This window comes from Halichoeres trimaculatus, unplaced genomic scaffold (assembly GCF_033239565.1).
Source record: "Halichoeres trimaculatus isolate MK-OKI-2021-1 unplaced genomic scaffold, fHalTri1.1 fHalTri1_scaffold_16, whole genome shotgun sequence".
NCBI classification, from domain to species: Eukaryota; Metazoa; Chordata; class Actinopteri; order Labriformes; family Labridae; genus Halichoeres; species Halichoeres trimaculatus.
This window is the reverse complement of record NW_027437194.1, coordinates 26,109,475-26,167,750: the sequence shown is the minus strand read 5'-3', so window position 1 is coordinate 26,167,750 and position 58,276 is coordinate 26,109,475. Positions and strand designations below refer to the sequence as shown.

General features: G+C 40.4%; 1 protein-coding gene across 1 annotated transcript; it reads left to right on the top strand.

The window, feature by feature from the left end:
• Positions 1 to 22,680: 22,680 nt before the first annotated feature.
• On the top strand, positions 22,681 to 57,774 carry slc45a2 (solute carrier family 45 member 2). The gene is made up of 7 exons (XM_074690784.1): positions 22,681 to 23,368; positions 25,803 to 25,979; positions 37,866 to 38,224; positions 45,958 to 46,101; positions 52,863 to 52,986; positions 53,455 to 53,660; positions 57,553 to 57,774. Exons 1-7 carry the CDS (start codon positions 22,897 to 22,899, stop codon positions 57,772 to 57,774), a joined length of 1,704 nt encoding a protein of 567 aa, XP_074546885.1. The 5' UTR covers positions 22,681 to 22,896.
• The last annotated feature ends 502 nt before the right edge of the window (positions 57,775 to 58,276 follow it).

Sequence of the window (58,276 nt, the reverse complement as noted above, 5' to 3'; positions counted from 1 at the left end):
TGCAAACTGTGGAGTGCCTTTTTGTTTCCTGTTGCGTTGAATGAAATGTTTTAGAATTTTCTCTTCTTTTTAATGTGATAATTATAGGTTAAAGTTAATGAAAATGCAAAATGTAGTTATACAGTGAGAATATAGTAAAAAAAAATGGATATTGCAAACCAATGGTGCCACTTTTATCAGTTAATGAATTAGAAATACCTGCAAGGTTTCCTGGGCCTTTGGATGGTTTTTCAGGCCTTGTACACACGTAGCCAGATATTTCAACAACAAATCTCCCCCTCATTCGTTTTTAAAATATTTTCATCCTCATGTAACCTGGCAAACAATTGTGGCTGGAAGTATGCAAACCTCTACGTACCAGCCAACCAGAATGAACCCCCATCACTCAGCTGTGACGTTTGAGGAACTATGCCTACAGGTGTATACATGAAACCATAAAACTGGAGTTTCCCAAAATCGTCCCTTTTCCCTGAGTTTTCAGAAAACATCATTTTTAGTGATGTTAAACTGTGGTTTTGTGTGGATGACAGGCCTAAACATATAAAAATATATGCAGTGTCCCAGATACCAGGCTACATGTGGACTGACATGTGGACATGGCTTTAGTCTGGTCCAGATGGCAACACAACCATGGTTCAGACTGGCAGTTGTCAAGAAGACACTTTTTGATACCGTCCATAAGTGACCCAAAAGCTTATTGATGAAGAAGCCGTTCACAGAGCGCTGGATCCAAGCAGATCACTAGAAAGAGAAGTGGAAGAAAAAAAGTGTTGTTGGGGGGGGGGATGAACTATCAGTAAGGAGAACCACAGTCTAGAGAAGAGTGCCAAGAAAAACTCATCCAAGAACTTTACAAGGAGTGGACTGAAACTGGAGTCAGAGCATCTAGAGCCATCACACACAGACGGGCCAAAAAAAAATTAACCACAAAGGTCTCATTACTCGGGTCAAACTGCTCCTGAACCAGAGACAGAGACTCTTACCTGGGCTAAGGAGAAAAGAACAGGACTACTACTCAGGGTCCAAAGTCCTCTTCTCTGATGAAAGTCATTTTACATTGCCGCTGTGAAACAAGGAGTCAGAGTCTGGAGGAAGAGAAGAGAGGCTCAGGGTCCAAGCTGCTTGAAGTCCAGAGTAAAGCCTCAAAAGTCACTGATTGTTTGGGGTGTCATCTCATCTGCTGCTGCTGCTCCACTGGGATTTCTGAAGTCCAGAGTCAGATGTTTACCATGTCAGAGCACTTCATCATTCCGTCTGCCAACAAGCTTTATGGAGATCCTTATTTCATTTCTAGCTGGACTTGATTCCTGCCCACAGCGCCAAAATAACCAAGAGCTGGTTCAGTGACCATGATATTAAGCCTCGTTTCCACCCAGTGGTCTAGTATGGATCATTCCAGTTTGGTACAGGATACCCATCCAGATTAGATAGAGAAAGCCTGTTGGTGTTTGCCTATTCACAGCCAACCATGCCCTTCTTGGTTGTTGGTGTGTAAGCCAATGGTGATAGCCGTGTCAGCTATGTAATAGCGTGTCGGCATAGCGGTGCGACACAGTGTACCTTGCTAATAAATCCAACAAAGTATAAATGTCATGAGAGTCCGGAGGGAAAAACAAAATAGGTGGAGGACCCAAATGCAGATAAAAGTAAACTTTATTTTACTGAACACAAAAATCGAACTTAAACAAAAACTCGAACAAAAGACACAAAAACAAAAACACTGGAAAACTCACTGGAGAACCAAGAGGCACGGGAACACATGAGACGCAAGGGAATAGCAACAGCAGACAATGAACCCACACAAAGCACACGGAACACATAGGCTGTGTCCGAAATGGCATACTCACGTACTACATACTACATGGTCGTTGTGTATATACTGTATACTACATACTATAAGTATGATTAGAGTGCCAACCGTTTACACTGTAGTATACTACTCGGTTTCCCATGATGCATTTCAAAACCTCTGACGACAAAAATTGGAAGCACACATAAGTCTATGGAAGCACACCAGGCTATCAAATATCTCTGTTGATTCGCCACATTTTAAAGTTTTAAGAACATTTTAGGCGAGAAAGTCATCACGTAGAAAACCAAAATGTGGTCATTTGGGCCATAAAATGCACGGATACAAATTTAATTTCGACATTTCGGACATTCTGTTAAGAGCGCCAATATGCTATCGAGGAAACTTCCGGTCGGCTCCAAAACAAGAGCCCAATTTACAAAAGTGTTAAAAGAACTTAAAGAAGATTATAAAAGGTGCTTTTATTTTGAAAACGGGAAGTTCGCTAGTGGATGATTTTTAGCTAACACCTGTCTCGAGACAAATTCATCACTCTTCAAAAAATTAAAAAATGTTTACTGCTCGCAGACACCGAAGACGATCCGTCCGTCGCCTCAGGCACTTTATTTCTTTGTTCTTACGTTTAGGTTTCCCTGTAGAGGTAAGTCCATTTTAGTTGCTTCTCATCTTGTCATCTCATTCACTATTCATGTTTATAAATACGGGGCTCGCAATGCATTATGGGGCGTGTCAGTGCGACTAGTATGCCCACCTCCCATACTTACAATTTTTACCGATAGAGTATACATCCGAGTATTTCTCGCACACACAATCTTTTCATACTATTTAATGTGAACGCACTACATACTATTTTTGATGTCACACTTAGTATGAGTAGTACGTTGGTATGCCATTTTGAACACAGCCATAGACTATATAGACAGGGTAATTGACCACAGGTGCAGAACAAGACACAGGTGAAACACATGAGGAGCAATCAACTAGGAGGGAAACACAAGGAGAACCAAACCAAACACAGGGAAACTCCAGACAGAGACTAAATACATTAAAGACACCGAAACACTAGAGATAATCACAAAAAGACATACACATGACAAGAACCAAATCAAAACCACAAGAAGCACGAACTAAAGGCAACAACAAGAGACACAGACATTCCACAAGAATAACACAGGTGACACAGAACAAGAACAGAATACAAAGAAACACAAGAGGGCAGAAACACAAGAAAAACACAGAAACACAGAAACCAAAAACCCCAAACCATTACAATAAAAACGCGATACAGTAAACAAAGAGCAACGATGGAAGTCATCCAGCCAAATGTCTTCTTAGTGATTGGCATGTGGCTCTTTGTTACAAATTGCAAACATGCTTTGTTTCAGAGAATACTGTGTGCCACCAGGAGACATACAGCCACTGTCTCACAGGAGGTGGCTAGTCTATTGACCAGGATCACGTTGGTACGTCTGGCCTCGCAACAGAAGGGTACCAAAAAGTGGAACGTTATTGGTTGATAATCTGAGGACCTGTCCCGGTTTTGGTCAAAGGAAATGCCAATGCGTGCCAAACAAAGGCAAACAGAACTGATCTGCTTGGTGGAAATGGGGCTTTACTGTGTTTGGACCTGAACTCCGTAGAGAATCTAAGGAAAGGAAGATGAAAGATTACAGACCCAGCAACAGTCTGCTGTCCTCCATGACACACCACATTGATACAGTAATTCATGCAAAAGGATCTAAACCAAGAACTCAATGCACGCAATGCAAAAGAACACACTTTTCAGAAGGCCATTACGTCTGTATGAAAGATCCTTTGAATTGGTCTTATACAACTATTGTATGAAGTACTACATCTTGAGTGTTCATGAGCTGTAAGCTATAGTCATTGCAGTATAAAGACATGAATGCTTTCATTTTTTCACTCTGTTTGTACTGAATGTATTTGATGAGTTTCACCTTTTTAATTGAATTACTGAAATATGTGAACTTCTACACAATAATCTCATTTATTGAGATGCCCCTGTATAATTTAAACCATTGTTCTGCTTTCCTTCAACAGAAAAACCTTTCACCTTTCACTCAGAGTCAACCTTGTCTCTAAATATTAAAAATATCTTCTTCTTTTTTTTTTTTTTTTACAGAACGCAGCTGTTCACTGAAAGTGAAACATACATCACAGCAGTGGTTTCAACTAATTTATTATGAACAGAAAGATCCTTGATGCTGATGATCTTGTTTTCTATTAAATTTTTCAGTTTCAATTCTCACCAAAAACTCTTCACAGGCTGCTTATCGAAGACCAATCCCGACTGTCACTTTTACCCCTCCCCCTTTGTCTTACCCCTTCATCTACCCCTCTGTTTTGACGGCCATGGGGAAGAGGTAAAAAATCATCCTTTAGAAACGAGACGCTGCTTAATTCCCACTACTTCATCACTCCTAGACGTTGCTTGCTGTTTTAGGCAGAGTCACTGAATATTCATGTCCAAACCAAACACGTTTTTACAAAGTAACCAGGTTAGGGTGACACATTCACAGCAAATGGACTTTGCTACCATGAACTGCATTTCATGAATGATCAGATGGCTAAACTGCATTCAGGAGCAGCATTAGCCACATAAACTATGAAAAGTCAACATTAAGCAGACACTACGTCCCAAGCTATATTACTATTATTTCAAAATACACCCCAACATTCAAAACATGACTGATATTTACATCAGTGGCGATTGCTTCGAGACTGCAAGGGAAGCTCAGCTTCCCCTAAAATGTCCCCAAGAAAGTGGTGATATGTAGGCTACTGCTGTGTGTACATTTAATTGATAAAATATGTGCTAGAATTCCTTCATCTTTTGTTCAGAATCAGCTCCTATCACAGGTAACTGGCTCCACCTCCTTCTCATTCATCCAGCGTCTCAGCGCTTTAACACAGTCGAACGCTGAGCGTCTTCTGGCTTCAGCGGGGAAGCGTAGAGTGGGTTGTTCCACTGTGGAAACTGGACGGTCATTGGATAAACGCTGGGCTTTGTCCCGCCCATCGCTTGCTCAGTGTCTCTGGGGGTCTATGAGGCAGTGGGCTGGCCTGGACGCTCGGCTTCTGCATGATGATTGGATGATCTGTCTGAGGCTGAATCCCTTTTTGATTGACAGTAAAATGAGCCAGTCAGAGATCTTGCCGTATAACCCTCCACTGGGGCATCTTCTGTAGAGAGGAGCTTCTCTGGTGTAAAGCGGCTGAAGTCTTACGCACGCAACACAATGGGCCAAGGCTGTTTAAGCAGTCTAGCTCTGCTGGCCATTGAGAGAACACTGGTAAAAACCCTGGAGAAAAACACCTGGTTGGTACGACAGGGTCACAGATCATTTCCTTGAATGGAGGGTAGAATTTACATTTAATTGAATAAACAAATTTATGATGTAGGCCAGAAAAAAACATGCACTTCCCCTCCTTGACTGACCAGCAGCCGCCACTGATTTACATGGAGAAGCAAAAGATTGGATATCTGATTAAAAAAAAACATCAGTATCTTGGGAAATCTGCCATACGCCTTGGTTTCAGGCGGGGTCCCAACTTGTCTCTTCAAGGGCTGTGTAGCCCTTACCATTGATCTTGTGGAGAAATGGGCTGCCCCTTCGCTACACATGCCTATGCAAAACCAAGGGCTAGGAGGTAGAACTGGGATTGGCCCCTAGTCTTGTGTCCTCTGAGTTTTTGAACCCTCACATCTTCCCTTCATAATACTCGTAGATACATTCATCCAAAGACGTCAGCTCTAAAGGACTTTGCACACTGAGTCCATTTTTTTTGGATCCAAAATCCCCCCAAAAAAGTTATGCGCAGACACCTAGCATGCTGTCTTTGATGCATTTATTTTGCAGTTTTTGCAAAAAATCACAGTAAAAGAAAAATCAATCAAAGCAGTGATCAAGCAATTGATCCCGAGCAATGGCTGTCAGAGCACACACACAGGCACACAGACACACCTACACACACTCACACACATACACAAGTCTTCATTCATCATCTAGACATTGTAATGTGTAGAGAAAATATGTCAGAAAATGTAAAAATGTGATGTTGCAAGTAGTCTACAGCGTCTCTGAATAGTCAAACTACCCAGGAAATGAGCGGTGCAGATGCGAAAATACACACAAAAAAATTGAACCTTTTCTGACAAAAATATTGACGGATTGAGTGTGCAAGCGAAATTGACAGAACTAAGTATTGAATTTATTTTTTACTATGCATACATTTTGGACAAAAACAGACACAGTGTGCAAAGGCCTTAAGAGCTGTTGAGTTTCTGCAGATTCTGCAGAGTGTACTTTGGCTTTAAAAAGCTGCCTATGCACAGTACAAATGTGGTTTTGCCAATGGTGGGCCAAAGCTTCTCCTCAGAACTGACTTTGGACATGCCTGCTCTAGGGAATAGGATAAACCCCTCACTCCACCATCTTTCTTTCACTCACACGGTTTGTATCCTCCATTGTGGCCCTTAACGTTGCCCGCTCTAGTGTGAAGATGGATGGGAATGGATGGGATTAGATGAGCTGTGAGAGCCAAGACATCACCAAGGTTATAAAACTGACACCTCCTGCACAGGTGTTTTGTCAAGTATGACTCTCATAACCTTGGGGAGAAATCCAGGGTCCTCCTCCAGGCTATCTCTGCTCTTACCTCCCACACCAATAACACAGGAGGGGAAGAAGAAGAAATGCAGAAGAATACGTTTGAGAAGAGATGTAAGGATGAGGTTAGAAAAGGTGTTCACTCAAGAAGAGCGTGTGAAGACTCAAACCCATCTCATTTATTCTGCAGGTTTTACCAGGAACAATCTACAGCCTGATTTAAAAAGTCAAATTTCATTTGCCTGAAGGGTTTTAAATCCTTCAGGCAAATGAATGAATTGAAAAGTCCCCAGGCTTTCTGTTTGCTCATGTTTCAGTTCAGTCTATCAACTCAGACTGAATCAATTAGTACTCTATTTTAGCACCATAACTAAGTCTTTGGTGTCTCGGCTCTGAATCTCATCCCTCCTTGCAGATTATCTTTAAATACAGAAATTAAGAAGTGATGACACAATCTTAAATCCCCTTCAGTCAGGGGTAATGAATCTACCCCTTCTAACAGCCCTCAGGATCCTAGTTTGGTTTATATACGTGTCATAATCTCCTCATCAGATAAGTATTAAATGATGATCCAAAACTATTTCAGGAAGATGTATCTGGAAGCTAAAAGTTGTCAATCAATCAGTGTGGTTATTTTATTCAGTGTTTCACCACTTGAAGTGTTTCTGGATTTACAAAATAACTCAGACTGGTGATGGGGATGAAACAAATCCATGAGGGGCCCAATACAGTATGATCAAAGCCAGCACAGGCTGGATCTCCTCCATGCCAACTGGCTAACTGCAGTGCTACATGTAAAGATGCTGGGTCATTGTTTTTTGTCAATTGAGTCATTTTTGCTGAAAGGCCTTCCTTGTTGTCTTACTGCCCTTTAGTGGTATGGCAGTCTGTTGCAATTACTTCTTATTTTTCTTCATACATCACTGGCCTGGTTTACATAATCTATCCGTCGGTATTTGGGCTGCTGTAGAAACACAAAAAGACAATGGACCAATTATGTCCATTTATCATTGTAGTCAAGCTAAATATGAACTGATTTTGACGCAGTTTGTTTTATTTTGAAAGTCACTGAGTGGTTTTAGGTAGTTTCTGGTCACAACTTCCTGTCCCAATCGATCTTCCCTCAGGTGATTTTATGCATCACAGCTCTGCATCCGGCAAAAATAGGATGGCTGCGTATTACCTGCGACTCCAGCGAAAGGGATCCAGTGTTAGTCAACACATTAGCCACGTATACATGGACCCAAATATTCTGCCTGCATTCGGTTTATTTACTCAAACGGAAAGAATTTAACCTTTGTTTACACCTCATTCTGGAAGAAAAGTGCCAATCCGAATGGACATTTAATCGGTTTCACCAGAGTGAAATATTCCTTTCCCCAAACCGATTGAGGTATCATGTGTCCACTTAAATGGAAAGTTTTCAGGGTGTGTTTTTTCAGCGCATGCTCAGATATGACGTAAGACGCAACTAGAGATGTTCCTCAACTTTAAAAATGGCGGCGAGCAGTCAGTCACTGGACTGCTGGTGATGTTAACGTTTTTCTGTGTATGCCCCATTGACTATTCGGTTTGATTATAGCGGCGCAGGTAGACCAGAGATTTCCTTTCCATATATATATATATATATATATATATATATATATATATATATATATATATATATATATATATATATATATACAATTGTTTTTGGAAAAGTCATTCTGAAAGATTCCATTCAGAAAGATGAAAAACTCCTCATGTAACTGTGGCTACTGACTTGAATGGAAACCTATCTGATCTGTTGCTGTGATGGAGCAGAGATGGACTGCAGATGCACCTGGTGTATTTCAGCCGTGAAATCTCAAATAATGAGTGCTAAATTGCATGACTGCAATTGATAACAGGTTCAAACCGCACTATTTTAATTACGGATTTAACGTGTCACCATGGAGCGTTTGGCAGAGCAGAGTGCGCTTAGAAGAAAAATGAAATTTGAAGCCATGGATTAAGAGAAACCATAAAGATGGGTCACAGGCTACTGCACAAAAGCGAGGGCTCAGGCCATCGTTGTGCACATGAAGCAGCTGGTCAGAGCTGTGTCTGGGCTGATAATGACCACCAAAGCTCTGGCAACAGTCAGGAGGTCATTTAGTGGCAGTGATCCTCCTCCAACTGAGCCACTACGCACAGGTGGAGACCAATGCAGCTGGTGAAAACACAAAGCCCCAGTTAAAAAACTCAAAGCTCAGACATGGCAAAATTTTGGAAAAACCACGTCTCCAATATTTCTGACAGTCCAACTGTGTTGATAACCACACAGAAGACAGAAGACAGCAAATAGTTTCAGATTTGCTCTGCGAGCACCAAATGATTATATTTGCATCGCTTCCTCCCGGAATTTTGTGCATTTAGATGATCTGCGTATATTTTGAATATTCATAAAGATAAACAGGCTAAATGCTTTGATATTTTGCATATTTGACAGGTGCAATCATCAGTGCACCAGGTTTTGCATGTACTATTAAGTTTGCATATGTTTTCATGCATGCAAACCTTTAGTTGTTTTGATACCATGCTTGAAAACGAGATTGCTGATCTCAGCAGGATTAACTTGGTAAATTTGTTCGATAAATAAAATTTTTAGATGTCTCAATCGCCTTTACCCCCCAATTTTCATGAAGGAAGATGTAAGAGAAAAAGAGAAGCAATCATAAAGAGTAAAATGTTAAAAAGAAAGGCCAGGGCAAAGAGTCTCTATTCCAGGAGAAAAGGTTTCTGAGTTTCTTCTGCTTATAACTTGGCTTTATTTCTCCTCATTCAGATCCCCTGACATTAATAATGAAACTTTACTTGATACAGCCGCCGTAAAGCATACCAATAAAGCAACCAGCTAATAAACTGTGACTTTATACAGTTTGAATACTGCTCTCATTCTCAGTAAAGTCTAACACTTAATCAGTGCTGAATCATGATGTGAGGAATCATTGGAAAGGTTATAAAATATTTATATTTCTCTTCATCCTAAATGGTTTAGTGAGAACTTCACTTTAATAACTAAAACTGAATAGCAGACCTGTTGGTTTCGTCTTCAATTTAAGACAGCCTCCTCTTCATCTCCTGATTTGTGGTGTGAGATTTGTATAAGTTTTCTCTGACCAACAACCAGAGAGGAGAAAATGACCTTTTCCCTCTGCTTCCTGCTTCCTGCCTGCTCCCACCTCTCCCCGTCTGATCGGTATCCATCCAGAGGGATCACATGAGTCATCACTTGATCAGCACAAACGGCCGCTGCAGACGACCGCAGATGAACTGCTGGAACTTTGATGGTTTTGCAGAGAACTTGAGCTTCAGGTCAAGAGCTTCAAAAGAATGGTGAGAACATGACTCATAAAAGTGTCTTGATCATCTCCATCATTTTTTTTTCTCTTTTTGCATCATTATTTCTTATTTTAAATTTGGCAAGTTGGCTGCATGGATATTGGAGGGTCTTGATCTTTAATAATTGCCTCTTTCCATGGCAGGTATGTGGTTAAAATATTTGGGGTCAGAGAGGAGGCCTCCCAGTATAATCTCTAATTGCCTCTCTGAGGGCATATGGTTTAAAAATTAAACTGCACAGTCTTGTTAGCAGAGGTTTAATACGTACAGAGCTCCCAAGTGAATGTGTTTTTGAATTAAGTAAATAATAAGATAAAGAAAAACATGCTGTAAACATGCTGTTGTATAACAGGATTTGTTTACAAGTCCAGGATGTGAATTGACTGAAAAAAATCAGGTTTTTTAGTCTCAAAAATCAGATGAGACTGGGTTTCACGTTCTAATCATTTAGAGTCTAAGGGAGTTTTGAAAGGTTTTCTTCGACTTCCCACCCATCCTCATTCCACTGCTTCTTCAAGTTGCGGGGGCAGCAATGTCATCAGAAGACCAATGACCTCTGTCCCCTGCCACTTCCACCAGCTCCTCTGGGGTGATACCGCGGCTGGGCCCAGGCCAGTAGAGACATAAGGGCCCAGTCACACTGACCACCCAAACCATGTGTGCTCAAGTACAATTGGTCCCATGCAGCGCTGTTCCCCAGCTGGTCACACTACTCTAATATGAACCGGGCTTTAGCGAGTATCACACACGCGCATGGCCCGCCTACGTCATTGTGAAGTGTCTGTTTACATGAAGTGTTATCTCTTTAGAGTCAGCACAATGAGACAGAGAGAGCACTGCTACTTTACAGACTTAAAAACCTATGGTAAGTCGTTTTGGTCAGATACAGCTCTCTAACAACCCCGCTATTGTTCAAATTGATTGCTGCAAAATGTACTCATGGCAATCATGCATCATGGATCATACCCACTGTCTGTGCATGAAGTTAACCATGCTGAAATCCACCTCTCTGAAGTGTACCAAAGCAGAGAAGTAAATAATGGGTTTGTTTGAACTTAATTAATTACACAGCAAATTAACGCATTATAAAAATTAACGCAGATTAATCTGGATCCCAAACCCGCTGGGCATTCAAAGACGCACTTATTTTTGAATGTCTGGCATTTACAAACCGTGTGTCCTACTTGGAAAAAGAGGTGTTCTCGACAGATTTTCATATTTCCGACGGTCCCTGAATGTATCATACGTGACGTCAGCAACATGCTTTAAACCGGAGGGAGGGAAGCGAGAGTGATTTGTGACTGCCGTCCACATCTTATTTATTCACTCGTCCTTTTTTAAAAATCTGCAGAAAATCAACCGTTTGCTCTAGCTCAATTCTGTAAAAAAACAGATAATTCTACACTCTTTACTGCATTAAACAAGCCCTGATTGATCGATATATATCCTGAATTTAAATTTAAAGAATTCTTTGAAAATTTCCTTCCATCTTCCTGGTGTCATGTTTCAGCTTGGGGCTGCTCTGCATCAATGAGCAACAGTTTGTGTGTTCAGAGCATGTAAAACTGAAAATACTTCACTTTTCTATGATCCAAGACTTGAATTAAGTGTTTTGTACATAGTTCCTCACAGTTTTTAGCCTTTAGCCCTGGTTCTATAGTATAGAAGTTCATTTTGCAGTGAAAATTGAGTCAACATCGAGTAAAAATGTGACAGAAGCAAAAACCGTCCTACAAATCAAATCTTATCTTAGGTGCAGGAATGTGTGGATTTTGTAAAGATAGAACCATAAAACTTTTTTCATTTGTTCCTTATGCATAAGGGTACCCAAAAGTGTGTTGTATACATTCCCACCTTATTTTTAAATGGGTGTTTTTTTTAGTGTCTTTTAATGTAATTTTAATGTCCTGGAATTCAAATTCTTTATTTTGGGACCTTAAGCAGATATGAGATTAAAATGTGATTAATTAGATTAATTAATTACAAATCCTGTAATTAATTAGATTAATTTTTTTAATCGCCTGACAGCACTAGTTTGAACCAATTTGGGTCCACTGGCATGGTACGGTTTGTCAGTGTGACCGTGTCCTGATCTCTCTATCATGTTCTGGGTCTACCCGGGGGTCTTCTCTCAGATGGACATGCTCCAAACACCTCCCCAAGGAGGCGCTCTGGAGGCCTCCTCACTCCTCACAAACCACCTCATCTGGCTCCTCTTGATGTGGAGCAGCAGCTCTACTCCAAGTCTCTCCCTGAGTCTGAGCTCCAAACCCTCCGAACCTCTCTAAGGCTAAGCCCAGACACCCTGCGGAGAGAGCTCATTTCAGCTGCTTGTATTTGCAATCTTGTTCTTTTGGTCGGAACGTAGATGGACCCTTAAAGTGGGGACCTTGCCTTTAGGCTCAGCTTTCTCTTCACCACAACAGACAGGTGTAGCGTCTACATCATACTGCCCTGATCTGACTATCACTCTCTCCATTTCCCCCTCACTCGTGAACAAGACCCGGAGATGCTTCAACTTCTCGCTTAAGGCAAAGACTCTCTCCAACCCAGAGTGGGAAGTCCACTTTTTTCCTGGCTGAGAACCATTGCCTCAGACTTATAGGTGCTAGTCATTCTCCGGGCTGCTTTATACTTGGCTGCACACCGCCCCAGTGTGAGCAGGAGGTCGGTGTCCAACAAGGCCAAGACCACACTGTCTGCAGAAAGCAGAGATGGGATCCAAGGATTCCTGAACCTGACCCTCCACAGCTTGTCTGCACCTTCCTCATCCTGTCAATAGAAGTAATCAACAAAATCAGTGACAAAGCGTAGCCCTGGCAGTGTCCAACCCTGGCTGGGATGTGTTGGCAATACGACCCAAACTCTGGCTCATAAAGTGCAGAGATCAAATAGCCTGTAATAACGGACCATCAACTCCATTTAAGTGTACGTGTATGACAAAACGTCATTGTACCAAGCTCACTTTGGAGATATAACCCATGAGCCATGTCCAGCTACATGGCTCATGACCACTACAACCTTTAGCTGTCATATATTAGCATTAACAGGGAGATGTAATGAGCTAGCTGTGCCTGTACATGCCAGGATCAAACAGGCACTCTGATGCCATCTGTAGATTTCTCCTCTGAGCACATTAAACCTGGCCTTTTTAAAGCTGAACTCAGCTACAAATCTGAAGATTGAAGCTACTGAAAAAAATGAACACTGTCACTTATGAATGCAATCAACCACCAAAACTGGAGTGGCAGGCTGTCTGCAGGGTCACATGTGATCAGAGGGATAAAAACTCTGGCTGTGAATATCAATGTGTCCTTCTGGCTGTGAGTTTCTGCAGCTGAGGTAACCTTTATAACTTCAAGAAGCAGCTGCTGCTTTATGAGCTGATATATTTCATGGAGAATTGGACTTTCTCTTTTCAATTATTCAACATCTTTAGAGACTGTGGAGCAAATTTCATAACTTTTCTGTCTGGGTCATTGTGCTGCCATCTGGAGCCAAGCTCAGGCTCCTCATCAACAGGTTGGAGGTTTGCTTTGGCATTTGGGAGGAAACTCTGCATTTTCCTCCATTTTCATTTCAAAAGGGTAGCATTTCAAAGAATAAGTTCTACACATAAGTAGTAGTTAGGTAGAGGCCATTCACCTTGACTTAAAAAGGCTTGATTTTCAAAATGATTAACTTTTTCTATAAAGGAGCTATGAGGAGTTTGAAAGTGATCCTAAAAAAGTCTCCTTCTATATGCCTGACTGTAATCCACACTTTAAAGGTCCCATATTCTGCTCCTTTTTCTGCAGTTTAATATGGATCATTGATGTCTTCATGAAATGGTAGGAACATGTTTTGGGCCAAAAAGCCAATAAATCAAACACAGCAGCATTGTTTCCAGGCTCTCATAGCCCCTCTGTTCAGAACGCTCTGATTTAGTGGGCGTGGCCTTCATATGTAAATGAGCCACTGCTGATACCACCCCGCACTTCTGCGTCACCGAGAGCGGGGCCATGAGCACCGAGTGCACAATGTTAAGAAAACAGCAAAGCTTGTTTACAGTAACATTACAGGCTAAAACAACAGGCTAACTGCAGCTACAGTTAGCATCATGAAGCTAACACAGAGACAGGGGGGACACTGAGGAAAAGCACACAGCATTTAAAGTACTCATATTGCCAGGGTCCGAGGTTTGTTGGCGGATGGTTGGTAACGCGCCTGGATTCAGGATCAGTCTGTTCGCTAGCCTTCTGTTGTACTGGCCAAATTTGGAAAAGCAGTCAGCCGTGAAGTGACCAGCACACACATGCACAGTTTTACTGAGTGTAGCTGGCACATTTCCCTCATAAATTAACTCTAGCCACTTGGTCTTGTCTTCCTCTGAGATGGGAAGCTTGTGCATGGAACCATGTGGCTGTTTACAGCCAAAAACAGCCACACTCGCTGCTGGAGAGAGTTCTCCACAGATGCGGGGTGGGGAGTGGGCTGGGAGGGGGTTTGGGGTATTTGCTCCGGTGGACTAATCAGGTCAGACTTGCTCTTGATTATTCAAAAAAGGGAATCACTGACGTCGGCAAACCCCGGAAATTCCAAACAGCTGGTTTTAGGTCGGGATTTTATATTCACAAGCACTACTAAGTACTGGTTTGTCATTAAATATCACATGTTGTGGGCTGGGAGGAAAGCCAAATACCCACAAATTTCACGAAAAGACTTAATAAAGTGATTTTTGCATAATATGGGACCTTTAAAATGAGATGATCAGCGCCAATATTACAGGTTAAAGGATTTTTTAAATTGCTACTTCTTAGCTTCCCAATTGGGTCGACCAAGACCAGATAAATTTACGGCACATTTAGGTCTCTATGACAACACCACGCCAGCTGACAAAGTTTAGTAGTGAGAAAAGAGATCTGGGGTTTTCTCTGCTTTTCTTTCATTAGACATGGTTTAAGGCCCAAGGCTGTCAGCTGTGCTAAATGTAAACAGCTACTTAACTACTTACAAACTGACAGTGTTTCCTTGTTGTCACGTTAGCCTACAGATACATCGGAGCACCAAGCTGCCGATAGCGCTACATATAGCCAGCTAGTACAATGTTTACTTGATGTCACGTTTCAAACCCTATCACTACATAACTGTACTACCTTACTTCACTGTATCCAGTGAAAAGTTGTCTTGAACAAAGAAAACATGTTTCAATTTGATCTCCATTTAATTTCAAAACAAACACACGCCTCGCTAAAAGTCATTTAAAGCAGTATGCAGAGACTCTGGGCCACAAGGTGGTGAGGGATCATCCTCATAGCATCTTTAAGCTTGTTTATGTTTTGTTTTTCCTGTTGACCACGTAGCTGTTATTCATACCTCAGAAACATCTCTGCTTTAAGGATGGACAGAACAGCTCACCTTCAGCCAAAATGGAGGGAGAGATTCAGAGATTTAGTTCTATTTTTTGTATCCTTAGAGGAAATCACTTCTATGTACCACATTTCTAAGTAATCTGACCATATAATGGAGTAAAGGATGTTTTTGCATGAGTCTGGAAGCTGGACTACACAAACCTGGGGCTGTGGGAGTGAGAATGAGTGAACTGATGACATCGACTAAGTTGCATCCTGTGCTTCAGTAAACCAGAGAGAGCAGCAGCGGCGGAGGTAGCCGTCACATTTTTGAGGTAAGGAAAGAAATATCAAGCAGTAAAGCTTCTCTTTCAGAGGTCTGTATGAATACAGCTACAAGTACCATTTCCGTTTGCTTTGATGGGGTCATTCTCCTTTGATGCAATGTTCAGGGTGAGCTCTGACACATGATCGGTATCTGACCTTGTGTTCTTATCTCACTGCTTTCATACATTCATCTGGAAGTGGGAAGACAAAAAATGGAAAAATAGCTGAAAGGACAAAGCAGAATCCAAGGTGAAACAGCTAGCGTTTTATTCCATCATTTCTTTTTTTGCCACTCGAGTGGCAGCTTGTTGCAGCAACTTTCTCTTTGTTCCTCTTTTTTTGTCATACTTCAAAACGCAGAAGCTACTAAACCATGTTTTTTTTTTCTAGCCCTGGGTTATGGGTCAAGGAGGCTTTATTTCCTCCACTAAAGCAGACTTATCCCACAACAATTCACTCAGAAGTGGACTATTTATACTGTATTCTCCTAGCTGTAGTGAGGTGTTAACGCTGCATGGCATAGAGACAGCACGGCTCCTGATGCCTTTTCTCGTCTTGAGGTCCTTGCGAGCCATGATCAGCCACTGCTCCTGTCTGGCCCTTTCAGACAGGAACCTGAAGCGGTAGTTTCATCTGTAGAAAAAGCCTTGCTCTTCACAAACTAGTGAGAAGAAGATATGTGATGATGAAGAGGCAATGGTGAGACATTGCAAGTCTGGCAAGTTCAGGCAGCTCGTACTCAAATAGAGTGTGTGTCGCGGTAGCAAGTGAGAGAAAAGACTGTTATAAAAAAAAGCCTTTGGTGAAACCAGCCTGTGCTCTGAAGAACTGAGAAAGGTAAAAACATACTTTTTTTTCTGATGAAAGAAGAGAGTTTACCCTTTCTTTTGGTAGTTTCATTCTTAGTCATAGAGCACAATATTCAATGGGGCTTGAAAGATTGGTCTGAATCATAGATATCTGCGGCCAGAGTCTGTGCAGCAGAAGCTATGAGGGAAAATCTGAGTAAGTGAGGTGACAAAAATAATTATTTTTTAAGAGTCTTATCTCTTCTTGGCTCTCCCGCCTGACATATTTTGTGCTACACAATAACGTCAGCTGCATTGTTAAACTTGACCTAAAGCCTTGCTCTCTGACCTCTTATAACTGATGAAAACAAAACTTTTCAGAAAAAACAGGACTTGAACACAAAGCAGCCAAATGATATCTTCACATCACCACAGCATTCAGATGTGAGAAACATTACTACGAGGTGTATTGATTTTTGAAAGTTTGACCACAGCCCATCTGGAATGACTGGGAAGATGGATTTTTTTTCACTTGTACTGCAGCCACCAGGGGGAGGCTACCTTACTTCAAGCCTCGCAAGATGACATCCACTTTTTACAGTCTATGGTCAGAATGCTCTGAAAATGGCTGGCAGCCAATAAGTTCAGAGCTTCTGACCAATCAGAATTAAGCATCTAACACAGCCTGGTGAAAGATAGGGCGCAAGCAACTACCTTAGACTAGAAAAAAGGACACCTGTGTTACAAACTGCAATTCCATGAGTGTCCGCTAGAGGCTAACCCTCGGTACTTAAGAGTGTTTTTCATAACTAGTCACTTAACTTACAAGTTTTGCCCATATAAGGGCATGCCTGACCTGTCTGACAGGTAGGCACCCTGTAGGTGTCTGTAAAGAGGCTACAGCCCCACTTCTTTACCTCATCCTAACTCAAACAGAGCTAGGTTAAGTGGCCCCCACCGACAACAGGCTTCAAAACTCTGTATCAGAAACAGATGGGTAACATCTTAGAGAAAACATCCATTAAGGAAGATGGGTGACGATGCTATCATTTACTTTGAGTTTACTCAGTGAGCTGTCAAGGACTTTTTTTAAACATCAAAATATGATCTAGTGTCTTTTCAGATTTTCAACATAGGTTCCTCCCAGAACTGACAGGAAGAAACGTGATCAGTAGCTTCAGTACTTTTGATAAATTTGCAATCTGAATCATGACATTAAGATGTATAAAGTCGTTCAACTTCTTTCTCTGAGCAGGATGTGCGCTGCCTTTGAATAACGTGGCACAAAAGACCCAAACGCAGTCTTTGACTTTATGGATGTGATTTAAAGCATTTCTGCTTCCTCCATCCTCAGAGGTAGTGGTTCTTATTTTAGCTGACCCTTTACACAAAGGTTGACAGCCCATCAGCTTTTCATATTTGGACAAGTGGGAAGTGGCTCAGCCCCCCAGGTTGTCCTGTCATGCTGCTCAGCACGTATCCACTCCTTCAGATAAAGCCTATGGTTATAAAAAAGAATACAGATTCTGAAAACGGATCACCAGCTGAGCAGGACTAGACCCTTGTAGAAATACCAAACCTGACAGAAAGTTTGAAAGGTTCAAAAGTCACATGACTTTTCTTAAAACACCAGATAATAAAAGAGCAAGTATTCTTTAGGTCTTCATGTGCCTCCACATCATTTGTCTGTTGTAGGATTGAGGCCTAATGATGTTCTTGTGATTGTTTCTTCAGCTGATTTTAAGAACATGACCTTTCAAAGAGACAGTTTCTGATGAGCAGAATGAAGTGCAGTGTGAGGAGTCTGTAAGAAATGTCTTGCTGAGCGGTGAATTGAGGTCACAGCATCTTGTTTTCTGTTACGGCTTCATTTCATCTCACATGCTGAAAGTTCGACATAGATGAGACAGCCAGTTATGAATACAGCTTCAGTCACAGTTTTCCTGAGTCGCTTTGGTACATTTCACAAATCATCCTCGCAATTTGCAAAACACTAAGTGCATCTCTCAAAACAGTTCGTACATATAGCAAAACACCATGGATTACCTGCAAAAGCCAGTCTCTGTCTCTAAATCCTTAGTTCATCTCTCTAAGTAAATATCTGTGTCAGTGAACGTGTCAGTGCATCAGAATGATGAGTCCTTGAGTCATTGTGTATGGATGGGCCCGTCAAAGTGCTGAGTCATGTTGTCAGTATAGCAGTTTACTCTGGAAGGAAAGTCTGATGTAAACTATGCTCAAAGTTTTGATGACAGTCATTGTAAATTCTGAGTTACAGCTTGTGTTTGTCGTTGATTGATTACAAGAGACTGGACAAAATTCACTTTTTGGCTTTCACTATTTGTGCTGTAATTTGTTGACTGACCCCATCATTAGCCACAGTTAAATGAGGAGTTTTGTCTTTCCGAATGGAATCTTTATGAATGACTTTCCAAAAACAATAGTATACATGGAAAGGAATATTCCAATCTCTGGTCTACATGCACCGCTATAATCAAACAGAATAGTAAATGGGGCATGCGCAAATAAACGTAAACAAACATAAACAAATTGAAGAACATCTCTAGTTGCGTCTTACGTCATATCTGAGCATACGCTGAAAGAACACACCCTGACAACTTTTCATTTGAGTGGATACATGATACCTCAGTTGGTTTGGAGAAAGGAATATTCCACCCCTGTGAAACAGAATAAATGTCCCTTCGGATTGGCACTTTTCTTTCAGAATGAGTTGTATACAAAGGTTAAATTCTTTCAGTTTGAGCAGATACACCGAATGCTAGTGTAATATTTGGGTCCATGTATACGTGGCTATTGATACAGAAAGGAGAAGAGGGTGCTGCATAGTACAAAGAAAAAACAAAACACGAGTAGAAATGTGAACAAAGAACAGTCTCTTTAGGGAAAACTGTTCATGCAGCGCTGTGGGAATTACAGCAGTGCAGTCTTCCTTCTTATGTTGCTGTCTGCTGGGCCACAAATTTTCATCCACATCACTACAAAGATCTTCTCTGTCCACAAAAAGTCTGGATGATTGAGGACACAGTTGTTCTCCCAGCTTTTGGCTTCATTCTTCAACCAACTTGAGCTGTTATAAGCTTCTGATTGACAACATGGTCCACGAGTGTGAGATCTTTCTTGTCCTTTACAGGAAATTAGTTGCCACCACAGATTTTTTTCAAACACCACAGAAAACAAAGCATTCAGCTTAATTCTAATAACAGAACTCTTTCTCCTGTCTTCCAAATGTCTTTCAAAGTTCGATTCAGAAAAAAATAATGAGTTTCTTTTCTGTCTTTGTTTGTTTTTTGTCCTTGAGTCAGCCAGCTGCTTTCATTGTTGCATGTTTCACAAATCAGGCTGTAAGTTGTTTTAATCATGTTACGTGAACATACAAGGACATTTGGCATTTGGAGTTTAAAGAAAAGAAAAAAAAGAAAAAGATCACGCAAACAGAAAATGTTTTAACTGTTGTCCACATTTATTCCAATCATTGCTGTTTTGAAGGTCACAGCTAAAAACTGGGAACCAGATTTGCGTTTAGCATGTTAGCATGCCAGCATATGCGAACTACCATTTAACAGAGATTATAACTGAGGGTATTTGCACCACTAAAAGTTTTTTACATGCTTGATCAATACTGAAGTTAAGGTCAGGCTATTGCTTGTTGTGTATTTATTCTGTCCCTCTGATGATTCACAAAAATCAACCACTGAAGCGTGCTGTTTTTGTTGTTGTAACGTCTGTCTCTTTAAGGCTCCATACTCCACAAACCCCCTTTCCTCTGATTGGCCAGCCCCATGGAGGCCTTTCAGGGGGCAGAGCTATAGGTAGACCTTGATGTTTGAGGCCCACCTCTCCAACCTGTCCTGAACCAGTTAGTGAATCCTTATGTACAGTGGCCAGTGAATGTCAGACAATTTGCAAAAGCCACAGCATGAATGCAAGAGCAAAAACACGAATGCAAAAGCTACAACACAAATGCAAAATGCAACAACACAAATGCAAATGCCACAACACAGAGGAAGTAGAAAGGGGTTATTTTTCCCAATGTACACAGAAAAGTTGTGAAAGTAAGTAAATGATTATCTTTTTCAACTTCATCTGTGATAAATAAAGCTTTGTAGGGGTCTCACCTTGTCATATCTTTCATAGTACGTATATTTTTTTAATTTACCAGAAAAATATGTTATGAATATTTAGCTTTATGAATCAGTATCGTTAGCATTACAGCTTAATTTATCATGGCTGAAGGTAAAAATTTACTAACTGGTTTTCTTACTTTCACAACTTTTCTGTGCCCCTTTAGATAAATGTCTTCTTAACTTCTGTTGTGGCTGTTGTGGCTGTTGTGGCTTTTGTGAATTGGATGACACCTACCAGGCATGGTACTTATGCAATGACCTCATCATTTCAGCAAGTCTCGTGAAGACCTGGTGCTATTCTATGTCAGAACAGAACATTTTGATCTGTTTACAGACAGAGTCAGAGAATTTTTCAACATAAAGATATGTTGAGTTTTGGGAGTCTGCACATGCTTAGACATACAGCACTGTTACTTTATATTAGGGGTGGGGGATACTGGGAATTTTGGTATCAATCCAATACCAAGTATATACAGGGCTAGTATCGCCGACGCTGATACTTATACCAATACTTTTTACAGTTTTTTTACACAGAAATATAGTGATCATTGAATAATTTTGTGATTTTGCCTTGAGTTGGTTGATTTTGATTATGATTATGGTAAAACACAGCACAAAGATATTAGGCAGTAATAATGCTTTTTATTAACTAACCTCAACAATAGAACAAAATTTTAACTGTATAAAAGTAATTAAATAATTATTCTACCACCACTATTTCTTTAGGGAAAAAAATTACAAGTGCAAAATAACAAAAAGGTCCCCCCCATTTGCACAGAGAAGCAGCAGATGTAGGAAAGTAAAGTAAAGTAAATCGCTGGACGACATAAGAGAAAATGCAGTATCGATCTCATCACGCTAGTATTGATACAATACCAATACTCATCTTGGTATAGATACTATCGATACTTAGGTCGATACGCCCACCCCTACTTTATATCCATGATTAAAGAACACGAGAGTGGAATGAAACAAGAAGTGTCTGGGGTGTTTTCATTGATGAGATAATTCCAAAAGTCTGTTGAATTTTATCCTCTGGGGACCATAAACACTGGGACAAAATTTGAGTTTTATTCCAAAATCAAAAACGTGTCTCACAGCAGCTCTTCATTGAATAAATCATGTTGCAACTCATTCATAAGTTTAATTTATCTTTCTAGGACTATGAATGTCATTAATTTCCCTCCTGTTTAAATGTATTTTATTTGTTTGAATTACTGTATTGTATTTGTGTATTTATGTAAATGTATAGGTATATTTCATTCTTGTCTCTAGGAGGGCCCCTCGACAAGCCCCCATGGGTTTTATTGGCCCTTCCTGCACATTTCCTGATGTTATTGTTTGTTTCTTTGCTCAAATTCGTTTTGTTCTTTTACTAAATTGCTATACATGATTCATTTTGTGTTTCATTTCTTATATGTGCAATTAAAAAAATGTCAACCTGAAAAGTTACAGATATACCAACTGTATTTGACAAAGTGTTAAACCAGATATTACAGGAATAATTGTTGAATTTGAGAAAAAAAATCCAGTGATTTGGACACAGCAAGAATATTCAGAATATAGCTTCTAACTATGTGATTTGGATATTTTGCCTGGAGATCACAAACGTCAGCAGACACCAGAAAATTTAATGGTGATCAGTCTTGAAGTCAGTGAAGTATGAACCTTGTTAAAAGTTTTGATCAATGTCAGTTTTCATTGTGCTTGATTATAATTTACAGAAATCCATTCAATGGTTGAAAAGAGTCAGAACTTAAAGCATGAGACATGAGACCGAAGCAGACAAACATGATCTGTTATAGATCATTTGGTAACAGTGAACTCATCGTTCTCAGACAGTTTAGAAAACCCCAAGACCAGTCAAGTGTTATTTATGCTGACACAAAGTTCAGAAATGTATCTCCACTCCCTGAATAAACAAAAGATGGGTCAGTAAATCAGGTGGTAACTGAGGACAGCAGAATACAAACTGTGTCACTGATCATTAATAGCCCTGGAAACAATGAAACACAGTTGTAAAGTTGTGTTCCACACACCATCACTCACACTCACATGCATATAATCCCCAACACACACTCTCATGAATGGCCACCTGGTTTTTCCTGCAGCACTTTGAAGGGTGAAGAAATAATGAGACCATTAGTAAATCCCTTAAATACACCCACTTCTTTCACTCCTCCCTTCTTCCTCTCTTCTTGACTGAGTCTCTCCCTCTGTTGGGCCCAGACGCACACTTAGACCTTCACATGTAAAGTAAAGCTCTGTGGATATAGGACTGATTGCTCAGCTATGCAGTAGAAGGAGGATTAAGACTGAGGACTAAGGCTGGGTGCCAGTGCTAGGATTGGGCATTTCGCCATTTATGCATGACCCGGAGAGGAACAGCAGCACTCTTTTTTTCTCTGTCACATTTTACCAAAATCTCCTCTTTGCTCCAGAGTTATTCTCCCTTTCCTTCTCCCTTTCTCCTTTCACCCCTCTTTCCCCTCTCTCTCAACCATGACCCTTCTGTCAGAGGACCAGTCTGCGAGACCCCAGCCCTGCCGGCTTCCTGAGCCAGGCAAACACATCCGCAACTCTCTGCACCAGTTCTCAATGGGCTACACCGGCTCCAAAGAGGAATACATGACCAGCGGTGAAAGCGTGGTCTACCAAAACATGGAGCCCCCAAAGCGCTCGAGGGGCCGACTCATCCTCCACGGCATGGTCATGTTTGGAAGGGAATTCTGCTACGCCGTGGAGGCCGCTTTCGTCACACCAGTGCTTCTGAGCGTGGGTCTTCCTCGCAGCCTGTACAGCCTGGTGTGGCTGATCAGTCCCATCCTGGGCTTCCTGCTCCAGCCCATCATCGGGTCAGCCAGCGACTACTGTCGGTCACCCTGGGGGAGGCGGAGGCCTTACATCCTGGCTCTTGGTATCTTCATGCTGCTGGGGATCACCTTGTTCTTGAACGGGGACGCCGTCATCTCAGGTAAGGGTCAAAAAATGGAGAGGGGAGGTCAATGGAAGACTTTAAAGAGTGAAGTCTTTTATTTAAAAAAATGTTAAAAAGTTTAAGTTTTTGTAGCTGACTGAGCCTTTTCATTGATAAAATGGAAAAGAATGAGTGATAAATTATCTAAACAAACTTTGTTTTAGTATTTCATGTTGGTAAAGCTTTGTTTGCCTTTTGAGAACTTATTATTTTACTACCTTCCTGATTCAACCCTTTTGAAACTTTCTTTTCAACTTTTTTGGCTTTTTTCTACACATTCAACTTCTACTCACTCTGTGTTTCTATCAGAAACAATAGTGGCAAGCTCAGCCCAGATTTAGAAAGATTTACCTTGATAAATGTGTTGGCATGCAGTTCTGAAAGGCTCTTACACTCACGCTATTAACTTGTGACCCACGTTGATTGTGTGACTTTTTAAGGTAGCCTTGATCCGATGCCCACTGGCACCAACAGAGGGTTAGGAATGAGTGTAAAAACTCATGTTGCATTGTTTAGTCACAGAGAAAACCTTGAAGAACTGATTTTATTGGAACATGTGACCTTTTAAATACAGGATGAGTGAAAAAAAAAGAAAAAGAAAAAAAAATTCCAGTGTACCCTTATGAAGGGGCCTTTCTTTACTTTACAATGCAGCTGTATTATCTCCCAAAAAGCAGTTGAGAACTTACTCCATCCTGCTTTTCTCATTTGGCTCTAAACTTTAATAATCACTGGGCTTGAAATATGCCCTCAATTTAACCCGTGAGTATGACTGGAATTATCACCTGGAAGTACGTCTAGAGCAAAAAAAGCTTTTCAGAGGCTGCTTCTCTTCTCCACACTCAAAGCTGAGAAAGTCCTTTCTAACCAAACCATGTAAAGCTATGAACTACAACACATTTATTCACTGTGAAAACTCACTGTGAAAACTCACTTATTCTCTGTGTTGAATGCTGTAATTGTTGCTGGAGTTTATTATTAAGAAGCCAAAAGGCTTTTCCTTAATAATCATATGAATTGTAAAATATTTCTTTCTTTTGGCGAAGGCGGGGTAAGCTGATTACCTCTCCACGTTTCTCAGGGGCGTAGGAAATGCTGCAGGCGTCCTGTGACATAATGTTTGCATTGTTAGAGCAACTCAGTCCAACAGCCTCACGTTGGTCGCCATAAGGATAAGAACAAGTCTTTATTGTTCTGTAACTTTTTTTTTTTTTTTTTTTGGAATATAAAATAAAAGGAATGAATGTCCCTTTAATAATACTCTTAGATTTGTTCTAGACTAGGAGTGGGTATCGAAAACCGGTTCCTGTTAAGAACGGAAAATAAATGTTTCAACCCATCAACATCGTTAGCCTTTGTGCTTAACGATTCCCTTATCGATTATTTGAATTGAGCTCCTGGATCATACATTGAGTGGTCTGTCTTAGCTATCTTAGCTTAGCATACATATAACAGTTTCCTAAGAAAACTCTGATTCAGGATTTTCAGCTTGAAGTTTAATTGAAGAACTGAACACACAAAGAAATGTTCCTTTATCTCTCATACCAGATTCCTATTTAACACATTCAACATAGTATATGTCTCCTTATTTATCAAAAACTATATAAACAAAATAGTGATAGCTTAATGCTAACTTATAAAGGAAATTGCGTCCATATGCTAGCAGTTAGCATACATCAACATAACTTCTATTTTACAACAGAATTTCAACCTTCATCAGAGAAGCGTATCATAATTAATCTTTGATAACAACAATAAAAAACCCTAAATGTCAAAATACTAACACGCAAATGAAAGAAAAGTTACATTCAGGCTCATGGCTGGCTTCATTACTATGTCATGGTTCCAAATAACTCAAACAATTGACATAACCTGTTTGAGACACTAGATGTCCTACTTAGGACAATAACATATAACAAACAGAACATCAACGTAACTTGACAGGTGATTTTTACTTATTTTTATTTATGGCCAGAGATACCTAGATCCAGTGACCAATGTCGTATTTTTTTTATTGTAAATTCACACTATGTTGTTCGCAACACAGAAAACCTGCAAAGCTACTTTTTGTACAGAGAAAATTCACAGGAGCGATTGATGGTTGGTTTAATGAAGAACTAGATGGATAAACAGAATCGATAAGGGCATTGGTATCAATAATATTGCATCAATACTCATCTCTATTCCAGCCTTAAAGTAGTCAAAAAGAAGATTCAGGTTTTATAACATGATCATTTTTTGACGGGGTTCGTCTGGTCCTTTGTCTTAATTTCTATCATTTCAAGGTTTCTCTGTGTGATGGTTTTTCTTTTCCCTGCAATTCAATCATCCTTACCAAAATTAGACAATTTCACTCTTGACATCCAGATTGGCTGCTATGTTTAATCATTTTAATATTTTTTGTTCTGTTTTTTTTTTTTTTTTTTTCTAGCGATAGTCACAGATAAGTCGTTGAAGAGCGTCTGGGCCATCGTGGTGGTGATGTTCGGCGTAGTGCTGTTTGACTTCGCCGCTGACTTCATCGACGGGCCCATCAAGGCTTACCTGTTCGATGTGTGTTCGTACCAGGACAAAGAAAGAGGCCTGCACTACCACGCTCTGCTCACAGGTGTGTAGCTCACACAATCACCCACACTCTTTTTGTATTTCCAGCATGCAGCGGGGCGGATTTGCTGTCAGCTTGAGTTCTTTCTTTGTGCCGAAGCTTTCCTTTTAGTTGTTCTTTCACAGCACTCTGTAATGTTTTGACCCTCAGAGCTGAACTGAGTTTTTGTCTGCTGGTGGTAATAACATCCTGGTGGATGGAGCTGCTGTGCTGCTGTCTCCAGGTTTCTTTTCAGACAATGACACATGGGATGGTACAAGAAGTGTGTGTCCAAAGTGATTCTGTTGGTCGGGGTGTGAAGTGCTCGTACTGGAACGTGTTGTCTGTTGTGGTTGCAGCATTATTCTATTTTTCTATTGTATTTTTTTATATCCTGTTTTTGTGAGTCTAAGATGGGCCTGCTGCACTCCTGCTGAGTAAAGGGGAAGTTCGTCAAGTTACTGAAGAAAGAAAAATGTTCCAAAAATGAACCGAACCTTTGGCTCCAAACTGAGATACATGCCAGGCCAAGACTTGTGTGAACTCCGGCAGTTTCCAAGAAGCAGAGTTACTTTTCTTTGACCTTATGAGGGATTTATGTACCACACATATTCTTATAAAAGTCTCTGTAATAAACAGATGGTAGAAAATGGTTACCACTGCCAGCCTACATTATCATAACAGTTCCAGCGTCCATTAGCAGCCATCACACAGCTCACACCATCAGAAAAAAAAAGTTCGTGCTGTTCGGTGATTCAGAGAGCACAAGGACAGACAGACCTGATAGTCAGAGTATTTTATCAGTTTTTCTTTGTTGACTTACTTGAAAATAGTTATGTTGTTACATCATTACATAAAAATGGTCCATTATCTGCATATGGTCTTGTTTAAGAGAGCTTTTTGGGGGATATCATTATTCAACTGACTGACCCTATTTCACAACCAAGAACAGTTTTAAGTGATACATTTGTATCTATTTACCTCAATTACTGTCTGCCTTTCTGAACACGTCTTAATTGCCTGCACAGAATATGCACTGGACAACACTGAAAGGTGAAGCATAATCCAAGTCAAGAATAAACTTGTGACAGACTGTCACAAAGTTTTATTCTTTTTAAAATAATACCAACAAAAAAAGTGCACAGAAATATAACAGGAGCACAAAGAATTAGTTCTGTTACTGAATATTATGCCTATCAGCTCCTTAACTGAAAGCTGCTTTATTAAATATTTGTGTTTCAACACTGTATCAAATGACCGTGTGGGCTTGTGAAAGGGGTTTTGATCACAGTCAAAAAGCCAGAGAGAATTATTCGTCAACCATGCAGCTGTGCCATGACTTATTCAGAATGTTTGAATAGCTAACTTTGTTTAGAAAGCTAGCTTTAAATCATGATAGGCACTACGTGCCCTGCCTTAAACAACAGACATTTATGAATAACAATTGTGACGGCTGGCTTGTACAAAACTACAGATTGTCACAGTGAACAAATATATTAGCCGGTTTGCTCCTAGTTAGCAACAACCAGGGCTTGACATTAACACCGGCCAACCGGCCAAATGCGGGTGGATTTCGGCAGTGGCTGGTAACACCGCTGCTCCCACTGGCCACTTTGGCGGGTTGAATTTTATCTCAAACATGGAGCAGAGAGACAAGCAAAAAGATGACTCTGATGATGAAAGCTCTGAGGAAATTTAATTTACCTCTCTTCATTGTCATTCTCATGAACAAAGAAATGATTTTTTGATTACAATCGTTAATAAATATTTAAGCAGACAGTGTCTCTTGCTGAGTTTTATCAGTTCAATTAATCCCCTTTACCATTTTATTATAAGCAATGACAAACTACTATTTTAATTACTATGTCTTAACAGACTGCATATTTTCATATGAAAGGAGCACAGTGTTACACACAACTTTATCAGAGCTGAATACCTGATTAAGGACCTGTGGATTTTAACATTGATGTAGTGCTGTTTTGAGTGTGCATAGGGGTCGTTTACATTTAAAGAGGTTGTAAATCTTTTTTAAGTAAACTTTAGCATATCATCATCAGCTTTAATCATATTGAACATAATTATCCAACAACAAAATGTGGCCAGTGAAAATACTGAGTGGCTAGTAACCGAGGGATACCACTAGCCACAGTGGCTGGTGAGCAAAAAAGTTAATGTCAAGCCTTAGCAACAATGCTAGCCTGGCTTCTCTAAACAATAAAGGAAGCAGTTAGTGACTACATTAACTGGCTAGCTCTCCACAGTGAACATTAATAATTAGTAAATTTTTCTTAGCTGATCAGACACAGTTAGCAACTATGTTAGCGTAATGACACGGAACCATAGTCCCAGATTAAAGGCTCATTTTTGCTCAATGTTACATACCGATATGGACATAGCCTTCTTTATAGCTCTTCTGTCTGTGACCAAACAAAGCTCTACCACCAGAAACCATGGGGACAGTGTTGCTGTTACTACCTGATTCAAAGCTTTAGCAAGAAAAGGAGAAGAAATAACAATGGTGGAACTTTTGGGATGTATTTTACTGCCTCACCGAACACCGCCTCTTACAGCACTGCCTCTGTTTTTTGTCTTATATGCAAGAGGTACATTATTAATACCCTTCAATCCTTAACCTACTGTGATAGCGTCAACGGTACATTTATCTTGCACTAGTGTTATTACTGTAACTTTATCATTTGCACCATAAGAAAATTCAAACATTTCAAACATTCAAAAACCAAACAATTTGTGCTTTCCAGTGATATATGATTCAGTACAGTAATCACAAGCATGTGGCACTGCCCCGCAACGCAAGAGCAAGAAAGTATCAAGAAAATGTGTAGCGGTTGTAACTCCTCGAGTCTTTGCCCAATCTTAAAAATGTCAGAACACTGACTAATGTTGCGTACCCACCGAAAGCGTTGAGATCGAATGTATTCGCGCGTCAAGAAATTGCACGAACAGTCCACCATCATCATTTCATTGTCGAGCATGGCTCCGATCACCACCACCGCTGCTCTGTACCTGCTGTCAGGAAGTCAGCTACGGGCTAGGCGCCGACATCGGTACTGGATGCACGCTATCCTACAGAGACGGTGTGAGCTCGTGAGTTCCACCGTCTCTTGCAGGAGCTGCGTCTGGACGACGGCCGGTTCCAGCGATACTTCAGGCTGACTGTTGCCCAGTTAGAAGACCTGCTATCCAGGGTTGGTCTCCCGCCTGGATACCAACTACAGGCTCTCTATTCCAGCTGTGGAGCGCCTGTCCATCTGTCTCCTATGTTTGTGTAGCTAGCTGTGTAGCTCTACCTATGTTTGGTGTGTGTGGTGTCACAACTATGTGACGATCTTCACGCTGATAGGCTGTCCCGGCGCGTCAAGACGCTCGCTTGCTCAAAAAGTTCAATTATTTCAACTCGAGCGTCAAGCATTGAACGATGAGCAGCGAGCGTTTTTTGCTGGAAATGCTCACCGCTCAACACTTGAATGCTTGACGCCGCTCTATGCTCGCCCTGACGCAGCATCAATTCACGGTTTTAAATTGACTTTGTATGTAATATCAACGTGGCAAAAGTTTGCAACGCTTTCGGTGGGTACACACTGTAAGAGCTGAGAAGCTGTACTGTCAGTCAGTGTCAGTGTTCTGTCTTACTAAACTCCTAACATAATAATTTTCATCTTTTTTTTTGTGTGTGTGTGTGTGTGTGTGTGTGTGTGTGTGTGTGTGTGTGTGTGTGTGTGTGTGAGTGTTTTTCTCTTCTTTTATGCTGCTAATATTTCCATACCATGTGCAATAATAATTTACTGGATGTTAAAATCTCAAGTTTATGTTCTGCTGGAAAAAGGGGCCAAAGCAATCTGACATAGAGCATTTTAAACCTTTTTACAGCCTTAATAAAAACATCAAGGCACATTTTAGTGTCTTTTAGATTCAGTTTTAACTTTAATTACAACAAATGATTACATTCTCCCAGGTGAAGTAAATTTTAGTTTATCCAAAGTTCAGTACATTGAAGAATATTAATATACATCATTCTCTGGTAGGATTGCACATTGAGGAGTGTGACTGTGGTTCTTGATGATCCTGAGGGCTCTGTTCTTTGTGGGCGCTGGAAACATTATTTTACATTTTGAACTCAAGGATTTGAAAACTATAGTTTTTTCAGTCTGTTTTCCTAGCCTTTAAATTGATAGTGAAATTAGTCCCATGATAATTATGTCAGTCTATAGAAAGTATAATCACTCATTTTATAGGTTTATAGAGTAAACTTTACAGATACTCAGCTGAAGTTTGAACTTTTAAAAATACTTAAAAAAAAAAAAAGGGAAAAAAAAGAAGAAAAAAAAAAAACATTTTTAACTGTATTTAAAGCATTAGAGAACACACCAGATCACGCAGTGTAAGATGTGTAATTTTTTTGTGTTTGTCAGTAGTGTGCTCAGCTGTCAGCAGGCACCGAGTGGTGTGAGCATGCTGGTCAGGCTGTAATCCAGCCCTGAGCTAGTCATGCGCTGCAGTCATGGGTCTGGGCTGAGAGAGACAGAGGCCAGGCACATGACTCCTTAGACGCTGCTGCCATGGCTGGTATGTGAGGTTTGGGGAGGGAGGAGCTCAGATTGTTGTGGGCTCCTTTGTAGTTTTTGTAGCTCTTCAGTTGGCCTAAAACTCAACCCTGGAGAGCATTTTTTCATCCAGCACATCTTTGGGTGGAAACTTCAACCAATTCAGTTCGTCAAGTACGAATTTACAATAATTCACTGTCCCTAACAGATGGAACTTGATTATTTATGAATAATAATTGTTCCCACTGCTTTTTTGAGTTAGCAATAGTTTAACTAAAGCCAAGCTAACACACAGAGCTAACAGGCTAAATGTGCTAAATATTCACCTTCAGTGGATGCACTCTTCCGATAAAATCATTTTTCTGTACTCTTCAGCTCTCTGATTTGCCCTTGGTTGGCTCCCAGAGGATACACCACAAGGTCCCCTTTTATTAAGTAACATCCACAGAGGAAAACATTTGACATGTTTTGCTAGTGTGGTAAACCATTGGTTCCCTTTGAGTAAATCCATAGCCTGTGAAATAAATGGACATAGACTCTGTGACATCACCTGTCTGTTTCTAAAGCAGAGTTTGAAGCATTTTGTTGACTGGGATCATATTAGAAATGAGGTGTTGCTTTGAGCCTCCCTCCTGTCTAGCATCATCTGTAGACCAACATTTTTGCTGGTCAAATTCTATGTTTTTTAGATTACTAATGTCAGCTGCAAATGGCAACCTTAGGTCTTAAGATATGAAACTTGTGTGACAAGTGTTAAAAACTGCAGTTCATTGAGTGTCCACTTGAGGCTGGCTGCAGAAGCACCAGAAACCACGGTACACCAGTTCAGTAACGATGATCTTTACGGTAAAAATAAACAAGTTTACAGCCTAGTTCAGAGAAAATTTCAGCCTGAATAACTCATTTTCAAGTGGTTCATGCTTGACGGCGGTGTTAAGTAATAAAATTTACGAGTTTTCCCAAATATGGGCGTGGCTAACTTAAACAAAGCTAGGTTGAGTTTTTCAATGTCACACTTCTATGATAGGCTTCAGATCTTAAACCAGAAACAAACAGGTGATGTCACAAATCCTGGGCCCATAATTAAACAGTCTAGGGTCAGCGGTTTTTACTTTTTGTGCTAAGCCTTAAGTGTTTTATGTATTGTGGTAAACTAACATGCTTAATGTGGTAACCGTCAGCATCTCAGTCACAATGCACTTTGAATTTTTCATTAATATTGGAAGTATCAGGGTAAAAACTTGTATCAAAACTGAATAAGTGTGAGGGATACTTTCTGAATTCATTGAAAATGTCAAGCTTCTCCTTACTGAGTCTAACCCCTGTCCCAATTTTTCTAATCTTTCATTTTTCTTTTTAATCCAAAGTGAGTCACATGAAAAGACTGTTGTACCCTGCATTAATAATAAGCCCAGAGTTATTCCACTGAAGATTTAGTACTTAAAAGCAAAAAGCAGTTACAGAAAGAAAGGTGAAGAGGTTCTTGAATCAAATATAAGACTCTAAAGTTAATATTATGTTGATGCTAACACAAAGGACAGCGTGACTCCAGAGGTGCCTCCTGCTTCACTGCATGACCTTATGTTGAAGGCAACAGGAAGTGTAATCTGCACAGTTTATGTGAGTGGTGATATTTGTTTGCCCATGACTGAAATATGTGTCCTTTGGCATTTATGCGTCATACTGTTTTCATTGTTTCTCAATGGATGAAAAAATAACCCTTCACTGTTATTCGCAGTCCTACAAGCTATAAATCACTGCACAGATCTGTCGAATTCAACAGGTATCTAAATGTTTACAAGCTGCTTAATTAGACTTTTTTCACTTTTTATGCCTTCATCCCCTGGATTTGAGACCTACTTTACCTTACCTACCTACCTGAGAGTGGTGATTTCCAAACTGGAGGCTTAGATCCCCTGAGTAGTTGTTAAACACTGTCAGTAAGGTCATAAAATATCTTCCAAACCAAATACTATTTTCATTTGTATATTTCATCCATAACTGAACAAATGTAAAAAAAAAAAAAAAAAAAAAGAAGAAGAAGAAGAAGGGTTAATTTGTATAAAATTCTACATTTCCATGTTGTAAAATGAATGAACTTTACAGCACAGACTTAATTGTACTTTCCACTCCTTGCAACATGAAATCGGAGGTGATCTACGAGCTCATCTCACAGCCAAACTGTTTAAAAGAATAGAGTTTGATTAAAAGCAGCCTCTTCATGTGCTGTAAAGCACAGGCTAACATGTTAGCATCTTCTTTTTCCATGTCCTCTCATCTGGGGCATAAAGACCAGTGTTTGCTCTTGAGCTGCATGTCAGGTAAGGGCTGAGGGTTCCTCACCTCCTTGACAAGGTCAGGTCACAGCGTTTAAGTATCTATTTCCAGTTATGAAGAGGGGGCTAATAATGAAAACTGCTGAGAGGTACAACATCTACTGCAGCCCTGAAACACCGTATGAGCAAGCGCCCGGAAACAAGCACTGAAGATGTTCTTAGGAGTGTTTTTCTTTTTCTTTAAAAAGAGTAAAGAAACAAATTTGTCCCCAGTCAAAAATAATGACAGATGATCATCTCTCCCCGGCTCCAGCATTTTGTGATGATTTGTGCCCTTTGTCTGCGGAGATGGTTACCTGGAGACAAGTCAGGAAGTCAGTGAATGAGTAAGATAAGCCCTTATTTTTCCAGCAGTGCCGTGTCTTTTAAACAAGCTCTTTGCGTAGAGAAGAGTTCGTGCATATACAGTCTCTGATTATAAGGCCTTTTATCCTCCTCGCCGAAGGCTGGCCTTATAGAAGTAGTTCTACAAATGTTACCTCTGATCCCAGAGAAGCAGAGGACAGAAAAGCTGGCACCTACTGTTTCTGTCCTCTGGTACTTCTGCTTCTCCCATAGTGTTGTGACCATGATATTTGATGATGATGATGCTGTGCTCTGCGTGCTCTATAGCAGCTTCACTTGGTTGAAACTGCAAAGGAAATGCAGAAGCATTGTGTGGAAACCTTATCACAGCTCAAGTTGAAACTTGAAACCCTTGAGAAAACATCCATCCATCCATCCATCCATCCATCCATCCATCCATCCATCCATCCTTTGCTGCTATCCTGTTCAGGGTCATGGTGGATGGCTGGAGGCTATCCTAGCTGTCTTTGGGGCAAAGGGTAGGGTACACCCCAGACTTATCACCAGTCATTCACAGGGTTGCCACCAGGGGCGGAGCCAGGATTTCAATTTTGGGTGGGCAAAACCAATTTTGGGTGGGCCTTAAATTACAAGAGTTAATAGATTTGGTTGCTTTGATTCTTTGATATTTGATTAAAAAAAATTCTTGTGCATCAGACAGTGATGGCTCTCAACGGTACTGGCCAAAGTGTAGTGATCTTATCACACAAATGGGCTGCGCCACCTTAACTTTTCATGTATTATAGGCTGTAAGAGACGCAATATTAACCACAGCCAAATAGAGACAAAAATCTACAGCCTTTCCCAAATACATTCTTTTTTCCTACCAGTATAACATGGGGTTCAATGAGTTATATCATTTTTACCAACAGGCTACAAGATTGCCAAACTTGGCCCATTTAACAAAGATAGGGCATCCAACAATAACAAACAGAGCGTAAAGTGACACAATTTTATAATTTTCCTCTTTAAAACTAATTTCTAAAAACTATATAAACCCATCCCACCCATGGCGATGCCCCTGGTTGACACACGGAGACAGACAACCTTTCACATACATTCTGATGCAGCGTGTCTTGGATTCAGATTATGCCAGATTAGGTTTAGATTCATGCAACTTTCTTAATCCCTCATGTGACAATAAGTGACACTTAGCAGACCCCAAACAATCCTTCTTATTTTATTCTCACCTGAGACCTTACCCCTCTGAATCACTGTCACTTCATAAACCAAACTTCTTTGGGTCGTGTTTGATTTCATGAGAACAGCCAGCAGCACTTACTGACATATTCATTAACCGGGAACTTAACATATGAATGCTCCATTTGGTGTTTCTGTAAAAATCAGTCACTAAGTGGGGTCATACATACTTGTTTCAGCATTACTGATAAAATCAAACCTCCAGTGATGCATCATTTGTAAACAATTTGTTCAAAATGAATGAATGACCTGGGTGAATTAACTGATTCACTTACTGAAAAGATTCACTCATTTCATCTTCAGTCAAACTCTCCTCTCTCACAACTATTGTCTCTCTTTAGATTGATGGAGTTGGCTGGGGGGCCTGCATCTTTCAAGCCCACCCCTCCATTTCCCTCTTCTTATTCAACATTAAGGTGTCGCAAAACTGTTTGTGCTTAATGGCTGCTGTTATTTTGCAAATGGCTCATATATCCGACTTGATATCACTCAGCTGACAGCTTTAACATCTACTAGCAATGGTCTCTATTCGAGCGTGTTTCAGTCAGCGCAGTGTGTGTGTGTGTGTGTGTGTGTGTGTGTGTGTGTGTGTGTGTGTGTGAGAGAGACTGAAGTCAGTGACTCATAGTCTTTCATGTTCACATTCAGTCAGTCAGTCATTCAGTCAGTCATTCAGTCAGTCAGTCAGTCAGTGAGTGATTTGTTTACTGAGGGAAAAATATATGATTGTTTTGGCAGCTCTCAGTTTAAAAACCATAGTTATATCCCTCTAAATCCTCAGCTCATTGGCTATTCATTCATTATTCACCACCAGCTGTTCTCAGTACCACCATGAGCATAAGTCCACGTTCAGTCAGGTTTGAGTTAATTAAATTCTGATTCACAGGCAGAGCTGCAGAGAATTACTGAACGATCCAGTGAACTAATTTTTTTTTCTCTCTCTTTTTTTTAACTTGTCCTGTCCAGCATCTCAACAACAGAATTGTGGTCTGGCTGTGTATTGTGCAGACCTCATTTATTTTGCCAAGAGGAGACCTTTGTGTGTAAAGCTCCTCTTGAGTTTTAAGCAATACTTTTTATGAGTGTTTTGTCATTTCTTTTTTCTTTATATTGCCAAGTTAAAAGATTACTGCTTGACCGGACCAGGGTGATAACAGAAAAGAGACAGTGACAGATGAAAAGAGTGTAGAGAGAGAAGAGACTAGACAGAGAGGGAGAGAGGAACAACAAAACAACAGTAGAGCGCAACCACAACAACTGAGCAAATGACTACAGACAGAACAACCAAACAACAAGCTGCTGAGCCTGAAAAGAGACAGTATCCTGAGGTCTTTGACATCATAATCACAAGACGCACCTGTGGAGAAATGAACTGGAGAGATCATGAGCAGAAGTGAGCACAGCAACGACAATTATCAATATATATACATTTAAATGTATATATACACACACACTTACCTACAGATGTAGAGGCATGGGTGGGAGTGCAGGTTACTGGGGTTAGTTTTGTTTTGTGTTGATCATACCAAGGAGTGATCATGCAGATGTAACCCTGCTGCCTCCAAGAGCCAGACACCCACAGAGAGGACCCCCAAAACCAAGCACCTTGCAGCCACCAAAGAGCACAGAACCCAGACAGTCCATCAACGAGACAGCAACACGCCGACTCAGTGGGAGGCGGAGAGAGGAGGCAGACCCCCAACACTGTAGGGTGAGGGCCCTGGGTCTGAGGCCCACAGGCCCCACTAGATGCCAGGCCCCGGATCATATGTAGGGAGCAAGATCTAGGCCCTGTGAGCCCAAAGGCCACCCACCCCCACAAAAGGAGGGCCTGGCCCGGGACCTGGAGGGACAGGACCAGCCCAGACAGCCACCAACTGCTAGTCTGCACCCGTCCCCATCACCCCCGGCAAGACTCCCGAGAGCACAGAGATCCCCTCCCCAAGACCAAACCTCCCTCCATCATACCTCCCCCATCCCAACACCTCCCCCTCCCCTCCATACCCAAGCCCACCAATCATCCCCGAAAACCCAAACCCTCATCCGCCCTCTCCCCCCTTGGAGTAGGCCAAAGGACACCAGGCCCCAGACACCCACACACCAGATACAAACAGGGGCATGCCACTCAATACACACTGCCCATCAACACCTACTAATCAACACAACAACACAACGAGGTTGGTCAATGCAACAACACAGCAGCACAACATAACAACACTACATTACAATAACACTAACACAACGCACTTAAACATACCCAGGTGATCATTGGAGGTCACCAGTTGCCCAGGTTGTGACATATCCCAGGAGGTAGGAAGGGAGAAAATACCTTCCTATTCCACCCTACCTCTCCGTAGTGGGTAGATGTTTGTGTTCCAAAAGCAGTTAAAAAAAAATGTACCCCTCCATGTGGTTAGCCTGGAGAACCCCGCCCACCATTTACCACTTGTCCTGACCCCCAAGGCCCTGTGAGTATGTTGAGTAGTGTTGGTACCATGTAGTGATGGCTAAGTGCAATTGAAACTGAGGAGCAAGTCCTAGTTGGATGAAGCAGAAGTGGCCCCGAAGGACCCCTCCACCACACCTGACGAGCATGCACCCCAAGGTCCTAAGTGTGTGGGTGGTTGGAGGAGCAGGGGAATGAGGTGTTGCGGGGTGAAGTAGGACTGGAGAGAAGAGAGCTCCCCTACGGAAGGAAAGCTTCACCCCAGTTTCCCCAGACCTCCCAGGGCAGGGGGAACCTAGGGCTTGCCAAGCCCAGAGCCCAGGACTGCGGCAGCCAGAGAGTCACATGAAGAATTGTTTTCAAGAAATCACTTTATTGCACTGATTCTACTCATCCATTGCACAAAAGAACTGCTTTTCCCAACACTGATTGTCTCTTGATCCCTGATGATCAGTGGTCAGTTTTCTGCTAGGTTGTGTAAACATCAGCAAACTCTGCCTCTGACCGAGGAACATGTTCTCCATTAGGGAGCAATGTAGGGAAATATGTCCAGATTTTTTTATGGCAGGATCAGGATCTCGATTTTATCAGGATTTTTTTCATACTCAGACAATTTTGACCTACAAAGAAAAACAATTCTAACCCCAAATGTTTCTTATCCTGCATTTTAATAATGTCTTTAATGTCTTATGTCCTCTAATGTGTATTTTTTAAGTCTCATCATGGTTGATAGCCTATGCACAATCCAAGTGTACTTTAATGAGATGTCGGTTTGGTTTCTGACCTTGACAGAAAATATAAATGTGCACCTCTATGAACATGATTCATTTCAGTGTCATAGTTATTATTTTGTCAGATAAAAGCTGAGGGCTATATGAAAATAATCCCCAGGCCTGACTTCAGGTGTGCCATGTGAAATAAATATGTTTTTCTGGATGCCAGAATAAAAAGCATGCCATTTCAGAACCAGCTCCTTCTCTGCTGTGTCCAATCAGCTGTCTCTTTCACACCTCTCTTTCAGGTCTCGGTGGAGCCTTTGGCTACCTGGTGGGAGCGATGGACTGGGGCCACTCTGTAATCGGCAAACTGCTGGGCTCTGAATACCAAGTCATCTACTTCTTCTCAGCTCTGGTCTGGGGTATTTTCCTCACCGTGCACCTCTTCAGTATTCCTGAGATACCTCTGGGCAAAGCTCCATCTGCCTCTGACCTTTCACCTCCCAGCGCCCTCCGCCTGCTGGGCTCCCACAGTAATGTGTACGGCTCCCTGACCAAAGAGCCCGTCTCCCTACCAGCGTCCATCCCTGATCACAGACCCAGATCATTCTCTGCTCTTGGCGAGGCCAACTCTGTGACCTCCAGCGCAAAGCAGCCAAATAAGGTACAACAATGAGTTCTCTGAGGATGCATGTGTGCACAGGTGGTGGAACACATGAAATACAAATTTTTAGGTATTGATTCATCAGGTTACGAAAGCAGCCTTCACACTGTCAATCGAAACTATAACATGTTATTTTTGTATTTCAAACTTCATAAAACCTTGTTTATGGAGCTGAGAATGATGGCAGTTTAGAGATTAGTATTTGGGCGTAGAGAATTAATGCAGTGTCTGTTTCATTTACCGAGATTACAATGATAAATGTTCTCCAATGACCCATTTCTTTATGATGGAAACAAGCTAAAGCAGCACATGGATGATAAAAACACAAATGAACACATGATTTGTTTGAAATTGTTGGTCAGACATTCAGTATCCATGAAATTTCCCTCTAAACAGTCAAAATAAATACCTGTATCAGGTTCACTGAGTTAGCTGAGCTAGCTGTGTTAGCTTGGTCTTTTACCTGCCGCAGGTGTGCCTAGGAGACAAGTCCTTACCTCCTACATTTAACTTTTTCCTTTTCAGTGATGATTTTAACCCTCAGTATAGGTTAGTAAGAAAATTACAACCAGCTCCTGGTCTGACATTTTTTTTTTTTTTTTTTCATTTTTCTATTTTTAGATTTAATATTCAATGTTTGTGTATTCATGTTTTTTGTTGCTGTTAATAGCTCAGTGTCTTCAGCTTCATCTGTCCCAGTTTTGCGATCCTTTGGTAAGGCTGTCTGTCCAAAGTGTGTCTGTCACTACAGGTGCATTTCAGGACCATCGTAAAAGTGAAACACAATCCTTGTATTGAGTCTGTTGCACTCTGATTTTAGATTTTAAAAAAGCCACAGTTTCCACAGGAAGAGCATTTTCTTATTTTGTATTTGACTTGGAGTAAGAATCATTCTGCTACGACTCTTTTAATCTGTGTGTAATGACCTTTTTTCCTCTTTAGATCAGCAGACATCACAGCAGCAACACTTTTGGAGGAAAGGGAAAATGTTGCAAATTTAGACACTTGGTAGAGCTTTAACACCAATCTATGGACTGCTCCATGAATGAAATTAAAGAGAAAAAATGTCGACTACAAGTAAAAGTGTATATAGACAAATGCTGTCCCCACATGTAGCCAGGTATTTGGGAAACTGCATTTATTTTTGTATGTTTAGGTCTGTCAGCCACACAAAACTGCAGTTTTACGTCACTAAAAATGATGTTTTCTGAAAACTCCGGCCAAGGTGAAGATTTAAAAAAGACTGGTTTCGTAGTTTTGTGTAGACACAGATGAGTAACGGGGGTTCATCCTGACTGGATGGTATGGGTTTCATGTCTGTAAAACACTGCCAAATATAAGCTCAGCGCGCTTTAAACTGCACTCACCAGCAGATTTGGTCCGGTGGTTGTGAAGAAAAGCATTTTAAAAAACGAACGAAGAGGGATTTTGTTTTTTTAAAATAACTGGCTACGCGTGTGCAAGGCCTAAAACTACAAAGGTAAAAAGACTAAAATGTGACTAGAACAAAGACTAAAATTAAAATAGCTGCCAAAATTACAACAGAATTAAAGAAGTTCTTCAGTGTAACTTTTGTCGCAAGCATTTAAAAGGAGCCAGCCTCAAGTGGACTCTTGAGAAACAGCAGATTTTAGCACTTCAACATTGTCTCATATTCTTAGACCGGAGGTTGCCGCTTGGTTTTAAGACTGGTTGCAGACTCCTGAGCTGAGAGTCCGTGAAATGTTTTTAAAAACAGGGTTTATTTACCCTTAGTGAAAAATTTGTGCACACTGACAGTGATATTTGTTTCTCTGTGAGTGGTTTGTCAGGCTCACTGCAGCTGCTTGGAGTTACCTCTGGAGAGAACATGATAACGTTTGACTGAACTGGAGCCAAGTTAGTCAAAAATAATCAAACGGTGCACAATTCGCATAATTTCTCAGGGTATAATCTGAAAACCTGGAGGAGTATTCGTTTTGACAAACTGACTTTTTATTCACTGACAGTTGAGCTTCTACAAAGGTCATTAAAGGCAAGTGAGACAAAGAGGTTGTTCACTCTGGCATCCTTTCATTTATAGGCTGGCTTTGTGCTTTTATGCCTTATTAATGGGACATAAGCGTATGAAACATTAACAAAAACGTTAACTTAAGGATTACAAAAGAGTAAAACTCACACTTTATAGATCATTCTGACATTGAACAACGAAACCTCCTCGCTTACTTTACTCTTTCACAGAAATGTTTGAACCGTCCCCATGGTGAGAAGGTTTTTGTTTCACCCTCTTCTAAAGTGTGGCTTTAACTGTGCATCAGAAAAGAAGAGGGTGAAAAACAGAAGATGAATGTGTGTGTGCTTGCTTTGTCAGTCCCGACCTTCTCCTGTTTGCTTCCGCTGTGTGTGTTACTCTGCAACCCCAGTTCTGTTTTTAAATCTACTGAAATCATGTTTGAGTCAAGTTTTGAAGGTTTTGTAGGTTTGAAGTGCTTCTGTCTCTCGTTATTTCACAATTCTCTTCTTGGAGTCGAAGCATTAGCTGTTCACACATTTTCTGACTCTGGAGGCTCTCAAACTGACTCTTTCATCAAACTTTGGCATGACTAAAGAATGGTTCATTTCTACACAAAAAGTGCTTTTCAACTGCAGGAATCAAGAACTTTTCGAGGAACTAGGGACTTTTTGACCACAGCAACCAGGGTCTGAATTTAGTTCTGATTTACCTCTAAAACTAATCCTGCCTGGGAGGTATCACTTTCCAGAAGTCTGGAGAGTTTGGGAGCTGTGAGCTGAACATCTCTGAGTGGTGGAGCAGCCACAGTGTTTTCATTTCTCTCTCTCCGTCCATAATGAGATCACACACAGCTGTGATTGACTTGGTTTAATAACTCCTAATCAACCTGATAAACACCATCTTTCTTTCTAGATGTGGGCGGAGAATACGCTCAAATAAAACACTTTCAGGGGAGCGTGGTGCAGCAAAGTGAGTCTGTGCGTGGAGGAGAATTATCAGCGGACAAACAGAGGTTCAGAGGTTAATATTCAGATAGTTAAAGTATATATGACACCTGAAATGTATTTGATTTTTCACTTTATTATTATCAGTTCCTGCTAAATACTTTAAATTCATGGAGAGCAGCACAAGCTGTGGGCTGATTTTTTTTCAGTATTAGTGTAACATAGGCTGTATGACTCAGCCCGGGGGCTTCAGGAGAGCCACAACAGTCAGTGTGGGTCGTGTCATGTCATTGACTGTGTTTACAACTGTAAAATAAATAATAATAATAATAACAGTAAAAGCACTAGCAGCAAAGTTTCTAGATGAATACTGTAAAATTACAGGCAAACACTGTAATACAGAACTACACAAATAACTGTAAAAATACAGGACTAGATTTTACAGTCAAAATTAATTGAAATACAGTATTTCAAAGTAAATCTATACAAGGTAAAATATCATACAAATTCATCCAAAAACATTCAAATCAGATACTTTCAGGTTTTTTTCTGTAATTAAATAAATTATTATTTTAGGAAACAGCCAAATGGATCTACAGTAATTTCCTGTTAAAATACTATTTTTTCCCCATGTATAATAAAAAACGTATGATATATAAAAACCCCCGCTCATAAAACTAAAGATAAATCTCTCCACATTTACAGTATTAGAGGATAGTGTAAAGGATTACACTATCAGAAAAAAAAAAATTACAGTGTACTCTGATCAATCATGATTGATGGGCTCAATAATGTCTGGAGTTAGATACTATAATTTGAGACTGTGTTTTGAGTGGTGCTGTCCAATGATTATACTTTAAATCAGATAAATCACAGGGTTGCTGTGGAAATTAACCATGTTTCCTTTTGCATGAGCAAACAGACTTAACAGAGGAGGAAATGTGATTGTACTTGTTTAATAAACACCATTAACAGTTAGACAAAAAAACAAAAAAAAACTTGAAGCTTCTTAAAGGAGCCTTGTACCACGCATCTTGAGAGGCAACAAAACCTTTGTAAAACATGTGTCCTCAACTAGGGATGGGTACCTTTCATATTTGAAACGAAAGGGTACCGAAGTCTGGTACCTGGCATTCGGTTCAGGTACTCAATAGTACAAATTTTCGGTACTTTTTTGTGATTATGTGGTAAAAGAAATCAATTTGTTTAATCATAGAATAAACATTTCTTTAAATTTAACATATTTACTTTTCAACATATAACCTTGGAGTGTTGTGTTCATGTCCAGCATGGAAAATCGCTTCTCTTCCCTTCCCTCACAGTCACAAGGTTGCGTTTAGGTACCTAAACATGGTAACTTTTGATTCGATACCCTGTACTTTTGACAAAATCTGGTCGGTACCTATAAAAGTACCTAATTCGGTACCCCTCCTTATCATCAACAATGTTAATGGGTCTGGAGTTTGTTATAATCCACTTGATAACTGTGTCAATTTGTCTGAGGTAGACTTACTGAGGCCGGAAGTTCCATAAGGTTTGTCACGAGCTGGACGACACATTAGCCGAAGTGTTAGCAGAGAACCAAACTCCTCCTTGGAGAGTGTGAACATCACTTCATGTTGGTCGAGTATTCTGTTTTTTTTTTTTCTTCTTTTTTTGCTCAAATAAATGCTTTGCCTGCCAGCGACATTTCAGGGATTTTGAGTCATTTTGTGTGACAGATGAGTTAATTGTATTAACATTTTTAATTAGATTAATTATGATGATTGGATCAATACAGGGATCTCAAACTAATGCCATGGAGGGCCAAGAGGCTGCAGGTTTTCTTCCCAACCAAACACTCCACCAGCTGATTCCACTGATTACCTCACCTTCAAGCAAATAGCAGGGACTAATCAGTGAAATCACCTGCAGCCTCTTGGCCCTCCGTGGCACGAGTTTGACATCCCTGGATTAATCTGATTAATGCTTTAATTTGTACAGCCCTATTTTTGACACAAATTTGTCAGAGAAAGGTGAAAGGCTGGTTCCTATATGATCTATGTTTTCCTCAGATTTTATCAAACACTGTCCCTGTCCTCGTAAATTTCTTCAGCCACACTGATAGACATGTCAGTGGGTCTATTCCACTTGATAACAATATCTCATCAATTATCCTTGTAGTATATGTTTTAAATTGTAAAGTCACCATATGAACACCCTGCAAAGGGAGAAACCAGAGCAGAGAAGCAACAAACTTCAGAAATTCACCAGATGAAACTGACTTAAACTTTAGCGTGTGAAGTTTCTTTTAAGACAGCTGCAACTGAAAACAGGATGATGACTGTTTCACTTCTAAGAATTTTATCACGTAAATCTGAACAGTGTGTGTAGCTGTAGCATTAAGCATTTAGCAAAGAGCATTCACTCACATCCAATCAGCTCGCCTCACTGGGGAAAACAGTGTTTGTTGAGTTAGGTCTGACAGCTGTTTTTAACGAATTTTTTGGGGCAGAATCCAAAACTGATCACAGTTTTTCTCTATTATGTTAAGTTTTTGAACTATAGGATCCCTGTTTTCTTAAAAAATATTAAAGGATAAGTTCGGTTTATACAGCTTTTACATTGTTTGTAGAATGAAGTAGAACAAAATGCTCACATAGAAGGCTTTCCTGATCCAAGCAGTGCTTTGGGAGATATTTAGATCCAAAATCGTGCAGCGGACGTCTGTATAATGGGAGCCATGGGGGCATAGACAGCACCGCTCCTAAAACTGCATTAATCGTCCAAAAACGTGTGTTTTTCACCAATATTCCATCATGGTCCGCTCCAAGTTAGTCCTCTGCTGCAGTCTGTGTCACTCCAGACAGTGCTGTGTGGCTGTAATGACCTCTGAACTCACAAAGACTTTGTTTACGTTTGCCTCTCCGTGCATGTGCAGTTCTCTCTGGAGCGCTGACTCCACCTCCTCCTTTCTTTAAGGGGCAAACGTGAACAAAGTCTTTGTGAGTTCAGAGGTTATTACAGCCACACAGCGCTGTCTGGAGTGACACAGACTGCAGCAGAGGACTAACCTGGAGCGGACCATGATGGAATATTGGTGAAAAACACACGTTTTTGGACGATTAATGCAGTTTTAGGAGCGGCGCTGTCTATGCCCCGATGGATCCCATTATACAGACGTCCACTGCACGATTTTGGATCTAAATATCTCCCGAAGCACTGCTTAGATCAGGAAAGCCTTCTGGGTGAGTATTTTGTTCTACTTCATTCTACAAACAATGTAAAAGCTGTATAAACCAAACTTATCCTTTAAAAATGCTTTACTTAACAGATATGTGCTGTTTTATAAAAATCTTCAAACACTGACATACAATGAAATATGAAAGAAACAGGCATGACTGCAATGCTTATTTAACACTGTTATGTTTTTACAAAGGATATGGCTACTGGGGGAGCTACAGGTGAAGACATGGACCTTTGTAAATAAAACACTAAGATGGAAAAGTTACAAACTTTGAAAACTACAAAAGTAGCATAAAACAAAAAGTAATTTAAAACGGTATGTCCATTGCTGCAAGGTTAAGAGAAAATCCAGGACAATCCTCTTAATTGCTACCATGCTAGCTTTCTGTTGGCAGATATTAATAGTACTGACCTTTTGGGGGCTGCACACACCTCTCACAGCACTTCCTCAATTGTGACTGCACAAACAGGTTGCCTCGTAGCTGTAGCTGTAGATGAGTCCAATCGTGATCAGCTGGAAAGTCTCACTACAGCTAATCAGAGGAGTTTTGCTGATCTGGAGGGTAAGCTGTGAAACTTGACGTGCCAGAAAAAAAAAAACAGACTGCAGTTTTGGAATGAGCATAACAGTTTTAGTTTTAATCAGCATAAAAACTAACTTAACAGAAACATTTCTTTTTATTTTATTATTTTTTTTCAAATTGTTCCCCAGTGTAATTCATGTAAACACTTTGGTTTGTAACTGCGCACAAGTAATTCACTCCTGGGCTGAGCTCATGGAACAAAATGACCCCAAACTGGGGTTAGAATAAGATTGATGTGCAGGTTAACCATCCTGCCCACTATCCTGCAGTCCTTGATGTCAAAATCTCCCACCATGCATTGGACACAGGAACATTTTAATCCATTTTCATCCCACGCGTCACCCTGAAACTGATACCACTGCTCCTCAGTCTGTGACAGCTCCAGGCTGCAGAGTGTTCACAGCAATCTGAAGTTGTGAGCACACCATTTTCTAGCCATTAGTTTTTATCATCAATGCCTCTAGATGACATTAAACTCACAGTATAAGGCTTCAAAGTAGCATGGATAAATTATACCTGTAGAACTCAGCTGGATTTCTGTTTGCCACTCCCACTCATTGTTGCAGTGACTCTTTCACATGAGTTTTTTTCTTACTCTGACGCCACTTTTCAGGCTGCAAAACAACACAGCTTCATTTCTTTCTACTTGTTGCTATGGTGCCGAGCTCCAGCTCAGAGACGTTCCTCTTTTTGTCATAAATGCTGATCTCCTGCTGAATGCAACTATCAGCTGGAGATCAGCTGCTACATTTATTAACATCTAATCATTTGTTGTTTTCAGCCCAGGTACAAATGTTTCATAAATACAACGCTGATTGCTGTACTCAGATCTGTGCCTGTTTCTACACTAGACTGATAAATGAGAGCCTCTGTCACCAGCTTTGAAGCACCATGAGCTTAGCACAGGGAGCTCCTCAGTTTCTTGCTGAAACCCATCTTCAAAGCCCGTCTCTGTTGTTGAAATCTGACGTTTTTCTTGTTTTGCAGGACCAGAAGAAAATGACATTCAGGTCGATGATGAAAGCTATCATCAACATGCCGCCTCACTACCGCTGCCTGTGCGTCAGTCACCTGCTGGGATGGACCGCTTTCCTCTGCAACATGCTCTTCTTCACTGACTTCATGGGACAGGTGATGATTCATTTGATAACATGACTGGGCTTCATCTGTCACAGACATGTCTACCTTTTTCTGGTCTTGATTGCACTTTATGAAGCCCTTACCTACTTTAAACCAACATTGAATATCAGTCTGATCAAGGCCTAAATGCCTCTATTTATCTTTATTCATCTGTTTTCCGAAGCTTTTTTCTTGTGCAGGAGTAAAAAGCTTTTTAATAATTCCAGCTTTTGGCTCTGTATTAGATTTATCATCAGACTTTTGAATCATGAATGCCATCATGGTGTTATTAGATGTAATTTGGGGTTCTGGCACTCTGTGTGACTAGGAATAACAGAGGAGAGTGTGTGATGCATTAAATGATCCTTGCATTTTATACAGCCTTGTTACAACCAGGCTCAAAGCTGCAACAGAAATAGGAGTAGAGGCGAGTGCGTGCAACATCATTCTGTTTATCACAAAGAAAGTAATGGGAAAAGGTCAGGGTGTATGGATGCTCATGAGTGAGAGCTGGTGAGCCAGTGTGTGATCAACAAAAGACACATGAGGCCCACACAGGGAGAGCAGATGGGAGAGGGATGACGAGCCCAGGTGTAACCTTAGTGATGACCCAGGACCTGGAACAAACAAACAACCTCAAACACTGGAACATGCAGAGAATTTATAGAGAATTTACAGAGACATTTGTACCTGGAGTTGGTGGTGCTGGAGATGTCATCAATAGTGGGTCTGAAAAAATCTCACAAGAGGAGTTAAAGGTTATGTTTCAGGGAGGGAAGGAGGAAGAGTAATCAAAGCAACTGGTAAACAAGCCAATAAGAGATTAAAATAAGATTCTCTGCGACAAATTAAGCTATTTCTAAATGCTATTTCCCTGCTTATTGGTCGAGGTTGTCCAGGATCTGATTGATTTTTGGCATGTACAAGTCCCAATGACAGTATGCCAGAAAAAGAAGTTCAGTACTGAGAAGAGAAATCTGTGTTTTTTTCTGCTGAACATTATTTCAAGGATCTATTTGTGGGAATAGTGGATATTAGAGCTGGACTGTCAAAGAAAAAAGAACGTCGCAGCAGAAGAAAGCTAAACAGGAGAGTGATAGAGCCCAAGCTAAAGGCTAACACAGGCGCTAATCTGTTAGTGATAATGTTGATTCCAACCCACAGTCAGCAGTTTTTCTGCAGTGGTCTGTTCAAACTTGAGAGTCTATCAATAAAATGAAGAATGAGGTTGGAGTTGGTAGATGAGCATTGGTAGGATAAAAACTAGGGTTCACTAACATTGCAAGTTACAGACCAGCTCAGGGCACCGGGCTGTCAGTACCACTGAATACAATTGTCTACCAAATTACGCTAGGAACTGATTTTACAAAGTTTGCTTGACGGTACATTTCAAACAGTAGCGTAACGTAACTACAAATAAAAACACTGGAGAATTTTTGTTAAAGAGTGGATTGTGGGACAGGCAAAAAGAATGTGTAGCAGCTTAAATACAGCAGCTGTTACTCTCTAAAGTCTACTTGTAAACAAGTACACAAAACCTCTGCCTTTAGCATTCTTGAAATGTTGGTTAAAGGATCTGTGAGGAGTTTGAAAGTGATCTTGAAAAAGTCTCCCTTCTAGATATATGCCCGACTGCAATCCAGACTTTAAAATGAGATTATCAGCACCAATATTACAGGTTACAGATTATTTTAGATTGATACTTCTTAGCTTCTGGTTCAGGTTGACCAGGACCTGTTTGATGGTCCTAGGCTATAGGTTTTTATGGCAACACCACGCCAGCTGACAAAGTTTAGTAGAGAGAAGAGAGATCTTTAGTTTTCTCTGCTGAAAATGATTTCTGTGATTAATTTCATAGTGATGGTGGACACTGGAGCCTAACTGTCAGACAGAAAAAGGACAGAAGAGCAGAAGAAAGATAAACAGGAGAGAGATACAGCCCGAGCTCAAGGCTAATTAGCCTTGAGCTCAGGCTGTATCACTCTTTAACACAGGAGCTAATCTGTTAGTGATAATGTTCATTCCAACCCACAGTCAGTAGTTATTCTGCAGTGGTCTGTTCAAACTTGAGAGTCTATCAATAAAATGAAGAGTGAGGTTACGTTAGCTCTGATTGGTAGATGACTGGTAGAACATAACCAGGATTCACAGACGTTACACATTACAGACATGTCTTAGAGCACTAAATATAAACAGCTACTAAACTACCAAATACAAACTGACTGGGTTTGCTTTTTGTCACGTTAGCCTACTAATATGTTGGAGCACCAGGCTGACGATAGCACTACATATAGCCAGCTATTACAATGTCTGCTTGATGTCACATTTCAAACCGTAGTGCTTCGTAACTGTACCGATAAATACCTTACCTCAGCATGTTGTATCCAGTGAAAAGTTGACTTGAACAAAGAAGATTTTTTTTTTAAAATCCTGTCTTCATTTAATTAAACAAACACACGCCTCACTAAAAATAATCTACAACAGTGTGAAGAGACTCCAGGCCACAAGGTGGTGACGGAGTGCAATTACAACAGCTCCTCCTTACAGCATCTTTAACATGCATGGGTTTTTTAAAATGCATGCCAGGAGTCCAAAAATGGCCTAGGGACACCAAAGTGAGAGAGGGATGGGGACATAAGAATATTGAATAACAAAATATTGTTGAGTAAAATAATAAGGTCTTTAAAAAGCATCTGAGCCAACATGTTGTTTTTTACAGGTTTGTGTTTATCTCTTTTTCTGATCCCCAAATGGAACTCAATTATACACTTCAAACTGGATACATTATAGACCTCTCAAGTATGTACCCAGGGAAAAAAGCTCCTGCTGCCCATAAAAGAACAATCCATTTCCGTTTGATGGAAGGAAAGAACAGTCAGTGAACATACTGTACAGAGGAAAGGGATTTCCAAGGCCGACCAAATTACGTTCTAAAAGGAGCTGCTCTATCTTCATTGTTCACTTGGTTTCTACAGACCTCTCAACTCATTAGCTTCATTCAAAGTTTTTGGACGGAAGCTGGCTGGATTCTCCTGCTGATTGGACTCATTATCTTCTTTTCTCCATCATTTTAGCATCAGGGCATTAGAAAACTACACTAAGAAGTGGTTAGGTGGAGGAACTTTGGGTCCATCGGTACTGTAGTGGCAAATCCTGCCATGTGTTTTAAAAGCCACCTGAGAATGAGAGGAGCCAGCAGTTGTCCTGACGCGTGTCCACTTTCCAACTTTTCAAAAATAAGTCCAATACTCACGAATCTGGTCCATGGTCCATTTATTTTACACCTGCAAGATCCATTTTTGTCATTCATTTCTTAGGAATCTCATCTCAACAAAAATCCAACATAAAATGACTTTTTTCCACCTCACGGTCACAAAAACGTTTGGCATAAACTCCCCTCACCCTGCACGAAACAAACGACTGACCCCCACACCTGCACTTACTGCCCTAGTAAACAAAACTCCACCCACAACCAATCACTTCAAACGGTCTAAATAAATCTATGAATCAACATAATTACCTACTTAATTATTTTAAAGTTAATACATTTAAATTAATTTGATACCCAGAATAAATCATATGAACTTGAAACTGTAATTAATTTGCTCCGCAAGAACAATTTAAAATGGCCTCTACAGGTACCTGCAGGAGACGTGCAGTCTGTCTCCGCAGTTAGGTTTCCATTCAGGGCAATTTGTCAACTTAAGCCAGATCAGTTCTGTTGCAATTCATCTGCATGGCTGGTCCGTCATGTCACAGGTGATAGGCAGCCATCCTATTTTTCACAGAAGCAGAGCTGTGACGCATAAATTCAGCGTAGATAAGATCAAAAAGAACAAACCATGTTGAAGTCAGTTTGTATTTAGCTCGACTACAACGATAAAGTGGAGCCAGACCAGAAGTCAACAGGTTTGAGGTTTTAAAGCACAGAATGAATGAAGAGAGACTTATCAATGGAGGGGGGAGCATGCTATGGTAAAAAGGTATGAGTTGATAAACGCAGTCAACACGCAAAGTATAGGAGTTGGACTGCAGACATATCTGGCGTATTTGAGGCGTTAGGCCCAGACCCAGCATCAAGAAAAGACACAACATTACCTCCTTGCTTTGCATCCTGGGAAAAGTTGACTTGAACTAAGAAAAATAGAGTTAAAAAGAAGACATTCATTTGCCTCTAAACAAATGTATGCCTTGGTAAGAATCACGTCCTCACAGCAGGGTGCAAGTGCTCATGGGAAACAGAGTCTTTATCCTGGAAAAACTCTAATTTAGCCCCATTAGTATAATCAGTTATGTAAATAAATGTCAAACATGGGGCTGAATGCAAATTAGATTCATACAAGAAAAAAGTACACACTGAGAAAACCTCTGGAGTGAAGAACGTCTGGTGGCATCACGTTCAAGCTCAGCTGTTTGTGTAGGGGTACACAGACAGAGAGAGAGGGCGGTGGGGCTGTGGTGTAATCTCATACGAGCAGGTGTTATGATGATTAATGCCCCGCAGCTCCATGCTGTGAACTCTGATTCAAGAAGGCGCTAAGACAGCGTGCTGCTCGCCGTCACAGTTCATTGAAACCTAAGGCACCAACATGTCATTTAAACATTCAGACATTTACATCAAGAGAAAAAAAGTGTGGGGTGGTGGATCCCTGTGGAGAGGGTGTGCTTCTTTTATTCATAAAGAAGCTTAGAAGTACAGTTTAACATACTGGAGACATGTCAATCTTCAAAAGGCAGTGTTGGTCTTTTTTTCTTTGCTTTATCTATTCTTTATTCTGTCCCTCTGGTGCCCCTGTAGTATCTTTACATGATATACAGCTCAAAATAACTCCTTTTTTTTTGTCCTTACTGGTGTTTTTGAAAACCGTTCTTTGGGCCTACATCTGAAATTCTTCATTAGCTTCATTTAGCTGCTGTGTCTTTAAGACTTCCTGGTCCTCAAACCCCCTTTCACTCTGATAGACCCTCTGGCCTGTCTGGGGCAGACCTATGAAAAGACCTTGGTGTTTGAGGCCCAACCCTCCAAAACCAAAAGTTGTGTCAGAATTTCATGAAGATCTTAGGCTACTTTAGGGAGTCAGTTTACAGATATGAATATGTGAATTTTTAAAAATTTGTTCATTATTAGTCTGAACATTCAACATTGTTACTTACCCACCCACATTTAAAACAAGTGAAAGCGGAATACCCCCTCTTTAAGTACACCACATGAAATTAGGTAATCTTTTCAGGCTCACACCCCCTAACTGAGGCAGAGTGAAGCATGTGACCCACCATTTCCTAAACCAAAACACAGCGCACTGCACTGATCTGGGGATGTAAAGGACCAAAGATAGACAGCCTCAGCACAGCAGCCGTAGATGCATCAGAGGAAGTAATTTCCATAACCGCTGATTACTGATAAGCTGGCGACAGCATTCCAGACACATAAACAACCTCATGTCAAGCGTGGGCAGACAGTAGTTGCTAATGGACGCCAAGATCACCCATTTACAGCATGATTAGAAAGAATAATGGATAATGAAGAAAGAATAATGAACGCAGTTTTGAGGGACAATTAATTGATTTTGTTGTTGTTTGTGTTGTGTGAATGCACTTACAGCCCAAATTAAAAGCAGACAAAACAATAAAAAAGCCCATAAATACTTAAATTAGCCGAATGTATAAATTCAGGCTTCCTACATATTTCTGTATATCCTAAATTAAAGGGGTTGTGAGGAGTTTGAAACTGTTCTTGAAAATCTCCCCCTTCTTGTATATACATATTGTAATCCATGCTATAAAATGAGATCATCAGCATCAATGTAGATTATTTCAAAGTGCTACTTCATAGCATTTTAGTAGCTTCCTGATCAGGTTGAACAAAACTAGATTAAATTCTCTTTAACAAAATCACGCTAGCTGACTAAGTTTAGCAGTGAGAAGAGAGACTTGTGTTTTTCTTTGCTGAAAACGATTTCTGTGATTAATTTTGTAGTGATGGTGGACACTGGAGCCTAACTGTCAGACAGAAAAAGGACAGAATAGCAGAAGAAAGATAAACAGGAGAGAGATACAGCACGAGCTAAAGGCTAACACAGGGGCTAATCTGTTTGTGATAATGTCCATTCCATCACAGATACATGTGTTGCTACTGGTGGACACTCATTAAACTACTGTATGAACTGACAGTTAGCTTGTTGTCATGTTAGCTTATGGATATGTCGTAGCACCAGGCTGCTAGTAGCGCTACATATAGCCAGCTACTGATGTACCATACAAACTTAAAGGTTCGCTTGTTGTCATGCTTCAATCAACAGCTCTGTATAACTGTACTGATAAATATCACCTCATATCCGGTAAAAAAAAGTTGGCTTGAACAAAAAAAATAGTTCCAAAACAAACACAGGGCTGGTTATAAGTCAGATTTTTACAATAGTGTGTGTGAGACTCTGGGCCAAAAGGTGGCAAGGTTGTCCAATCAGAACAGATCTTTGTGTTTTCATGTTTTTTTTTTGTTTGTTTGTTTTTTTTCCTTGTTTTTTGTTCATATTCTTACAGCAATGGATGAAAAAGCAGTTACAGATAGTTTTGGATTTTGGATGACAAATGATTTGAGTTACCACTTTAACCTACACTGCAGCCGGTCACCAGGGGGAGCTCCAGAGCACAAAAGAAAAACTACTTCCTATACAGCCAATCATGGTGTAGTTGTATAAGGTGCTCATGGCACCCCTAATTATTCAGTTTTTAAATCCTGAACACTCACCTCTACTTATTTTTTTATTTTGCAGATTGTATACAAAGGAAATCCTTACGCAGACCATAACTCAGCATCCTACGCCATTTACGAGAGAGGAGTGGAAGTGGGCTGCTGGGGGCTGTGTATCAACGCTGTTTCTTCTGCGCTCTACTCCTGTAAGTCAACTGTTTATTAAGGATAAGAAACCAAGAACAGTTTCCTTACCAAGTCTTTTTATTGCTTTCTTCATGCAGCCTTTACTCACAGTAAATGCTCAAAATGAATACACTCAGCTGTAAACAAGAAAATGAAAATCACTGAAGCATATTGAAGTGATATGTTGTATATAAATGAAAGAAGGCTTAGTGGCCTTGTGTACAAGTGGCTGTATTTACAGTTTGTGTCTGTGCAAACAGCGTTTTAACACGCCTTTCTTATTACACTGCTGCCCTTCTGAAGACACTCTGTTGGTCACGTCTCCAGTCAGCCGTAGAAAATCTATCGTGTGCTGCAGAGGGGTTTTTAACTCTTTATGAGGGACAATAAAGCACGAGGCAGCTCACAGACATTTGTTGTCAAACACAAATAGATCCTTTGTAACCAAGCATGACGCGCATGTGTGTGTGTGTCTGTGTGTGTTACAGACGTGCAGCGTTTCCTGCTCCAGTACATCGGCCTGAAGGGATTATACTTTATGGGCTACTTCGTGTTCGGCCTGGGCACCAGCCTCATCGGCCTCTTCCCTAACATCATCGCCACGCTGGTCCTCTGCAGCGTGTTTGGTGTCATGTCCAGCACGCTCTACACCATCCCATTCAACCTGATAGCAGAGTATCAGCGGGAAGAGGAGGTACAGGAAGTTTTGATGTGGAGATGCTTTTAAGGGATAAAAAACAGCATTCCCCATTGAAATATAACTGAAAAGTAGAAATGTACCAAGGTCATTCAGGCTTTTGTTAAATGTAAGCATTTTCCAGTCCTACATATCAAGAAAAAGTCTTTTTGAGCCTCTAAAAGCTCACATGGTTGTTTTTTAGATGAGTCGGGATAGATTAAATGAGATGTGTGTTTTGAAACAACCACACACAGAAGTCTTGCAACAATTTGCACACACAATCTAACAGATTGCTCATTGTTGCTGTTAATTAACAGTCCCCGTGTTTCTCTGAGGGGTCGTCCTTGAGGATGAGAACTGTGTTATGTATTCATCACTTTTACCCATTTCGTTATCTACGAATGGGGGGATCATTTCATCTCGCTCTATGAAAAACAGATGATTTCACTTTCCTTTCAGACGATTACAGTCATAATAGACATAATAAGTGGGCAAATAATCACAACTCTTCATTGTCAACCTTTGAACTGTCCCAGCATTGATATTAGGCAACTCACTGTGCTTCAATGAAAAAACATCTCATCTGTTGATTAAATTCTTGAAAGCATCAAAAAATCCAATTAAAAAGAAAGATTCAAAAGGATATAATTGAAATAAAAATAAATTATTAAAGCAAAGTAGAGAAAAATAAAAGGAAAATTAGAGTAAAACTGATCACAGTATAGAACAATGAATTGCAGAACTTATGATATAAGCGCTTTAATCATAAGCATATTCAATTTGAAGGGCTTCAGCCTGGGTTTCACCTTTTACCTACTGAGGCTAAAACCAGTCAGGACATATTTTTTATTATGGCTGCAAAATGGTCTGAAAATGCCCTCTTTATATAATCCATAGTGGGCTCTTGAGACAGATAAACCCATCTTTCTATTCAGTATAAATGAACTGTGGTCAAACTTTAAAAAATAATACGCCGCGCAGAAATGTTTCTCACATCTACACGCTGGGGTGATATGAAGATATTTTTGAGTTGTGTCATGTTTAAGTCCCCTTTTTTAATAGTTTTTTTTCAGTAGGTGTTAGATGTCAAAATGGGGTTTTATGACAAGACATATGCAGTTCTTGTGTAAGTTTTTTAGGAACAGCAAGATATGTTGAGCGGGAGAGCCAAGAATAGACTTGACATTTGAAGACAAAAAAAAATTGTAAGGAGTTTCATTTTACCCCCAGCACTTCTAGATTCTCTAATGCGCAGACTCTGGCTGCAATGGCAGCACCTCTGTCAGGGCATTTTGGCTTAAAAACTGTCCAACGATAAAGGGACGCTACATTATTGTGATAACCGCAATGAACCATGTATCACTGGAGAGCGCAAATCCCTAGGTTTTCAATGGCATTTGAACTTATTTTGTTGAAAAAATGTGACAGAGTTACTATAATAACACTCTGGCCAAAGTAAATATAGCTAAAATGATAAAAAAAAAAACATCTACACTGGGGGCTAACTTCAGCTCTGTTGGTAGCTTGTCCCAGTTTTGTGCAACATAACAGCTTAATGACGGAAATGATCTGGGGGATAAGTCTTCGTATATCTGAGTGTCATTAGCATTACTATAATATTCAACATTAGAGTTCTGCAGAATCTGACCAGACACAATATAAGCCGAACAATAGTGGTCCAAGAACTGAGCCCTGAGGAACACCACAAGTCACACAACAACTTCAGGACCAAAACCATTTTAGGACTCTAAAATGGCTCTATTGAGTTTCGTCCAATTTACCAAACTTTTTAGTAAACTGTGATCCACACTGTTGAATGCAACACTGAGATCCAATATAACGAGCACAGGCAACTTGACTTATTCAATATTCAACCTTTTATTATGTAGCATTCTAATAAGAGCTGTTTCTCTACTGTAAACCGGTCAAACACCAACTTAAATTTGCTGTAAATTATTTTGTAGTTAAATCTGTGTTCGTCAACCAAATACAAACCTTACCACTTCGAAACCATAACAGATTATACTCTGTGAAAAACATGACAGACAGCCATAACCCAAAGCTGCAATAATGAGTTGTTCTCTTATTTACTTTTCTAAGCATTCAGTTAGGTTTGGTGAAATCTAACAGCAGAAAATAATGAACAGTGAATCAAAGCCAAAAGTTTCCATTGGTTGTTCAGTTTTTCAACTGTTCAAACCTCGACTAGGGGAGAGCGGGTATTGTTGTAACACTTTTTGCTTCAGCACCTGTTACCCACTGAATTTTGAGTCAGAGTCCTTCAACTTTGAAGCAAAGTTCCCAGATATGTTTACTACAAATGGCACCAATTCAAACCTCTGATGTCAGATACGTGGTGGTCCTTTGTTACAGCTACCCCCACAGCTGGGGTAGGTTGTAACACATGTTGGGGTAAGTTGTAACAGTCAGACCAAAAAAGCAAAAACAGCTCACACCACTCTAAAAGAGGTTTATTGAAACAGAACAATCCAGAACAATGTCTCTTTCTGTGACTGACCATAACTCACTTCCTGTTTGACTCTAGAATTTATCCAGCATCCATCCAGTAACCTACACTGGGACATCATTTGTAGAAACATGGCAGATCCCATGTGCCTTCGTGACTTGATCTGACTGACTTCCTGTTCTTTGTAACTTCATCAGATGCAACATCAGCAGGCACACCTGCATTATTTAGGAAAATGAAGAAAATGTTGTTAGTTGTACATCAGGAGATGGTTGTGACACTTTTTAAAGATGTGTTACAACCCACCCCACCCCGTCAGCCAGTGTTTAGCTAGATGTATTAGCATAGTGGATTGAAACTGGCTTGGGAAATTGTATCACATTTTGCCTGAGAAACTACAGTTTATTCTGATATAAGTCGAAAGGTTTATTCCGGAATAGTATAAGTACTAAACAAAACGTAGTCTTAGTCAAAAAATGTACTTTCCCACCTCAATTTTTTTTTTCTCTCTAGAATCTGCATGCACCTGTTTCCAGCCCTGACAATCACCATGTGTGATCAGGGTGGAAGTGGGTAATGACTGTAATGATCACATGACTCCTATTTTTATCTCTGATTGGTGGAATTGGGGGTGTTACAACTCTCCCCATGTTACAACCATACTCGGTCTCCCCTACTCAAAGAAATGGAGATATCCAGGCTGATGTCTTTTGAGTCTAAATGGTTCAGACCCTTGAACTGACTTAGAGCTGGACGTGTAAGGTTAAAACTCACAGTGGAGGTGTCAGTGTTCTCAAAACACTTGTGTAAGACTGGGCTTGCAGGAGCAGAGTCAGTGACAAGTGTGGACACGGAGTCTGATTGGATTCACACCTCCAGGCCAGAATATCACAGACTTTAGCTTGAACATTCAAGGCTAGAATTTACAAAGCTGAAATGAGAATCCAGACGTTTTGCTCACATTTTACCAAATCAAATATCCAATCATGATGAAAATCAATGATGTGTCCTCTTTGTAGTTCATAATTCAAAAACCTGTAGACTTGTTTGTGAAGTTGTTTGGTCCATCATCCCTTGAAAAAAAGTCACATCCTGGCCCTGAAACATGACATATTTGGCAGAATTCATTATAACATCCAAAAACACTAAAAATTTCTGTTTATCAGTCTTTTTCAGGAGATGTGTTTTGACAGATTTTCCATACGTTTCATTTCAACTCAGAAAGGGACAATATTCTCTTTCCAAATTCTTGTTTCAAATCTGACAGCCCAACTTTTCTCACTGCAAAAGGACAAACCCAAACTATACTAAACATGAATCAATAAATAATATAAATATAATTAAATAAATAAATATAATTTGCTTTGAGGTGGTTGAAAACAGGAAGTAGTTTGTCTTGTTTTGAGTAATCTGAATCTGCTTTGGCTGATCTCCCCTCAGGAACAACTGAAGCTGCAAGGAAGCGATGGAGAGCCACGAGGCACCGGCGTGGACTGTGCCGCGCTCACCTGCATGGTCCAGCTGGCTCAGATTATCGTGGGGGCGGGGCTTGGCGCTCTGGTCAACATGGCAGGAAGTGTAATCGTGGTGGTCGTGTCTGCGTCAACCATGTCCCTGTTAGGCTGCATCTTCATCGCCCTCTTTATTAAATATGTGGATTGATTCTGCTCATATGAAATTATTGTAATGGTATTCTTTTAATAAATGGAAATTCTTTATTATATCATTAAATGTCTTTTGTTACTTCATTCTTTTTTTATTTCAACACTTTCATGGCCTTTAGAGTTTTTGGAAATGTTTGGCTGGATAATGAAGGCCGCTTTCAAAGTTCTTGCACTTTCCACATTTATTTCTCCAGGTAAGTTTTCTTTCTACGATGGTGGAATATGGTCAGGTGATGGGGTGCAGATGCAAAATCCAAAATACAGAATTATTCTTCGGAAAAATCTGAGATCAAGAATCAAGTAATGAAGTTCCTCAGTGTTTGATTTGAAAGTTAAAAGTCCCCAGTATCTTACCGATGACTCAGTGTAACTGGTAAACAGCTAATGTTGTGTCCATCTAAATCATAGGAATAAATTTTGACACTCAGTACATCAGTGGCGGCTGCTGGTCAGTCAAGGAGGGGAAGCTCATTTTTTTCCGGCCTACATCGTAAATTTAT

What these genes read in the sequence shown, in the direction of transcription:
- slc45a2 (XM_074690784.1), top strand. Translation starts at nt 22,897, where the DNA reads ATGACCCTTCTGTCAGAGGACCAGTCTGCGAGACCCCAGCCCTGCCGG. An exon ending in CGGGGACGCCGTCATCTCAG is followed by an intron (nt 23,369 to 25,802) that starts GTAAGGGTCAAA and finishes TTTTTTTTCTAG; the next exon opens with CGATAGTCACAGATAAGTCG. An exon ending in TCACTGACTTCATGGGACAG is followed by an intron (nt 46,102 to 52,862) that starts GTGATGATTCAT and finishes TTTATTTTGCAG; the next exon opens with ATTGTATACAAAGGAAATCC.